General features: G+C 37.6%; 4 protein-coding genes and 3 pseudogenes across 4 annotated transcripts; 3 read left to right on the forward strand and 4 right to left on the reverse strand.

The window, feature by feature from the left end:
* Nucleotides 1-2,503: 2,503 nt before the first annotated feature.
* Nucleotides 2,504-4,156, reverse strand: LOC126874763 (uncharacterized). Its single transcript, XM_050637122.1, has 3 exons — nt 3,703-4,156; nt 2,683-3,489; nt 2,504-2,599 (listed from the first exon to the last, which is right to left on the reverse strand). The coding sequence occupies exons 1-3, from the start codon at nt 4,147-4,149 to the stop codon at nt 2,504-2,506; spliced, it is 1,350 nt and encodes a 449-aa protein (XP_050493079.1). The 5' UTR covers nt 4,150-4,156.
* Nucleotides 4,157-10,828: 6,672 nt separating this feature from the next.
* Nucleotides 10,829-11,574, forward strand: LOC126874336 (uncharacterized). Its single transcript, XM_050636270.1, has one exon. It carries the CDS (start codon nt 10,829-10,831, stop codon nt 11,297-11,299), a length of 471 nt encoding a protein of 156 aa, XP_050492227.1. The 3' UTR covers nt 11,300-11,574.
* Nucleotides 11,398-12,786, forward strand: LOC126874769 (uncharacterized). The gene is made up of 6 exons (XM_050637158.1): nt 11,398-11,427; nt 11,489-11,675; nt 11,748-11,920; nt 12,005-12,295; nt 12,379-12,481; nt 12,555-12,786. The coding sequence occupies exons 1-5, from the start codon at nt 11,398-11,400 to the stop codon at nt 12,472-12,474; spliced, it is 777 nt and encodes a 258-aa protein (XP_050493115.1). The 3' UTR covers nt 12,475-12,481; nt 12,555-12,786.
* A 6,583-nt stretch (nt 12,787-19,369) lies between these two features.
* On the forward strand, nt 19,370-22,081 carry LOC126874818 (NADH-ubiquinone oxidoreductase chain 4-like; annotated as a pseudogene).
* A 6,710-nt stretch (nt 22,082-28,791) lies between these two features.
* Nucleotides 28,792-30,670, reverse strand: LOC126874819 (unconventional myosin-XVIIIa-like; annotated as a pseudogene).
* Nucleotides 30,671-33,891: 3,221 nt separating this feature from the next.
* On the reverse strand, nt 33,892-37,547 carry LOC126874820 (WD repeat-containing protein on Y chromosome-like). The gene is given in 12 exon segments (XM_050637257.1): nt 33,892-33,984; nt 34,146-34,426; nt 34,507-34,575; nt 34,679-34,772; nt 34,775-34,893; nt 35,023-35,241; nt 35,705-35,730; nt 35,812-36,012; nt 36,151-36,356; nt 36,442-36,642; nt 36,923-37,098; nt 37,420-37,547. Coding segments are annotated over 12 exon segments (1,794 nt in total). The 3' UTR covers nt 33,892-33,910.
* LOC126874886 (5S ribosomal RNA) lies at nt 35,581-35,698 on the reverse strand (annotated as a pseudogene).
* Nucleotides 37,548-68,332: the final 30,785 nt, after the last annotated feature.

The following is a 68,332-nucleotide window of genomic DNA, read 5'->3' on the forward strand; positions in this document are numbered from 1 at the left end:
CCGATTACTTACAATTTATTAATATTAAACTGAATATACGGATATAAATTGGACAGAGAACGATATTTAACGGAAACTAAATGCAATACTCGTATCTATATCAAATAACTTTACAGTTATTTGATCACTCTCGTCACAACGAATCTAACACACACACTCTCTCTCTCTCTAACAACTCTATCAATTCTCACGACTCTACTCTTCGACGACTCGAAACGTCTAACGACTCTACTCTTCAACGACTCAATTAGCTCTAACGACTCTACTCTTCAACGACTCAATTCGCTCTGACTCTCGCAACACACTCGCTTTTCGACTCGCATACTCTGACCTCTCGGTCATCGCTCCTTGAACCCGAAACCGTCCTTCTGCTCTAGCGTTCTTTATTGTTTTTCTCATATCTCTGTAAGAACTAGGTGACTTTAGTCACATAGGCGCTCTTAAATGTAAACGAACCACAGAAGGACGACGTACACGGTTTTTTCTATTTTCAACCGATCTCTAATTCAAATTTATTCTACGATATTACATTACAAATGATATTTACGATATTACGATATTTCTTTGCTATATTAATATAGTATTATTTGTTATAGATCCAGACCACCGACCTCGGCCAGGGCAATCAAAATTCGCCTTCGTCATGGTCAATAACCAATATAATATTAACTACGATAGAAACTGTCATTGTTAATTTAACACTAGCTATCACCGCTATAATATGAATGGCCTGTATACATATTAAATAAACTATAATAAATAACTTATTATTTTTAAATACACCTTGTATTATTTATCTACACTTTCCTTTCTCTTACGACCTACGTCCACCTTGATCTACGCATTGTCACGTAAAATTCGTGATAAAAAAGGAGGAGCGAAGCAATAGCTTAACTTGACTGTCCTTGAAATAAAGTAAAACCCGAGCGAGAACGTAAAATATTTATTGCGGGTAGCCGCAACCGCCGCTTCGAGCTTTTTGCAATCCACTAGCGATAAAAAGTTCGCGTACAAGGTAAATAGCGGGCAAAAGAACGGTATAAAGCATAGAGTATAGAGTATAGTAGCATCGCAGAAAAAGAAAAATCAACAGCTTGCTCGGTCATTGCGCAGCAACAGATCGAGCAACGATACAAATGATCATGGAAGTGCGTTTCTGCTTCCGGGTCTGTTCGAATTATGACGATTTGTCTTTCTGATTTTTCCGACTCGACCGTTGCACCGTTCACTCGACCATCGACCATAAATTGTTTCGAATTTTCTAGAGAACGGACACTTGAAACTACGTGCTTGCGGTACATTCGATAGCCAGGACAGAGGGATCATTCGTGAGCCTGTTTTCGTCCTGCGAGACGAGAAAATTATTAGAAATTTCCTGATGCAATTGTACGCGGTTTTATGCAACTTTGATTATACACGTGAACGATATTTAGCACAGAGGAGACGGGTTAACATTTGCGCACTAATAGGTTCCCACGTAGCTAAAATAAAGCAAAAGTTGCGCGTAATTAACGGATGACAATTGAGAAATTTCTTGGATGATCTACGTTTATTACGAAATGGTTGGATGCAAGAATCGATATCTGGTAGCATCTAAGTTGTCCGAGAGAGTTTCACGATAAAGGAACAGATCTCTGCCGATACTCTCTATCCGACTATCGTAGCAGATTTGCGTACTTTTGCAAGGTTCTCCAAATTAATACAAATTTCTAACTACCGTAACATCGAGATATTATACATCGTAAGGCAAAGTTAAGGAGAGTGGCGATGACCTCGGAAACGCGAAAAATATCTCAGAAGATAGAATTTTGGTGGCGGGAAGGACAAATGTTCGTGATGGACGTGTCTGCTCGGCGCCACTTCCGGCATCGTGACAACCACCGTAAGCCCTAGGAAGCCCTTACAGCCTCCTTTACATCGCATATGCCCTTCTCGCTGTTGATGAAAATCCAATTTGTGAAATTAGACGTTTGCTCGCTTTGAGACAAAGTAAACCGCGTTTCTCACAGGTGTTCGGCAGATGGCGATGATGAGATATAGTGCAACAAAGTGAAATTTTACGCGCGTAAATCTAACAGGATTATAATGTAACAGAAGCACAACAAAGAGGAAACTTGTGATGAAAAAGGAAGAATATATTACCAACGAAACTCTTTTGCTCCATTTTCTTTCGTAGAATTATATTTCACTTGCGAGTATTATAGCAGGTCTGCCTTTGATACAAAAATCATAAAAGGTTTACGTATCTGCACGTATATTTACGCTGTATGAACGACACTCGAGTATTACACGCATGCATTATCGACAAATATTTTCAAACATTTCAGTTAAATCTGGTGTGCACATTCTTCTATCAAAGAATTTATAGACTGCTTTCTTCGGAATTTATCGTTGCATTGCAAGTTCATTTTCGCGTATGTACGCTAAAATTGATAAAAATTCGAGTACTCCATGCATTATAATGTTTATTAACTCATTAAGTAAAACAACACTTACATTGCGCCTAATGTGGAATTGTACGCCTTGGTCTGGCTTCATCGTCCGATGTGTCGTCGTCAGGTTTACTGTGCAAAACAGAAGTGGACCTTACTGTTTGGAGCTATATTTTGGATAAAATATCGAATGAATAATAGCTTGTGTTTTTATAACAGAAGAATACTTTGATACTGTTTGTAATGTTACCTGCGATGTCATCATCTGAGTCTCCTCCTTTTGTTTCGCTAATAAGATTTTTTTTGCTTTTTCGACAGATCTTCGTGCCAGTTTTTGAACAATGGCTTTTTCTGAAATTTTTTCTTTCTCAAAGGCCTCGATTCTCCTTCTTACGGGCACATTTTTCTTCATTTCATTTTGAATGTCCTGTTTCGTCATGTTTCTATTAGACATTTCCCTTTCACGGGATGGCTCATCTTCTGCGAATAATTCTTCGAACTCGGTGAATCCAATCGCTTGATTCAGCTGCTGAACCTCCTCCTGCAGAGTTATTGGCGACCGTGATGTAAATTTAGGTTCATTATTTTTTCCTATACTACTAGCCAAGTTTTTATTCATTACTACCGTTTCGTTTGATTTTATTGATGATAAAGGTTCTACAATTGCGGTAGCGTCCATCATCTTCTGCGTATAAGTAGAATTGATGTCCATCGTGGAATTCATAAGAGGAGTAAATTTCTCAAGTGCATCCTCGCACATTGAAGGATCTTCCATATCATTTCTTGCTGATGGAATTACTGTATCATCAATAATATTAGAATATTTACCCTTCGTGTTTTCACTCCGTGAAAAAGTTCTCTTTATATTACTATCTCTTGTTGTCATTGAAGACTTTAATGGTTCAATCCTTTCTGGCTGTATTGCATCTTCTTTTGAAATTGTTTCGCTTAAAACATTCTTTTTTGTTTTACTATGTTTTGTAGGACCTTTTGTGTTTTTTTCATCTGAACTACTTCTAACACTTTCCTTTTTTTTAGGTCGGCCTCCACGTTTCCTCTAAAAATTTAGAATATATTTAACAACGTTATAGTAGTATTTATATACACAATGTACATACAATTGTATAAGCAATTAGATTTTGACGCATTAATTAACCGATATCAAACATTATTGGGTACTACATATAAGGGTTAGTATTGATTAGTAACATAAGATATGGGGTAAGATTAAAAGTATTAAATTTCATCATAATATGACACAAACATTTACATTACTGTCATCATCAAGAGTTAGCCTTCGTAATTTTGTAACAAGTGACATTGACTGCTGTTTTTTAATATTAATTGCAGCTTTTATTGCAGCCTTTCTTTTTGTTCGGTCAATTGTTGTTTCCAGCACATCCCCAGTTTTTACATCTTTATTTTCTGTTTTATCATGTACTGCTGAATCTGTTACTGTATTATCAGTATTGATAATATCATTTTCTGGGATAGTCTCTTTACGGCGATAACCTTTTTTCTTCAAAACTTTCGGCCTCTTTGTAGTTGAAGGGCCAGGGACTGATTGTGGTATTTCAGCAATTAAACCATGTAAATAATCCAGAGTGTCTTCAAGCTGGTTGTTAATATATTTTTTAACATCCAAGGAATAATTATGTATATTCGATATATCTTTGGTAATCATTTCTTTAATCTCCTTCTTTGATCCAGTATCCATATTTAAAATCTACGAATAAATGATATATATTTAATATATACATTAAATTATACTTTTTAATAATACATACCATAATTTAATATTATGGTTGAAATTATGACGTATATAGCAATTAATACATACACATGTGTTTAGTTCTATTAACTTAGAAGCACATGTAAATTAAAAAAATATATATATGTCGGGTTTACATTAGAATTAGGGTTAGGGGCGTGAAACGAATCTTCGTTTGGGTTACACGTTGTCGTTATGCAATAGAGAAGACATTGACTAGTGCAAATACGATTATTATAGAACCGGACAAGTAACCGCGGTAGTTAGGTGCTCGAGATACTAATGACAATGATCCTAGGTTCAATAACGAATCCGCGGTCAACGGGATGACAACAGAACGTACTCACAAAGTCTAAGTCTGAGAATAATCACTGATCGCGAAGGCGTTACTCTTGGATCGATGAGATCGCGAGCGAGAATGCCTTTCCCGTCCCGATGATGCCACACAGGAAAACTATAACGGGGTGTGTCTAAGGATACGAGATCATCGGATTCGTCGAGAAAAGCCTTCGTTCAGAAAGTGTTGCTGCTAATTGGTTAATCTCCATATCGGTGGTTAGAAAAGGATGCTAGCCGCCCTCGAGGGAAAGTTGCTAGTGGGAGACGCCGCTCGTTGAAAAATATGTCTCCCCTATCTTCCCGTAGTTGGGACAAAGACTGTTTGTCTGTTTGAAGGACTTTAGTTAGCTAAACCTTAAGATTTATAACGGGCCCTTGGGCTAGCCGAACATGTACTGCGGAGACGCATCGACATCTGGCAATCATCCTACTCGAAGAATAGGGTCTGCACGTGGCGAGCCACGGGACAGAAACCGTTGGAATGTTTACTGTCGCGTGTCGCCACAAATATTTCTTTTAAGGAGAGCTATAGAATTACTTCATACCTTTGTTAGGCAAAGCGTTCATCCCGTGACCGCGGCTACGTTCGGCGACTGACTGTCGCCTCGAACCCAAGCTCACTATCACAATTCTCGAATAATTACAATCGGGTTGAATAACTACAATTGTTCAATTACAGCTATAGTAGACTCTAGGTTACAATGTTGCGGGATTATCCAAAATTCCAAAGGCTCCGGTGTTCTTTCGTCTCCGACACGGCCATCCTGACTATCACACGTCCTCGTGTGTAACTAAAATATCGTATTTCTTACATTAGATTCGATACAACTGACATTATTTACGATTTAACTAAATGTCCAAGTAAGTCAAGGGTCCAGTGCAATAACAAAGTTTCGTTCGGAGGTTTGACAACAGAAAAATAAAAGAGAATAGGAATTTGTAATGTTATAATTTGTATTCAAAGTGTTAGGTGCGTTCTGTGAGTCGCCAGTCAGACCGTAATGACACAACAGATCATTTTCGATTTCGTACACTGGTGAACCTTGCCAGAAATCTTGGAATTCTTTACCCGTTAGGATACCTCTCTTGGTCCGCTATTATCCGGCAAGGACTGCCGAATAAAAATATAGTACTTAAGTGCTTTACCGGTACTAAGGAAATCCACTTTGCGAGTATGATCCAGATATGCGAATTTAGTGAAGACGTCGACCAAAACAATGACATACTTTCTCGAACCACTTTTACCGCTTAGTTTGCCCGTTATGTCCACGTGAACTGTATGTCAAGGTATGCTGGTCTTAGGTATAGGATGTAATTCAGCTCGTATTTTACCTGAACTGGCCTTCGAAACTTGACAAGCGTGACAGTTCTCTACGAATTGGCGAACATACTCCGCCATTCCTTCGAACCAGTAACACTCGCACAGTTTCTCAAGCGTTTTATCCCAACCTAAGTGCATAATTGACTGTTGCACATGGTTAATAACAGATCATCTAAAACCTCTGGGGACAATGGACAAGCAGAGACTTCTGCCTTTTCTCTGTATTTTACGATGAAGGGTACCGGACCGTAACTCATACGTATTCGCGACGTCTTCCGCGAGTTCTTCGTTCTGTAATTTATTGACGATCCCAGAAATTTGGGAGTCGCGACGTTATTCCACTAATAGCTAGTCTTCGGAGATTTCGGTCAGATTGATTTCCTTCTCTATGACTTCGTTGATCGTAAGGTGATCCAAGTCTACGGGATTTCGCGAGACAAAATTTACGTGGCCTATTCGTTTACCTTCCCGGTACAGAATGTCAAAAGTAAAAGTTTGTAAGTAAGCCCACCACCTGTAAACCCTGTCATTTAAATTTACCTTACTACTGGATGCCTTCAAAGGATTACAATCGGAGACGACAAGAAATTCTCGTCCGTGGAGATAATGACGGAAATGCTTGACGGCGTTCACAACTGCTAACGTTTCTAGTTCGTAAGAATGATACCTAGATTCCGCAGGGTTACTTCTTATACTGTAATATTCTATTACTCTATTTTTACCTTCAATCTTGTGCATTAAAATAACCTCATATCCATCCGAACTAGCGTCGATACGAAGTTCTATCGGGTAGTTCGGGTCAAATACCATTAATACCGGCGCGTCGGTCAGGGCGGAAATTACCTTTTGCCTTATTTTTCCATACCTATCTGTCCAAGTCATGTTTTTATTATCGGAAGTAAGCGCATACAAGGGTTTCATTACCCGTGAAAATTTAGGGACGAATTTTCGGAAATAAAGGGCTAAACCTATGAACTGCCTGAGCTGTGTGACGGTCGTTGACGCAGGTAAAGAACTCAAGGCGTGCATTATACCCGGGTTGGGACAAACTTCTAGGTCGTAAATTACATATTCCAAATAGAGTACCGATGCCTTTAGAAAAGAACATTTTGCAAAGTTAAAGGAGAATCCGGCTTTTACAAGGGTATCTAGTACGGTGTGCAATCCTGTTAGGGCTTGATCTATCGCGTCGGCAATAATTAGGACATCGTCCAAATAGACGACAACGTACGAATGGCACGTCGGCTGTTATACGTGTTTTCAAAGGAATCTCAAGAATGATCTCTTGTTTTGTTTGTTCGCAACATCGAAGTCAGCAGCCGCTGCTGAATACAATGAAGGAAAGTGTAGTACAGATCACTTCGATCAAATGATTTCTTATGTCACCATAATTAAAAAGGGTCAAATGCTACAGAAGACTTGGCATGCCACTACTCCTGAGGATTTCCGTAGTAAACGCTTTGATGGTTTACAAAATGGTAGCAAGGAAGAACATAAATATTAGAATATTTAGACAAGTATGAGTTGCAAAAATTATTAGGGTTGTCCGAAAATATAAGAATCCCCATTTTCGACGGAGTCAGCATAGTATCGCCGTCCCGAAAATGACTTCCGGAAGAAACATTAAACGCGCACGCACTTATGTTATGCAAATAAAGGACATCGAATGGATCGAACAAAGGCACAAAAGAATTCGAAGAAAACAACAACTTATTATCCAAATTGATCATCGAGGGTAATCAAGGCTGTATACTTCCTAGAATTAGGATGAATAGGGTTTGGAGAAACCCACCGGCCATGTCCAGAATAATAAAATATCTCGCTTTTGCAATCTCGCGACTTGATCCGCAATGAGGGGTAAACGATACCGATCCGCGACCGTGTATTTATTTAGTTCTCGAAAATCTACCTATCATCTATCTGAACCATTGTTCGTCTTCACGAGTAACGCAGGGCTCGCGAACGGTGAATTACTAGGCTTTATGATTTTTGGCTGTAATTAAATCGCTTGTTCTCTCACGTACTATTCCGCGCTCGCGAAGTTTATTAGGACTCCTTGTACGGCGATGTCAGGATCAATTAATTGTACTTCTAACTGGTCTGTATTTTTTTTTTGTACGAGTACGTAGGGAATCCGTAACGGATGAATCTCTGAATTTTCGAAAAGAAAGATTAATCTACCCTTATCACTACCACGTACCTCATTGTCAACTTCATTAACATCGATCTCGTTTTCAGCGGTTTTATTACAGGCATTAATTATTTTTGTTTTACACATAGCGAGGCTATTTTGTGTAATATTACGTCAAAATCTTGGCTTAAAATTTAACGAGTAATCGCGATATCGTATTGTTAAATAACTATCAGCGAGGACATGAAAAATTTATCTCTAAACACCGACACCTGCAACGGACAAGATTTGAGCGATACGTTTAGTACCAATATTTCTTATTCCTCGCATTACTACTATATCAATCGTTCTTTTGCCTGAAATTCTCAAGACTACGGATTCTTTAATTAGCGAACACTCGGCTCCGAAATCGGGGTAAAATAGAAACGACTCACCCGGATGGCTTGATCTACCAGTTAGCGCCTCCACTACGTAGAAGTCAATTCGACACTCGGTATTGAAATTATATTCAGGGCACTGCTTTGTAAAGGATCTTCCTCCATAATCAGATTGGAAGCTGCGCACCAGGCAGCGGAGTCGAAAACTTGATAGATTCCACACTCGATTTTTTGCACTAGCGACGGAATTAACTCGCGCACGATGGTCGTAAGCTCTTGCACTATTATAACCGGCACTGATCCCACTTCTGATGTCGGGTTTACATTAGAATTAGGGTTAGGGGCGTGAAACGAATCTTCGTTTGGGTTACACGTTGTCGTTATGCAATAGAGAAGACATTGACTAGTGCAAATACGATTATTATAGAACCGGACAAGTAACCGCGGTAGTTAGGTGCTCGAGATACTAATGACAATGATCCTAGGTTCAATAACGAATCCGCGGTCAACGGGATGACAACAGAACGTACTCACAAAGTCTAAGTCTGAGAATAATCACTGATCGCGAAGGCGTTACTCTTGGATCGATGAGATCGCGAGCGAGAATGCCTTTCCCGTCCCGATGATGCCACACAGGAAAACTATAACGGGGTGTGTCTAAGGATACGAGATCATCGGATTCGTCGAGAAAAGCCTTCGTTCAGAAAGTGTTGCTGCTAATTGGTTAATCTCCATATCGGTGGTTAGAAAAGGATGCTAGCCGCCCTCGAGGGAAAGTTGCTAGTGGGAGACGCCGCTCGTTGAAAAATATGTCTCCCCTATCTTCCCGTAGTTGGGACAAAGACTGTTTGTCTGTTTGAAGGACTTTAGTTAGCTAAACCTTAAGATTTATAACGGGCCCTCGGGCTAGCCGAACATGTACTGCGGAGACGCATCGACATCTGGCAATCATCCTACTCGAAGAATAGGGTCTGCACGTGGCGAGCCACGGGACAGAAACCGTTGGAATGTTTACTGTCGCGTGTCGCCACAAATATTTCTTTTAAGGAGAGCTATAGAATTACTTCATACCTTTGTTAGGCAAAGCGTTCATCCCGTGACCGCGGCTACGTTCGGCGACTGACTGTCGCCTCGAACCCAAGCTCACTATCACAATTCTCGAATAATTACAATCGGGTTGAATAACTACAATTGTTCAATTACAGCTATAGTAGACTCTAGGTCACAATGTTGCGGGATTATCCAAAATTCCAAAGGCTCCGGTGTTCTTTCGTCTCCGACGTATATATATATGAAACAATAATAAAATAATGAAGTAACATTGAGAATAGAATCTAGTTTAATTACACATATATACCCTTTTAACAATTCCGTTCTTATAAATTTTATTAAATTTACAGTGAAGCTTACAATTACACTAATGCCAATGGATATTAACGTATGCGTTTATTATTACACTGAATAAAAATGAAAGTAATGCAATGAAAAATACAATACGCTTTAATGGAAATAAAATAAGTAAATAGCGAAGTATTTATTAATATTATTATATAGCATTATATTATATTATTATAATATTTATTAATATTTACTTACCTTTTACGTTTGCACAAAAACTATAAAATTTTAAATATAAAGAGAGATTTATAACAGAGATAAAGCAAGTCACAGAAATTAGTGTCTTTCAATGGCAAAAATGCGTTAAAGGAAGTGAAACGATAATCTCCGTCTCGCGTCACAAGCGGAACTGTGTCAGTTTTGCTCCTTGAAAGTACACGTAGCGGTACATGAGCTAGAGAACATTTCAATCATGTTGTTGTTTTTTTGCTTCGGAGTATCAAGATCGTGAGGACATACATAATATATTAATAAATAAACTCCGGGCAAAACAATGTCGCCGTTACGTTACCGTCGAACCGTCGAACAAAGACGAATTTGAATTCTCCGACTCTCCCCCGACCTGTTTATACTATACCAGTTTAAACGGACGCAATCGTAAAGAGTTCACGAGAGTTATGGATCAGTATCTACGAGTATCTACCGTCTTTGCGAACATTATCTATAATTATTTATTTAATCATTTGAAAATATACTTGAAGGTTTCAACAACGAGCAATCTTGTCTAATAAATCTCACGATCAACCATCCTCTACACACAAATCCTCTAAAAACATAAGGTTTCATATATTGTATACATATATACATATTGTTTCATATATATATATATATATATATATATATATATATATATATATATATATATATATATATATATATATATATATATATTTTTAATTTACATGTGCTTTTAAGTTAATAGAACTAAACACATGTGTATGTATTAATTGCTATATACGTCATAATTTCAACCATAATATTAAATTATGGTATGTATTATTAAAAAGTATAGTTTAATGCATATATTAAATATATATCATTTATTCGTAGATTTTAAATATGGATACTGGATCAAAGAAGGAGATTAAAGAAATGATTACCAAAGATATATCGAATATACATAATTATTCCTTGGATGTTAAAAAATATATTAACAACCAGCTTGAAGACACTCTGGATTATTTACATGGTTTAATTGCTGAAATACCACAATCAGTCCCTGGCCCTTCAACTACAAAGAGGCCGAAGGTTTTGAAGAAAAAAGGTTATCGCCGTAAAGAGACTATCCCAGAAAATGATATTATCAATACTGATAATACAGTAACAGATTCAGCAGTACATGATAAGACAGAAAATAAAGATGTAAAAACTGGGGATGTGCTGGAAACAACAATTGACCGAACAAAAAGAAAGGCTGCAATAAAAGCTGCAATTAATATTAAAAAGCAGCAGTCAATGTCACTTGTTACAAAATTACGAAGGCTAACTCTTGATGATGACAGTAATGTAAATGTTTGTGTCATATTATGATGAAATTTAATACTTTTAATCTTACCCCATATCTTATGTTACTAATCAATACTAACCCTTATATGTAGTACCCAATAATGTTTGATATCGGTTAATTAATGCGTCAAAATCTAATTGCTTATACAATTGTATGTACATTGTGTATATAAATACTACTATAACGTTGTTAAATATATTCTAAATTTTTAGAGGAAACGTGGAGGCCGACCTAAAAAAAAGGAAAGTGTTAGAAGTAGTTCAGATGAAAAAAACACAAAAGGCCCTACAAAACATAGTAAAACAAAAAAGAATGTTTTAAGCGAAACAATTTCAAAAGAAGATGCAATACAGCCAGAAAGGATTGAACCATTAAAGTCTTCAATGACAACAAGAGATAGTAATATAAAGAGAACTTTTTCACGGAGTGAAAACACGAAGGGTAAATATTCTAATATTATTGATGATACAGTAATTCCATCAGCAAGAAATGATATGGAAGATCCTTCAATGTGCGAGGATGCACTTGAGAAATTTACTCCTCTTATGAATTTCACGATGGACATCAATTCTACTTATACGCAGAAGATGATGGACGCTACCGCAATTGTAGAACCTTTATCACCAATAAAATCAAACGAAACGGTAGTAATTAATAAGAACTTGGCTAGTAGTATAGGAAAAAATAATGAACCTAAATTTGCATCACGGTCGCCAATAACTCTGCAGGAGGAGGTTCAGCAGCTGAATCAAGCGATTGGACTCACCGAGTTCGAAGAATTATTCGCAGAAGATGAGCCATCCCGTGAAAGGGAAATGTCTAATAGAAACATGACGAAACAGGACATTCAAAATGAAATGAAGAAAAATGTGCCCGTAAGAAGGAGAATCGAGGCCTTTGAAAAAGAAAAAATTTCAGAAAAAGCCATTGTTCAAAAACTGGCACGAAGATCTGTCGAAAAAGCAAAAAAAATCTTATTAGCGAAACAAAAGAAGGAGACTCAGATGATGACATCGCAGGTAACATTACAAACAGTATCAAAGTATTCTTCTGTTATAAAAACACAAGCTATTATTCATTCGATATTTTATCCAAAATATAGCTCCAAACAGCAAGGTCCACTTCTGTTTTGCACAGTAAACCTGACGACGACACATCGGACGATGAAGCCAGACCAAGGCGTACAATTCCACATTAGGCGCAATGTAAGTGTTGTTTTACTTAATGAGTTAATAAACATTATAATGCATGGAGTACTCGAATTTTTATCAATTTTAGCGTACATACGCGAAAATGAACTTGCAATGCAACGATAAATTCCGAAGAAAGCAGTCTATAAATTCTTTGATAGAAGAATGTGCACACCAGATTTAACTGAAATGTTTGAAAATATAGATAGGAGTAGATTACAACGCACGTCCAGTGCAATATGGAAGACACCACCGCGTTATTCCATGATGGAAAACGAATAGAAGTTATAATTTGTTAAACTGAATGTTGTTGATTTCAAATTGTGCCTAACCCGTCTCCTCTGTGCTAAATATCGTTCACGTGTATAATCAAAGTTGCATAAAACCGCGTACAATTGCATCAGGGAATTTCTAATAATTTTCTCGTCTCGCAGGACGAAAACAGGCTCACGAATGATCCCTCTGTCCTGGCTATCGAATGTACCGCAAGCACGTAGTTTCAAGTGTCCGTTCTCTAGAAAATGCGAAGCAATTTATACTAGCAAGACACGCGTCACATATGCGCTAAATCATCTCGAGTTGCTACTTCACCCCACTGAAACAGTCTTCGAGCTCAAGGGACTAAGAGGATAAAACTTCTACCTTTTAGAAGGAATGGAGTTAACTTGAGGATATTTATAGTCGTAATTATATATTGTTATCCCACAATACTGAACTTGTTCTGGATTGATGCTCTCTCGCACAACTACTACTCTCACACACACACACACACACACACACACTCTCTCTCTCTCTCTCTCTCTCTCTCTCTCTCTCATCCATTACCCATCGCACGTTTTTCTCATTCACCCAGCATTTGCGCCCATTTACGAAATCGCTATTGAGAGCTTTAGCGCTGCAAGAAATATGGATACACTGTACACAAAGACGCGGAAAGGCGGAAACCATAATCTGCACCGATTGACAACAATCGTAGCCATCCGAAAAAGGAAAGTCTGGTCCGGCAATAAACAGAGCAGAGAAGAATTTCACGATATTCTCTGGAAAGCTGGCTTGGCCATGCAACGCATCAATTGCATAATTATATTTTAAATTTTCTCACGGCATCCAGTATTCATTTCTCCCAAAAATCGTAATAATACATCTATTACCCATGTCCATAACGTTTTTAATAATCGAGCGTTTCATTAACATCTTGCCTTACGATTTAAGTTGTAATAGCGCGTGCCATAAGCAACAACATGGTCGGTCACACGTCGAGCCATTTCACGGTTTGGCTGAGCGCTCGAAGTTGTGCAATGTACATCTAATTTTATTTTGCAAGATATCTCATAAATAATTACTACCAATTGACCATTGAACAAGAAATATTTATTACCTTGAAGTAAATAATAAATCAACACAACATCGACGTACCACGTCTCTCACACGATACTGTAGCTTAAGGGGTGACGCGATTACGTCCGAAGGGTCATTAAACGACGTGTGCTGGTTTAATCGATCAAGAACCTGATCGCTCGAGAACCTCGTATTCAGATATCGTTGTGTGTGTACTTCGGGCACATGAAAGAGCATGAGTGATATTTAAAAAGCATGCTATTTAAATTTTCTTGCTTTCGGTGAAAATCAATCACTAAACACATTTTCGGAATTGAGGTGTCTTGCTAGAGTCTCGGTCGAGTAGAACAAGACTAGAAACAATCGTTTGAGTTTTCAAACAGTACGCATTTCTTATTATTATCTTATTTCTTGTTAGTCAGAAGAGCGCAGAATCGTTCCGACAGTCTTACAGTTTGGACAATCAGAACTTCTTCGAGCGTATTCATTCGTTGCGTATCTGTGTATCGGACGGGTAATCATTGCATCGTTACGTTTCAAAATATGATCCAAAGATAGAGAACGAACCGATCGGTCTTTTGTCGGTTTTTCGTCGTTGCATCAAAGGCCTGTACATGACTGAAGGCTGACGCGATGTAATCCAGCCAAATTATTCTCAGAAAAGGCCAACTTCGATATTAAATTTTCTATAAGTATAGAAATCATGTTCAGGAACAAATACTACATGTTTGCCATTCGAGATTTCTTGTATGGACTTTGTAAACAATCTACAAAAATGTCGATATTCGCACAAAATCGCACTACTTTCAATTGTCAATAATTCGCGTACAGTTGAGAATGCGACGTTGAAACTTTGTGAAAATGTAGTTTTTGCCTTTCTGAAAAGGTATACAAAACTTCATCTTTATTAGCTTTATGCAAAGAGTTATTTTCGCTTACAAAAGTCAACAAGAATCATCTATCGATGGTTACAAAATCAGAAACGTTGTATATTTTTAGGTTTATTCTTGTTTTTATTTCTAGGGACAGATTAGACATATACCAGTTTGTGATTTAGCTTTAAAAACCTAGAATCTCTGTTGTATAGAAATAATCCAAGAAGAACACTGTATGCGGTAAGTTAAACAAATAAGAATAATATTTAAGTAAAATTACGCTCTCTGTTAGTTATATTATAGCCACTATAATTTAGTTGTGTTGTATATTTGTTATATATTCTTCATACTATTATAGTTCCTCTTCCTTCGAAAAATAATCCGCTAGTTCCTCTCTCGTGTCTAGCAATCTAGTTCTTGTTTGTCGTATAACTCTTCTGAAGAGAAACAGTGAACCTATTTTATTATTTGCTGCTCTCCAATTTCCAGACGTCACAATACCTGCTTTTTCAAAAGCAAACGTTCCCTCTCACATGTACAGTGCGGTTGAATTATGTCCTCGTCGCAAGAAATTGTGTAACAGAATAACTGTTAAGCACAATACGGGATGCTTCTTCTTTAACAATAGCAGAGGTTTCCTCAGCACATTGACGAGGCTACGCCGAATACATTTTCAACTACCCTGCGGGCTCTACGAAGTCTGTAGTTAAAAATTCTTTGTATTGTTCCCTTGGTATGGCAACTGGGATAAACTTTCGTAAGATTTTCGGACATAGCAGAGGCTTCACCCCCAAGAAGAAAAATGGCAGTTTCTTTTCTCTTCCACTTAAACCAGCAAACGAGTGATTCAAACAGTTTTCTTGTCTTAGCGTATGCAACTCGATACTTACAAGTACCCCACAGTTTGGGTAACAAAAATTCTTCCTTGATAACCCATGTGCACGAACATGACGTCATAATTAGCGTCAACTATAGGAGAAATCGCAAAGGACACTGTAGAATCACGTGCTTGCCACTAGGATCTCCGATACAATGTAGAAAGTTACACTCAGTGTCAAAATCTCTAGCTGCTCTTAGCCATTCTTCTTGTGCTTTCAGAATCTGCAACGAAACGTGTACTAAATTTTTATATTTTTAGTTTAATTTCTTGTTTTACGATAAAAAAACAGTAACAATATCTTTGTTTGGACGTAGGTGAATGAAACAACACCAAATGAGGATACGGAAAGCCAGAAGCTACAGCACAAAGTATGGAAATGAAATCTCCACCAGCATCGAGAGAAGAATGGCGACAGACGATTAGCGCTTCGATAAAGCTTTCGAGATGTTGACAAACTCCGTATTACTGCTCTCCGCGAGCGCGAGATACCTTCGACACTTAGAGTGCCTCGTTCCTGCCTTTATGATCATAAACATTAAAAATGTCACAGTTGATCTTGATAGAATGATGATTCAGCCTGCAAGATCACCGCAGCTCGTTCCACTGGATCTTTTTCATCAGGTAACATTATTCGTGTACTTTTTGTATTGTAAAGAACGTATATTCGTAACAGTCAGGAAAAAAAACTATACAGATACTTGAACACATATGGACTCAAAATTCATCGACATTAGTTCACGCTTCTGTGATTCGGCGAGTAACGTTCTGTTTACGACAAGATAAACGATAATTTCTGTAATTTCCGCATTAACACATTCGCGGCCGCTTTGGGAACTGTAGCGTCTAGGCCTTTCCAATGAAATGCCCCTCTGTGAGCCATTGTGCAGGGAAATTCATACATCTCCTATAACCACAAACGAATTTATCTACATCAATGGCATGTAAAGGAAGAGTTGGTACTAGTTGCCAATGGTTTCAAATACTTTAGGAGCAGATATTGTTATTATTTTCAAGTATTTTTCTTTTGAAACACGGCCAGGAATTTATTTTTACCTATTTTGCCAATATCACAATATGTTATTATAATATCTATGTAAGTAAATGAAATAGTTATAATTCCGGGAATAAAATTTGAAAATAAACATGATAAATAAATATATGTAAAGTATAATAATAATAACAACGTTGAAAATAAGGAATATTTTTTTGGGAACCATAGCTTAGATTAAGGATTTACCTAAAGGACAGATCCCACGATCATATGGAAACTATAGTTTTCATGTTAAAAAATGTGCTAAAAAACATTTCCTATTATTAAATATCTATTGGAATATTTATAATGATATGTCGATACTAAAGGCATAAAATGAGAAAAAATAGTTTCTTCAGTTCAACGCCCGTCAATGACAGCATTAATTAATCAGTATCTTTCATACTACTGTTAAAGTTAATTTTTTCGAAAACGAAGCTACAAGAAAAAATCGTTTTTGTATATTTTTGGTTTATCTTTTCATAAGGAATCTACCCGTGCCCGTTTGTACTACTTGTACTACCCTGTAACTGAAATATACATATATGTCGGAGAAGAGTCAGGAACAGGCTTGTGGGCGTTTGATAGATCTCCCTTGGAGTTGGCCATCGTTGTGTAATAACGAAGACGCGGCCTGATGCTACGAGTAGGGACACTACTGACTCGACAATCAACAGCGGTGATGGGGCACTTGCGATGTGAGCGACGGTGGCCTTAGGTCCGGTAACGAATCCGCGGTCAACGGGAGGAGAGATAGACTGACACTGACTCGAAAGTGTACTACTCGCGGATCAAGCGGTGTTGGTCCCTTCGTCGATGAGATCTCCCGAAGGAATGAATGTTCGTCCCAACGTCACCACCGAGACTACCTCTGGTAGTGTATCTAGGTACGCCAGCTCCTAGGTACGCAAAAGCTGCCTGCCACATCTGGTATTCATTGTCCGAAGGGACCGTTGAAATGTTTTACTGTCAAGTACCTCTATGGGTGTTTCTTTTAATGAGGGTCATACTGTAACTCCGCGTCTTTGTTGGACGGAACGCCCGTCCCGTTGACCGCGGCTACGTTCGGCGACTGGTGGTCGCTTTAAGCCCAAGTTTATTATCACAAATCGGAAACAAGTACAATTGGGCAGGATGACGGCAAATTGTTTAATTACGACTGTAAACTTTAATTGTAATTTTACGGATTTTCCCGAAGTTCCAGAGGGACGGCTCCGGCGTCCTTTCGTCTCCGATATATATGTAATATTATTTACATATTATACGTATACGAAATTAATATTAGCACATAAACACGTGATGCATATGGAGAGTTTTGATTTACATACACACACCGTGCATTTATTTACAGATTACACCTGGAGCATAAAACATCACGTTTATGATGGCAGTTAATTTTTTACAGTTATTTTGTACATTTTTGGTTTTGGACAGTCTCCGCTTGAGTGATTGTTTAAGAATATGTCACAGTAAAATAAGAGTTTCCCAACGTTTAAATCTTTTTAAACGATTGCGTTCTGTTTAGAAAACATTAGTAAATATTTAAATGATGCAAAAACTATTTATTGTTTTTTCTGTTGAATTTGTACAACATTGTACAATTGTTATGGTATAGAGCGGCACACGGATACTTTTTCAACTGCTTGTATGCGTTTATAATTTGTAAGTATTTTGTGTGTGTGTGTTTTTTTTTGCAGCTCTATGTAGGAAAGGAGAATACAAGAAAAATGGTTAAAATGTATCGTTGGCCACCGACGAGCAGTGGAGTATTATCTCAAACACGGTAAAAAACATTTTCCGAATAAAAATTATTTTTTCATTTTATTCGGTTTGGACGTATATTTGTAGTTTCGTCGATGCGGAATAATCAATAAAGCTTATTTTTTAATCGTATTTATAAGTTAATTATTGGGGGTATAATGCAAAATCTGATTTTTATTTGAAATCATACGACTTCTTTTTTCGCGTAGAATCGCCCCCTTTCCGCTTGTACCACCAGTTACCAACCACCTTGTATATATGTGCCCGTAATTCAATATACATATATATATATATATATTACTAAAGTACCGAAGAAATATTCGCGCCACACAAATCGTCACTGCATTGAATCTGCAATTGCCTGAATCGTACGAATCAAACGTCTCTACTCTCTATAGGTACACGTGCATTTACACATGAATGCTGTTTGGCTCTTGCTAATACTTCTTTAACGAGTACTTTATCGAGTGACTGTCGTTTACGAGTAGAGGACGCCAAAATCAATATCGAATTTCTACGTCGGTATGGTAGTCACGTTGAGCCACAGAGGACCATAAGGTAATTTGTCTATACGTATAGCTCGTCTGTGCTATGTGTCGCACAACCGGTACCAAATACCTGCAATACCGATGATTTTATCATTAACAAAATAAAATGCTCTGCCTTAGATTTCGAATTATACGTAGAAGTACGTTTGGTATCATATACAGCCGGTGGTCAAAGACGAATGGTGGATAATGAAAATATATATCAATGAAGTTTCGTTAAATATAGCTAGTTTACAAAAAGTTGTGAATATTAATTTCAATAGTTTACCAAATAATCTATATGTAGTATAAGAGCACACAATAAATAAAACTAAAGAATATAACATCAGTACCAATTCGATTAAACTTTATTCATATCGACTTCCACTTACTTTTGTCTCCGACTGTATGTCGCGTGAATCTGTCGATGTGTTACCTCCTCATGAATTTTAATGCAACTTTCTTCAATATCTTCATAGTGGTGTATAAACAATGGAAAAAATAATACAAATTTCTGCCACTGAATTCCAAATGGAAAGAGGTAGGCAGGATTAGGATGCTTCAAAGGTGGCGGTATAAACGGACGATCTAAAACAAAGATTGCATGTATAAAATATACAAAAAAAGTACATATATCGTACCAATGTAGTTTTATGTATAAAGCAAAAACCAAGACCGGACACCCGTTATACATGTAGGAAGAAGTTGTTCGGAATAGAACTATTCGACAAGTTCATTTTATCTTTAATGTAAGCATACTAATGTAAGCGTTGACAAACACGTTTGTACAGAGGTAGAGTTATATACGTAAAAAATATGTTTGGTAAATGTATGTCAGTCATGTACGCGCTGAAAAATTCATCAAAATCGGTTAACGTTGCTACGCGAGCTACAAACGGTTAAAAATGATGAAAATCGCAGTTTGCCACGATTTTTCGCCTATAACTGTAATAAATCTAAAGATTTTTACGCCTTTCGACGCATGCCGCTTGTTTCTGCATCAACCGATTTCCATAAAATTTTCAGTATCTATATAACTCACATAAATCTCTACAGTACGTATAGTTTAAATTTTCATTACAGGCTCTGATAAAAAAGTTGTACAAACTCTAGTACTTCTTCATCTAGTAAACTAATCCTTTTAATTTGTGAAAAAAGCTCAAGTTTTCTAGTCTTGTCGAGTCTCACACACGCCGGATAACGTTATTTTGAACTTTTGTTATTATTTTTTAACAAAGCATTTTTGAGCCTACGTTTGTATGATACCTTTTTCTCATTTTCATGCGTAGAATACACTGGCAAAATTATTTATTATTTATGATAAAAATTTTTTTAATTAGGATGTTTGGTGATTGAATGCGCGTGCAAGCTAGTTTTCAGCTGGTAGAATAATAATTGAAAAACGAACAAAAATGTTTTTGAAATGTTGAAAAACGTAAATTTATTATTGTTATATTAATATTTATAAATTTTAATTTACAAAATTAATGTTTTTCTTAAACTATATAACATGTAGAAGTTTTAATTTAACAAAAAATAGTTTAAATTAAAATAATAATTTTGTCGAATTATAGATGTTTTTTATAAAATTTTTTTGAAATTTAATATTATATTAAATAACTTAAAAAAAAATTATGTTTTTTTAAATTAAATAATATTAAATTTATTTTGGAACTTATTATTATAAATTTAATTTTATTGATATTAGTTATTTTATTAAATAATAATATTTATTTTTTAACTTTTCTAATTGGATTAGAATATTGAATTTCAATTATTTTATTTTATTTAATTTCAATTGATTCAAATAGATGAATTTATTTAATTTATTTAATTTATTCTGTATGTGAAGGAGTTATAGGTTTATCTTTGTTGGGTGGAATAAATTATGAATATGATCATCAAAAAATTAATATTTTAAATTTAATTTAGCAATGAATGAAATTTTAATTGTAATAATTTTAATTTTTTTAATAAAATTTATAGATTTCTATATTTTAGGAAATTTAATATTTTTAATGAGATTAAATTTTTTAATAAATATAAGTTGAATAAAATGAATAAATTTAATTGGAGGTTTAGGAAATAATTATTATTCAAATTATTTAATTTTAATAATATCTTGAGTATTTGGTATAATTTTTTTAAATTTAAAGGAATATAAAAAAAATTGTTTATTTTTGAATTTAATTTTAATATTTTTATATTAATTAATTTTATATGTACGGATTTATTAACATTTTATTTTATATATGAGTCTAGATTATTATTAATTTTTTATATAATTATAGAATGAGGTTATTCAGAAGATCGAGTTTTATCTGCTTTTCATTTAATATTTTATACCTTAGTTTTTTCTATACCTATATTATATTTAATTTTTAAATTAATAAATTATAGAGGTAGAAATAGTTTTTTTATATTAGAAGTATTAATAATTAGATTTGATAAATTTGGTTTTATTTATTTATTAATATCATTTTTAGTTAAAGTTCCAATATATATATTTCATGGATGATTAATTAAAGCTCATGTTGAAGCTCCATTTTTTAGATCAATAATTTTAGCTTCAGTTATATTAAAACTAGGAAGATATGGTATATTACGTTTTATAATAGTATTTAAAATAATGTTTAAGTTAATAAAATCATATTTATTAATAATTAATTTATTAGGTATATTAATTTTAAGATTAATTTGTTTATTTGAAGTGGATATAAAATTAATTATTGCTTTATCTTCAGTTGTTCATATAAGAATTATATCTTTAGGTTTTTTGATTGGTAAAAAGTAGGAATTTTAGGAAGATTATTAATAATAATTTCTCATGGATTAGTATCACCTGGTTTATTTTATTTAGTTAATATAATTTATGTACAAACTAGAAGTCGAATTATCTTTATCAATAAAGGTATAATAAATTTAATACCTTCAATAACAATAATATGATTTTTAATATGCATTTATAATTCTTTAAATATAGTAAGTGAAATTTTTTTATTAATAAAATTAATTAGTTGATGTAAATATTTATTTATATTTTTATTAATTTATGGTTTAATTCGATTTATTTATTCATTTAGATTTATTCAATATGGAAAGATTTTTTCTTTTAAAATAAGTTTAATAAATAGGAGGCTAATAAATTATTTAACTTTAATTTTACATTTATTACCTGTAAATATTTTTATTTTTAAACTATTTTTTTATTTAAACAGATTAAGTAAAAAATATTGAATTGTGATTTCAGTGATATATTAAAATATTTTAAATTATTATGAAAATAATAGTTTCTGGAGTTATTTTGATAATTATAAGTTTTATTTTTATATTTTTTAGATTTTATATTTTATTTGTTAATAAATTATATATTTATGAATGAATAATTTATAATTTGAATTCTATAAAAGTAAATTTAATTTTTGTTAAGGAAATTCGAGGATTTGGTAATACAAATAATTGACTATATTTCACACACAACAGCTATACATCCATATTACACTCTGAAGAACGTCTTGCACGCACGCTTGTCGCCAACCGACTATCCAGAATCTTTTAACGGCAGTCTTTTGTCTCAACTAAGACCTGGACGCCCTCTGACCCTTACACACACACTCTCATGTACAGTGTAAATGTATCACTTCCCTAACACGCCTCCTTACATTTATACTGTACACTTAATTTTATTTACATACTTGTCGAATTAACAAAATATTTACCATTTATCGCTTTATTTACATTTCTCTTGTTTTACATTCATCCATGACCTAAACCTTTCAAATTTCTCTCTACACAGTGCCTTCGTAAAAATATCCGCAGTGTTTTCTTCTGTACTTACTTTTATTATGTTTATCTTATTTTCCTTTTCGTACTCGTGAACGTAGTGGTAATGAACTTCGATGTGTTTAGAATTTTTTGTAAAAGTTCCGTATTTTGCTATACTCATTACTCTAGAGTTATCCTCATAGATTTTTACAGGGTTATCGTCTACATTTACATCGAAGATTTTCATTAGTTCTCTGATAGTCATTACTTCGCTCACCGCTTCCGATAGAGCTACATACTCTGCATGCGTCGAGGCTTTTGTCACACACCTTTGTTTTTTAGACTTCCATCCAATTACATTTCCATACAATCTAATTACATACCCAGAAGTCGATTTCCTATCTATATGATCTCCTGCCCAATCAGCGTCCACATAACAATCTATCGTTTCGCACTTTTCATTTCTTTTATAATGTAGCCCTAAATCTCTAGTCCGGTACAAATATTTCAATATTCGCAAGGCATATTTAAAATGTGTCTCGTTACAACAATCTTGAAATCTACTCAGATAATTCACACTATAACTTATATCGGGTCTGGTATTTACACTAATATACAGCAATGCGCCAATTAAATTCTTGTATCCAATGTCCTCTCTATTTATCTCAGCTTTTCCAATTTTTAAGTTGGTCTCCATAGGTGTACAGTACAATTTGCTATTATGTAATTTATATTTGTTTGCTAATGATTCTATGTATTTCTTTTGGCTTAATCTCATTTCATTTTTTAAATAATCATACTCTATATTTATTCCAAGATATTCTTTTACTTCACCTAAATCTTTCATTTCAAATTTATCAGTTAATAATTTTTTTACACTTTGTATCTTCCCTTTGTTTTTACTACAAATCAACAAATCGTCTACGTATATTAACAAATAAACAACATTTTCTTCCTCTCCATAAGTATATAGGCACAGCTCTATATTGTTCTTCTTAAAACCTAACCTCGTCACATACTTATCAAAACACTCATACCAGTCCTTCGGACTTTCTTTTAACCCATAAAGCGCTTTCGATAATTTACAAACTCTATTCGTTCCGTCCGCATATCCCTTTGGTTGATTTACATATACCTCCGAGGTTACTTCACCATTTAAAAAGGCAGTTTCTACATCCATTTGCTCAATTATTAATCCATTTTGACAACAATATGATAGCAATATCTTAAAGGTCTGATTACTCGCCACTGGAGAATATATGTCATCGGCTACGTTTCTTTGTTGAAATCCCCTTACCACTAACCTAGCCTTATACCTGTCCTCTGATTTTTTCGTGTAAACCCATTTTACATCTAATACTTCTTTGCCTTTTACCCTTTCTACCAATTTCCAAGTTTTATTCTTATAGAGACATTCTATTTCCTTATCCATAGCCTGTTTCGATATCTACTTTACAATAATTTGCATGAATCTCGCAAATATTTTCCTTTTCTGGATACCTTACTGGAGTTTTCTTAATACGTGTAGATCTCCTAGTAGTGTTTGAGCTTTCAGTACTACTATCATTTTCATCTTCCCTACCTTCTAACTCTTCCTTATCCATACCATCCAATGAATAGTTATCTTCGCTATCATTTCTATCTGCCTCTAATGAATTTTCCTCAAAACCGACACATTTAGTGTCTGTCTCTATGACCTCTACATGTCTAGCTATTGTTATGTTCCCACCTAATAAGACTCTGTATCCTACTTCACTATATCCTAATAGAATTCCCATATCTGCCTTCTCGTCCCATTTGGAAACTTTTTTGTTCTGGCCTTCTTACAAAAACTTTACTTCCATATAGATGTAGATTTTTAACACTTGGTTTTCTCCCGAAGAATATTTCAAAAGGTGTCTTTCTCTCTATAGTATTCGCTAATATTCGATTTTTCAAGTATACCGCTGTACAAACTATTTCCGGCCAGTACCTTTTATGTACTTTCGCTTCCGCTAACAAGCAACGCGCCATGTCCATCACTGTTCTATTATACCTTTCCGCTGTCCCGTTTAGTTCATGTACGTATGTTGGGCAATTATTTATTCTTATACCTTTATCCCTATCAAATTTATAAATTCGATTATTTAAATATTCTTTACCATTATCGCATCTTAATATTTTTAACCCGGGGCCCGTTAAATTTTCGGCTTCATTTACGAACTGTACGAAAGAATCAAAGACCTCTTTTGATTTTATATAATAGATCCTAGTTATTTTACTATAATCATCGATAAATGAAATAAAATATTTTTCTCCATTGAATCCGGCAGTCTTAAAGGGACCACATACGTCCGTATGAATAATTTCCCTAGCCTTAGTTCGATTATTTTTGAAAGGTAAGTTATGCATTTTGCTTTCTATACACACCCTACATTTCAAAAGTTCCTTTTCAAATTCATTCGGTATGCCAGTCACTAGCTGCTCTTTACCCAAAATATTTAGGTATTTAAAATTTACGTGTCCTAGCATCCTATGCCATCTTTCCTTTTTACTCATACCACTACGTTCGGCGCTGTTTACTAAGTGCTTCTTCCCTTTCAATATACTTTTTATTCTGTATGTCCCATTTTCTTTGAACGCTACAGCTGTAAGTTTATTATCCTCATCTATTACTTTCGCAATATTTCCTTTGGAAATAACCGTATTCTTATTGTCTGTTAGTTTACCTAAACTAATCAAATTTGCGGACATTTCTTTCGCGTAAAATACTTTCCTCATATTTATTTTATTTTGTTTTCCGAATGCTTCAAAATAACTTATAACATTCCCAACTTTTGTCGCTTTTATCGGTCCATTATCGCCTAAATATATATTTACCAGTTCTTTTAGGTCGATAGATTTATCCAAATAATTTATATCATTAATTATGTGATCGGTACAACCGCTATCTAATAGCCACACTATTTCGTTCTTACTTATTTCATTCGTCTCACTGCTGTTTGCTGCGTGCGCCGTTGCTATCCATATGCCTGCTCTTGAGTTTCCATGCTCGCCCGTGCCGGTTGTTGATTGACGATGAAAGTTTCCACGTCCCCTGCTCGTATTGCCTTTGTTCTCTCTTCCTCTGTTTGGACCACGTGTTGGCCCATGCCAATAGCCGTTACTGCTTCCCGCTGTCACGCCATTTTGACACTCTCTCGCAAAGTGTCCTAATTTTCCACATCTGAAGCATCCTTCCTTTTTTGCAGAAAAGGCGTTGGTTTGCCTTTCTCCTCGATTGGATTTATTTTCCTTCTCTGCTATTTCTATTATATTTTTCACATACCGTTTGATTCTCTTCTTTCAATGCGTCTATTATGTCCGCTATGTAGCTGTATTCTTCGGGTAACGTATTCAGCATGTAATTCAGCTTTTCCCTCTCACATACTTGTGCGCCCGCACTTCTTAATTCATTTATTAATTTTTCGAAATCGTTAAAGAATGATGCTGAATCACTGTAGTTCTCCAGTCTTATGTTTTCCAATCTCCTTCTGCATACGATCTGCAGTGCCGTCGACTCTTTCAAGTACATTTCATCGAACCTTTTTATTATATCATACGCCGTTTTTCCTTCCCTAACATACTCCAATTGTCTGTTCGATATTACACTATAAATTATATTTATCGCCTTCAAATCCTTTTTGTCCCAGTCTTCATCGTCTCTTTCGTTCTTCATTCTAGTTGTAACAACCTCGCATTCCTTATACTTGAGAAACATCGTGATTCTTTGCTTCCACATTCCATAATCCTCACCATCGAATATAGGTATCATGATTTCCGATCTCTCCATTTTAATTGATTCTTCTTTTTTTTCTTTTCTTACTCAAGCGTTCCTACGTGCTCGAAGTATATTTTTTCCTCTGAAAGTTTTTTGTTTTCTTTACTGAAAACTCACTCGCAAGATCGTAACCACGCACTAAATATCTTGCAAAACTAGTAACCACGCTCTGCTACCATGTTAAGGAAATTCGAGGATTTGGAAATACAAATAATTGACTATATTTCACACACAACAACTATACATCTATATTACACTTTGAAGAACGTCTTGCACGCACGCTTGTTGCCAACCGACTATCCAGAATCTTCTAACGGCAGTCTTTTGTCTCAACTAAGACCTGGACGCCCTCTGACCCTTACACACACACTCTCATGTACAGTGTAAATGTATCACTTCCCTAACAGAATCTCTCACCTTACGTGCGGAATGTGAAATAATCCCGAATCGACGTGACACTAGACTTGAAAAGTTAATAGAAAAACAATCAGAGCAAATAAATAATTTGCTATCGCTATTAACACTCATCATGGAGAAATTAATACTCCCCGACGAAAAATAAAACCAAGACGCATAGCTCTTTGGAACGCCAACGGTCTAGCGCAACACAAATTTGAACTAGAACTCTTCCTAAAACACCAGCAAATCGATGTAATGCTCGTATCGGAAACCCACTTCACCGACAAAAACTATCTGAAAATAAATGGTTACAAATTCTACCATACCCCCACGGTGGCACCGGAATCATAATCAAAACAAGTATTAAGCACTACGAACTTGCATCATTCCAGAAAGACTACCTCCAAGCAACAAACGTAGCAATAGAAGACTACCATGGTACAATCACCACTTCAGCAGTATACTGCCCTCCCAGACACTCCATCGCCAAAGAAGATTTTGATAACTTTCTTGACACTCTGGGCAATAGATTCATAGCTGGAGGAGACTATAACGCCAAACTTATCCAATGGGGCAGAGGTCACAGTAAGAGGCAAAAATCTCTTAAACAGCATAATCACCAACAATCTCAACTACTTCACCACATATGAACCCATACACTGGCCCACTGACACTAACAAAATACCTGACTTACTTGACTTCTTCATAACTAAAAATATCTCGCCAAAATACGTCCAAATCAACTCCTCGGCTGATCTCTCTTCTGACCATTCGCCCGTGATAGCAACAGTCAGTTCAACAAGTATCGAGAATACACCTAATGGCTTTATTCATAACCAACTCACCAACTGGAAGCTCTTTAGAGAAGTCTTCAATGACTCAACTTCAGCCTTAATTTCACTAAAAACTAATGAAGATATCGAAGCAGTCCCGAAATACTTAAACACGAGCATAATAAACGCTATCCGCTCCTCCACACCTACTAAGACTTCCATCAGCAAACGTGAAATCCCCATTACATATTTAAAAAAATAGCAGAAAAACGTAGACTAAGAAGAGTATGGTAGACCCATAGAACACCGGATGACAAACGCAAACTAAACAACGCAACTAGAAAGCCAATCACAATCATCAAAAATTACAAAAAAGACTGTTTTCATAAATATCTCGCCAATTTGTCCCCCACAGCTGACTTCAACTACTCACTATGGAGGGCTTCCAGGAAACTCACGCGCTCCCCGCAAATAATCCCATCAATCCGCCGTCCGCAAGGTGGATGGGCGTGTAGCCCTATAGGTAAAGCCAACCTGTTTGCTAAATACTTGTCTAAAGTATTTAAACCCCATTCCTCCAAAGCTGCCGCAGACATTACTGAACACCTGCACTCTCCCTTCTAAATGTCTCCTCCTATTGAACCCATCACTTCTGCAGAGATTATAGAATCAATCAGTCGCCCAAACCCCAAGAAAGCAGCGGGGCATGACCTAATAGGCAATACAGCAATCAATGAACTTCTCATAAAAGGGATTGCACTCGTCACATCGATTTTTAACGCAATTCTTCGCCTTGAATACTTTCCTAAGGCCTGGAAAATTTCACTGATTACTCTCATCCCTAAACTCGGAAAACCAATATATGAAACTAGCTCCTATCGCCCAATTAGTCTTTTACCTATCCTGTCAAAACTATTCGAGAAAATGCTAACGAATAGACTCCTTCCACTCCTAGGGGATTTGAAAATACTCCCAGATCATCAATTCGGTTTTCGGAAACAACAAGTAGAGCAAATCCATCGCATAACACACATTATCAACCAAACCCTTGAAAAGAAAAAATATTGCTCAGCGATATTCCTAAACATTCAACAGGCATTCGACAAAGTATGACACGAAGTACTACTATACAAACTTTAAAAAATCCTGCCACACACCTACTACTCCATCTTAAAGTCCTACCTAACCAATAGGCAACTCATGGTGCAATACTTAGACGTCACTTCCACAACGTTCTTGTCTCGGGCTTGGATCTCTTCGATCCGTCTCTTTGCGTCTGTACGCAGCTGATCTCGTTCCTCTTGGAATACCGCGGCCTGTTCGTCCTCGATGCTACTGCTCCTCTTTCGCTCTTCCTCTATCTTCCTCTCCGCTGTTTGTTTACCCATTTCACTCTTGTCAGGGGCTTTGATCGTCGTGGCAGCATCGTGACATTTTCGTAGGCTCGGTTCGTACATGGAAGACGTTAACAACTTACCATCTACCGAGACTATGATCTCTTCTTTTTCAAAGGTCTTCACGTTCACCGTGTCCTCGACAATCCCATCGTCGTCCTCGTCATCCACATCCTCTGTATATCGAATCTTCGTATCGATATTATTGGGGGGATTCCGCACGTGCGACTTCCCTTGTCTTTTCGTTCGCCTTGCATTCACTCTCTTCGAGTCTATCCGAAAACTTGAAACAACCCTCACACCCGCAACGCTATCCTTCTCAGTAAATTCGCAAATATCATCAACAACATCCTGTTGCTGTTGTTTAGCCAGATTCTTCCTCCTCGTGATGTTCGCTAAGTCCTCTTGCTGGCCGCAAGAATCCGACGAGGACACCATCTCGTGGTCCACTTTACCAATCACCACGTATCTTGCCACTATTCTCCGTTCCTCCGACACTTGCTGCACAGCTGCCCGATACTTCTTCAAAACTTCTGCCAACTCTTCTTTATTTTCTTCCAATTGCGGCAGTAGCTCAGTTCGGTCGCGACTAGCTACATTAACACGATCTTCTGCTTCGGAACGTTGCCGCAGTGCTTCCTGCAACGAAGCCTGCGTCTCATTCGGTTCTTGCTCCAGTGCCTGTTTCGCTTTAACTGCAACTGCTTTAGCGCATTCTGCATCTTCTAACTGGTTCTTCAGCTGTCGTAAAGCTGCTTTACCCGTCGAGTCACCTTTCGATCTCTCCAGCATCGTTTGAGCGTCTCTTAGCAATGCTTTGGTTCTCTTCAAATCTCTTCTTATTCTATGCATGGTATCAGCTTCTGCCGCACGTTCAGCACGATTCTGTTCTTCGATAGCTACCAAACGACGTTCCAATTCATGCTTCTCTCGAAGCAATATCGTCCTCTCTTCGCGCTCGTTCTCCAACTGCGACTCTAGAGCTTTCACCTTTTTCAGAACGTTACCATGTACGTCTTCTAACTCCTCGTCCCTCTATTGCATCTCTTTGCGTATTTCTTTGCGTTGTTGCTCGATGCTCATCTCGAGCCTTAACTTCGCCTGCTCGAGCAACTGCACCTGGCCAGCTAAGTCGTCCAACTCTTCTTCCTGATCCTTTACCCTTTTCTCCAGCTCATGCTTCGCTTTCTTCAGCTGTGCTACTTCCTCCTCCGTTTTGCTACCAAATGTTAACTCCTCAAGCTCTTGGCCCAATGTCCGCAATATTTCTTCCTTCAATTCGATTTCCAATCTTGCGTCACTAAGGTTCTGTTCTATGGTAAACTTCTCCGCGATCGCGATTTCTTTTTCTCTAGCTAATCTTTTACGTCGCGCTTTCTCTTGCCGCAGATCGTTCCTTAGATTCTGAGTTTCTGAATCAAATTTGCGCTGTTTCTTTTCCAGAAGATTATTCCTAGCTGTTTGTTCTTCCAACAGTAGTCTCAAGTCGTGCATCTCGCCATTCAGACTTTGCACGCGTCGTTTCCATTGTCCAACAACCTGACGTTGTTCCTCGACCTCTTCGTAAGCATCAGCTAATTTCTTCTCCAATTGCTTCTTAAATCCAACCAGTTGCTCAAGATCATCCTCATGTTGCTGGGCACTTACTACATTTTCGAACTCATCCCTCGACGCCCTCTTTAGCTTTGCCCAGGACTTCGCACATCGTTCTTGTCGTACGAAGACCTGAGCGGAGCCTGCGAGTAATTTCTTAGCATAGGCCACCATGTGGGCGTCTGACCAACCCCACACTTCTGCCATTTCCTCGAAGTCTTCCACCTACTGATTTACACTCAGCAGATCATCCCCGCTGAATTTCTCTAATGAGTCTTCTACGTCTTTAAGACTCAACATCGAACCGACGCATACCTTCTGGTGATATTCATCGCGGTCCTGATACACCGCTCGCGTGCCTCTCCTGTATTCTCGCGCGCCTTGTTTATCGTCCTCGCCTTCACTTTCGTCGGAGCTCTCTTCTTCCGCCGATACATCGTCACCATCCATGGCCGCTTGTAGCCGTGCGCGTAACTCTACTTTTCTTCCTGTCGTTTTTAAACCTAAACTAACGAGGCGCTCCTTCAGCTCCTTCGTACTCATTTTCTTAAAATTCTCACCTTCGTTACAATCACGCTCAGCTCTCTGTACATTTTCTAAATCTCGTTGACCGGTTAGCTCTTCACCGCCCGTCGATCCCTTACGATACGATTGTCCAGCCCTACACGCCCGATTCAGCCTTGCCATCAGTACTGACCTCGCACCAGATATAGGGAGGTTCATTCGCGCGAGCTTACTCCTCAGCTCCTCCAGCGTCGAACCCTCTTCACCCGACAATCGTTCGTCCCCAACGTTTGCCATTTTTCACACTACACAAACTTAAGCAGTCAACGATATCGTCTTTTATCGCACCGCGTACCGGTAAATTCACAACTAGCTCGAATAGCTCTGTTAAACCGTTTCGTTTTCTGTCTTGTCCAATCCCGGACGAGCCCCCAAAAAATGTAATATCGTGATATAGTATATTTACAAAAAATGGACAATAGAGATGTTAATCGGACAGAAAAAGACGATTGTTGTTCAACCTGAACTATTCACACCAAATGTACAGAAAACAGCGCAACTAAATAACTAGATAGCGACTCGACTTTTACCAAAACGCAATCAACACTCTCTCGGCAACGCCACTCGCAAAACTCAGTCCTCGCTCAACTCGCACTCCGCTTTTTTAATCACACTCTGTTTTTCGAATGACTCATCGTTCCTTTGTCTTTTTCTTAGCCCCACCACGCACGTGCTCCGCAACCGCTCGTAGTCAAAGTCACGTAGGCCTTTTTTTGCGTAACCTATTCGACCGAAAGACCGACGACACATCGTTGGGCCTGTCGGTGCTTCGACTTTCTCGCGACATTGCTTATAGTTCGCCCGATATCTCTTAGGCTTTTGTTCCACGATACTACATTAATGAAAAAAGATTCTCACATGTAACCTTCACGCTCCGAAAACAAACCTGCCCCCAGGTTATCATCAACAATACAACAATTTCTAGCAAGATACCTGGGCATGACCCTGGACAGGAGACTAATCTGGAAAAACCACATCACAGACAAAACGAAGCAACTAAAGGACAAACTAAAAAAATTCTATTGGCTCACGGGCCGAAGCTCCAAACTAAACACACAGCATAAAATTACCCTCTATAAGACCGTAATAAAACCTGTCTGGACCTACGGAATCCAACTATGGGGAACAGCAAGTAACTCCAACATTGAAATACTTCAACGCTTCGAATCGAAAACGCTAAGATCCATTATAAATGCACCCTGGTATGTCACCAACGAACTAATACATCGCGACCTCAAGGTACCCACAGTCAAAGAGGAAATAACAAAATATAGCGACAGATATAGCAAAAGAGTCAATAAACGTCGAAACTCCCCAATTACTAGATTACTTGATACGTCGGACCAGATCCGCAGGCTGAAGAAACACTACTCGTTAGACCTAAACACTAGATTTAATTAGATATTTATATTAAGTAATATTTACTTATTTATAATACTTACTTATAAATTATACTTATCTATAGTAAGTATTAACTTATTATAAATAATTAGCCATGTCACTGCGTCACGCCAGAAAAAAATTACTGAAAATTCTCAATACGAGAATTGATTGTAAATTTTAATAAATAAAAAAAAATATTAAATGAAGAAAGACGTCGAGAACAAGAAGCTGAAAGACGAAAAGAAAGAGCTCAAAGACAAGCTGTGGCTGAAGCAATGGAAAGCATCAGATGCTTACATCACAGGTAACATTACAAACAATACCAAAGTATTCTTCTGTTACAAAAGCACAAGTTATTATTCATTCAATATTTTAGACATGATCCAGCATGGTCGAACCACTTACGATTTGGATAGTGAACCTGACGGCGATGAATCACATGATGAATCGAGACCAAAGCATACAATTCCACATTGGACACAATGTAAGTATTATTTTACTTAATGGGTTAATAAATATTAGAACGCATAGAGCACCCGAATTTTTATCAATTTTAGCGCACATATGTGAAAATCAACTTGCAATGCAACGATACATTCCGGAGAAAGCAGTCTATAAATTCTTTGATAGCAGAAAGTGCACACCAGATTTAACTGAAATGTTTCAAAATATAGATAGGAGTAGTTTACAACGCACGTCCAGTGCAATATGGGAAACACCACCGCGTTATTCCATGATGGAACACAAATAAAAGGTATAATTTATTAAACTGAACGTTGCTGATTTCATATTGTGCCTTAGAGCTGTCATACCTTGCATGTAATATGGAAATGATGTTACATTGTAACTATCATTAAAATATGTATGTGTTCTGAATGTATCAATGAACGTCAGACTACACTTTTTATATTTTAGAATGATCATAAGCATATATTATTTTTATTATTGTTGAGATATGTATAATTTTCTGTGCTGGACTGGGTTAAATGCGTAGTAAAGATGCTTGTATGTGAGTGTCGGTGTGTGCGCGGCGTCTCGAAAATAGATGACTGTAAACTAGTCAGTCGGTTAACAGTCGGGTATGAAAGAAAGTACTGAGACGTGTGCAAGTATGTATCGATGAATATATAAGAAATCGTCCATGAAATAAATATATTACTGTTTTAAAACTAATCCTCAGTATAAATTTAGTGTTCTTATAACATTATTTCAACTTCAAAGATCCACAATTCTCAACAATTGTACTAATAAAATTTTACCATCTTTTCTTATTTATATGTGTCTTTTTAAGAATTAATAAATAAAGTAATTAATAAATAATTGTTCTGGTACGACTGAACTTTTTAATGAGAAGTAAATTTTATTAGATTTGACTTATTATCACTATTATGTAATAATTCGCGAGATACCAAACTTTAATGTATCCGGCATTGTGTCCTAAATTTTTTTGAACGGATTTACTCTCCAATCATATTTTCTGGCTTTATCTTTTCTTCCATTTTAAATATTTTGTCGCAATGAAGTATCACGTCACATACAAAAAGTAATCTTACAATAAATAAGTAATGTTGTAGAAATTAAATGCATTCCTTTTTTACCCGTTACAAGAAAATGAGTTTTAGGATCAGTTGCTAATGCTAATGCACAATCACGTATAGAATGCATAACTGTAAAAGCTTGTAGAAATCCATTAGCAGGGTGATGAGACCACAATTGTACATATCCTGAATTAAAAGAAACTAACAATGCTCCAACATCAGGCCTAACCGGCCGAACATTTAAAAATAACGTAGCTCGAACAGCAACAATTCATGCAATATTCAATGCGGATTCTTGCTGTTTAGAAGCCGTAGGATATTGCCTATAAACATTTATCATTATGATTCAGATTTGTTTTAGAAAAGTACAGTTGCAATACCATGGAATACCTCTGTTTCGAAATAAATTCTTTCTTGTTCAGATTTTGTAACTTGTTCAGATTTTTTTATTTTATACGTTATTTCATCTTCGTGGTATCTTATCCTAAATTTATATAACACTGATTAGTCAACATTGTTTATTAGAGCACGTTATTTCGAGAAGTGTAATTTTTATATTATTTCAACATTTCTCATATTATTCTAGATCTTACCTTGACATTGGATCGTTAACTTTATATTTTCGATACGGTTGACCCGTTTCTAATCTCCAAAGTATTATCTCTCCATTAAAAGTTGCCGTAGCATCTGTATCGTTCCCCAATTCTTTTTATATACATATGCGCCAGAAGTTGCAAATTCTACGACTTGACGATTCCAACTACTACATAAGATTCGATTTTCCAGCCAAACTAAACTGGTTGTTTCATTCTACATAATCAAACGAATTTATAGGAAATATATTTGCGAATATTATCAACAGAATTTGACAATTATTAAAAATGTTGTTTTTAATCTTGATATGTAATAGAAGATAACGAAATAGGTAAGTGCGTACCACTGAGTTTCAAGAGCAATGTTCCGCAAACAAGTACCAGTATTAAAATTCCAAACTTTCAATGTACCATCACGAGCGCCTGTTACTAGTAATTGTTCAGATTCATCGAAACAAGCAGCAGCAATTTCAATGTCATGAAATTCACCATATAATAATCTACTGTGTGCGAGCGTTACTAAGAATAAACGATTTCCAAGCCATGGATCCCAAATTATTATAGAGAATATTTCTTTTTTATATTTACATGGAGGAAATCCGCACGAACGCCAGGCCGCTTCTGGAGAAAGCGGCGTGGTAGTGTCGGACTCCAACCAACTAAAACCTCCACGAAGACCGTCCCGGCTGCGATCGAGAGAGGCCCGAGAACCGGTGCGAGCGACACACCGCCCCCCCCCCCCCCCCGCCCCTCGTGCTCGATACTGCAGCTGATGGAGCGGTATATGGCCATGTCACACCGCGCCTCGTCCCCGGAGCCGCCGTGCCAGACAACCCGGTTCCCCTTCCGGACTGCTTGGCGGCCCCGAGGCCCAAGCGCCCAAGCCCGAACCTCACCGGCTTCGCCAACGTCACACGGAGTTCCCAGACGACACTCATCCAAGTACTATCCATGCTCGGCGCTGCTTAACTTTCGTGATCTGACGGGAACGAGTGCACTCAGCGCGGCATGGGCGTTGGCATTATACAAGAATCTAATCCTGCCGTAACTACCTAAGTTTTTAAAAGATTTCGTAGAATATTTTCATTTCTGTAGATGTAGAGAATAAAAATTATACAAAGCGTATAAATTACCACATTGTAGAGATGGTTATATAAAACGCGGCTGATAGATTTTATATGTGTAAAACCATCAGATATTTCTTTGTTGGCTTTAGGATCGCAAAGAATCACTGCGATCATTGAGCTAGCAATGATCATTTTACGATTCAATGTATTGTACACCACTGTCATTGATGTATGTTCACCAAATTCGCTGTTCACCCAATTGTATGTCTGTATAAAATAACTTGACTTAAATTCTAATTATACATAGATTTTATATTGCTATTTTTAATTAATGCTTTTTTATTTCTTTAGGTGAAATATTACTTGAGAAAAGTATCTTCTAATGAGATATCTTATTATTAAAACCTGAATACAAGATTGAGTTAATACATCCCACACTTCGATACATCTATCTTTCGAAAGAGAGTACACGCGTTTACCAGCATCTTGTACAACTAAGGCACAAATAGGTGCACGATAACCTTGGAATGTACTATTTGCTCTTCTAGTCACGAAAGAATTCCAAACCCGCACTATGCAATCTGGTCTACTGGTTATTAATAACTGACCCTCTAAGTAGATATATTTTTAAAAGGTACGATATACTTACAACATACATATACGTTAATAAGCGAGGAAAAGTTTATGCTAAAATACCGTCGCAAAAGGTGAAGCAAGATATTCCCATGTTAACTTTGAATTTGTATTGAATCCTTGCTTCTGTAAGATCACTAAATAATAAAGAACAATTACAACATCTACTGCTGAACATGAAAGCTCTTAAACTTCCATAATAGGCTACTTGTTTCACCCAATCCGTATATACATTCTTAAATTCTACAATTATCAATCCTTTCAGTTCATCTTATAATGTATGTTACAACGTATTAAGACATGTCTATGTAGGAAGCAGAAGTTTACATAGAATACTGCAGAACCAGTGATATATCTATCTGTCCTAGGACATCTTTTACATGTATATCACGTATGAGAACTTGAAGACGTTTGACCGAGAATTTCTTTCGAAATGCCAAAAATATTTGATGATATCGATTATCGAGTAGACTGTGATTTTTTGTGAATTTTGTTCCCTGCGCATACTTAACATACGCGATGACACAAGTTTCTGAAGATAAATTATTTATCTTGAGAACAGATTCATAGTGAATAAATAAACTACCACATTGAGGTTCTTGTTTAAATGGTTCATTCTCTATTGGACTAAAAGACATGACTTTGACAGATCCACTCATACTTCCCAGTACAATATACGAGTCCTCTTTGATATTTTTACTGAAATTACTACTACTACTACTGAAATTGCTACTAATTAGCTTACTAATTTACATTCTCTCTTACGTCACGTCGTGATCTTTTGATATCTTCAAATAGAATTCGTGTAAAACGGACACCACCCTCGGTTTTTCTATACTACCCGCCAACCTCCTACCATTCGCCTTGGCCCCAGTCGCTATTACCGTCCGAGGGGGTGCCTGGGGTTCCACCTCCCCCCCCCCCCCCCCGCCGTTCTTCCAGTAGCCAGATGACTGTCGGGTGTGGAAAACCACCTGCAATCCCGACGGGGCCTGGAGACTCCGAAACCCCCTGCGCCGTACTTTTATTTCCTATATTAACCTTATCCATGTTACAATAATTATCAGTACGGTGGACATCGCCATAGTCGCCGTCAGCCTAGCCAAAAACCGTCCGAATGTAACCAATCGTAAACCAAAAGAACTCGCCAAGTCGTCAACAAAAGCCATTGATTAAACTGGGTCGTATTTACGAATAAATAAATAAATAAATAAATAAATACGTGACTACATACATGCATATCTAGGCGCAAGAACATCATAGTATCCTCGATAAATATAATAAAATATAATAATATAATCTTAAAGATTTACAATATTCAAGCTAGCTAACGCCTGCGCTTCGATAAAGGACCTGATGATGCATACGCGGATCGCCACCCGCGTAAATAGATAATATAGTACTAAATCGATATACAACAACTGGCTAAATAAATAAATAAATAACAATGATTAAATAAACTAAATAATAAATAAATAAATAACGTAACTAAAAATAAATAATAAGTAAATAAATAAACAAATCAATAAATAAATAAATAATATCAAATAAATCATAAATAAATAAATAAATAAATAAATAAATGAATGAATAAATAAATAAATATTAAATAAATAATACATAACGAGCCAGTAGCACCTAGTTAATAAATAAATGATATAAGTAGGAATGCATATACCTACATACTCCACCTACACCACATCGCACGACTCAAATAAAAACCTCCACGTGCGCAGCACCCTTCGTACTCATTTACTCTCATTCATTTATTCATTCTCCACGGAAGTTCGGCTCGAGTGGCGAAATGAACAAAATAAATAACATAAATACCGACGATATATAAAAATTAGAACTCTGGCCGACCCGACTTTGTTTCTTCCTACTAGGAACTTAAGTCGAGCCGGCCGTACATAGTCAAGTGTGCTGCCCGTAAGGTGGCGACGCCACACATCGACGCGGCAAACCACCTCGCCTGCGCCTCGTTCGGCTCCACGCGCACGTCCTGTCACTATCGTTGCGATAATGGCGTCCATCTATCCGCGTGCGCGTCTCGATATTAAAGAAAATCACGTATTTCTCGTATCTCGCGTTGTCACGCAACGCGAGTGCCACATCGCATCCAACGAAGCTTAATAACGATTCTTACACGCCGGTGCGCTCAAATTACTAACTCTACAACGAATACCTTCCCAAAAGCATCCGTGTCTATACGCGTATACGTGATAGATACCTGGAGTAGATTACTCAGAAACATTCAGTCCAATAGTAAAACGCAGAACTCTAAGAATTCTGCTTGCTCTGTGTACAGAGAATGTGTGGGTTTATGAGCATATCGATGTGGAGTGTGCATATCTCAACAGTCCTCTGGATGAAGATATATACATGGAGCAGCCAGAATTTTTTAAAGTTCCAGAGAAAGACAGGACTCAATATGTGTACAAACTCAAAAGGAACCTATATGGACTGAAGCAAGCCGGTAGAATGTGGTTTAAATACATAAATAGTATTTTGAAAGGAATGAGTCTGAACCCATGTATGAGTGATCCGTGTGTGTATGTGAATGCGTCCAAAGATCTGATTGTAGCTGTGTATGTGGATGACATTCTTATGTTTAGAACGAAGGATAGGATTGAAGTGTTCAAAACTAGAATTAATGAGAAATTAGACGTTAGGATGCTGGGCACAAATACTCAATTTCTATCCATCCACCTGAGTAAGCCAAACAGTACCACTGTCGTATTTGATCAATCCGTACAGATAGGTCAAATGCTGGATGTAGTTTCGACCAATCGCGGGGAGACGCAATCGCGAGGAGAGATGTCAGCGGGAGTCGTAAATTCCCATTACGATTATAGTAGTCGACACCACGAATTGATCGATCCCCTGATTTCCTTTGAGATAATAGAGCTGATTCAGTTTGTATAACACTGTGATTCACAGAATTATATGTTATATATTTCCAACACTTAGATTACACTGTTGAGCAGGTAACAACTTATCGCACGAAGATAAGATAGATATGCACGCTAGAGCAGGGCTCTTATAATTGAATTTAGTGTGTTAGTGGACGTAGCACTATAGTAAACTTAGTAGAGGAGATGGATATTCGACAATACCGAGAACCGACTTAGATAGGTTACGTGAATTACGTACGTAACTTTAGGCGTTAGATTTAAACTGAGTAGTTGACTCGACCCTCCTGATGTCGCAGAAGAAGTTTGACTTGACTCTCCTGAGGTCGTCGGAGCAGTAAGTTACAGTGACGATACTGTGTCGTAGGAAAGCTAGTGATGGGTGTGTCTAGCGCACGGGACCATCGGATTTGTTCATGAAATTTTTGGTCAGGAAAGTGAGGGCAGTATGCATTGCTTCTGATTGGATAAACGGAGGTTGGTGGACTAGGAAGGCTCTTAGCTGCCCTCGATAGAAAGTTGTTATTAGGAAGCATCCCTTCCCTTAGGAAGCATTAGGAAGTTTCCCTTGTCAAGCCGCGGTAGACAATCGTCTTTAGAAAGTGATTTAGAAAAAGACATTTGTTGGTTCTGAAGGACCTTAGCTAGCAAATTACTCGGATTTATGACGGGTCCTTGAGGCTATTGAGGGTACGCCGTAAGGATGAGCGGACATCTGGTGTCCGTCTGGCCCGCGGTGTATGACCTGGTCCAGGTAGAGAGTCGCCCGACGTAACACTGGATCTGTTTGACATTGCTCATGAGGTTGGAGTGTCAACACCGCTAGCTAAGGAATGTGAAGCCGGTTTTGACATTGAGTGTGATGAGCCCTTCGATAATAAGTTGTACGAACAAGCTGTGGGGCATATAATGTATGTCGCAAGTGTGAGTCGTCCTGATGTCGCGTGTGTAATAGGGAAATTAAGCCAAAGATGCGCAAATCCGACTGTATCCGATTGGAAAGCAGTGAGGCGGATTTTTAAGTATCTGCTAAAAACCAAAGACTTGAAGCTAGTATACCAAAGGACAGGACAACCTTTGAAGGTGTTTTGTGACTCGGACTTTGCGGGCTGTACGGTAGATAGGAAATCTAGGGGCGGGTATGTCTTCATACTTGCTGGTGGTGCAATATATTGGCTGTCCAAGAAACAACCAATTATAGCTCAATCGACGTGCGAAGCGGAGTTTGTGGCGATGCAAGAAGCAGCAAGGGAAACTGCGTGGATTTCCTTACTGCTGAGGGAGTTAGGTCAACTGTCATTCTTGCAAGATTTTTTGTAATAACATCGGGGCTATTTCATGGCCCAAAGATGAAGTAGTTGCTGAAAGTTCTAAGCATGTGCAAGTACGTTATTTTTGTGTTAAGAACTGCGTGTCGAAGGGAATATTAGATTATACATGTCGGAGATGAAAGGAAAACCAGAGCCTTCCCTTTGCAATTTTGCGAGAGTTTTCTGGTGCTTTAGCCTGGATTTTGTCATAGCTGTAATTAAGCAATTGTTGTCATTTGTAATTGTTCGATATTTGTGATAGCGAAAGTGGGTTCGAGGTGACAACTGGTCGCCGAACGTAGCCGCGGTCACGGGATAAACGTTTTGCCTGACGAAGGTGTGGATCGGTTGTATTGTTCTCCCTAGAAATCACATAGAATTGTACTTTGGAGATGTCGATATAATGGGACACACGTTGTATTAGGAATCAAACTCCAGATAGAAACTGCCTAGCAATGGCGTTTGGATCTTTCTCGATGCTTCCAAAGAGTATACAACAAACTCTTGGCAGAAACTGCCTAGCAACGGCGATTGGAACCTTCTCAATGCCTCCAGCGAGCATATAACAAACAAATGCAATCGTACAGCGAAAAAGATTTTCATCGGATATTCATTCGTGTGATCGCCTTGGAAAGTGATACATCGATCAATTTACCGAGTGTCTCAGCAATCGTATTTTTTTTGCGTTTGAAATTATTCTACGCATAGTAAAGAGTTATCCCGTTGACCGTGGATTCGTTTGAACCCAGGAACATTGTTAATAGCGTTAATTAAATTCATTATTCGTTAAATTTATTATTCGTAAAACATATTATTCGTTACTCTTATTATTCGTTACTCTCATTATTCGTTAAACTTATTATTCTTTAATCTAATCATTAGTTAAACTTATCGTTTGTTAATCTTATCATTCATTAAACTCAATATTCATAATATTTTGTAAAATCTTGTATATTCACGTAAATATAATCTCTGTTTCGTAAAACGATGGCTAATTCAAACGAAGAATCGTTACGCGCCTTAAATTCTAATGCTAACCCGACATACATATATACCTAGTCCTCAGAATGTTGCTGGCATTCTCACCAAAGGCATAAATAGAGTTAAGACTCAGTATTTTACCAAAGCTATGGGGTTTGTAGAAACTACGATCAAAGGGGAGTGTCGAGAAAAGTTAAGTTCGCATGATCGCTAGTTACTACAAGCTAAGTTGGTACGACATCTAACGACGCTCTTTTGTCTTAGAAGTCAACCACGTGTTAATTGACTAATTATATCTTGTGTGTTAAGACGTGTTGTACGAGGCGGAGAAGTATAGAGAGAAAAATCTAATCTGTGTGAATCGATTAATTATCAACCCCAAACCTACATCAATTAACAAAATTAGCAAAAATCAGACACCAAGCAAAAGCAATAATAACAAAAAAGATAATAAGACGTGTTGTACGAGGCGGAGAAATATAGAGAGAAAAATCTAATCTGTGTGAATCGATTAATTATCAACCCCAAATCTACATCAATTAACAAAATTAGCAAAAATCAGACACCAAGAACAATAAATAATATAAACAGATATGATACGAAACAGCCATTGCCACTGTTTCTAATAGAACTTGAACCCAAAGCTAATAACAAAGAAATCTTTGACATTAAAAAGATCATAAACACAATAGTAACAATTGAACCACTTCGTTATAAAAGGACATACCGCAATGCATACGGTGCCAACAATACAGACACACAAAAAACTACTGCAACAGAAACCCGGCGTGTGTCAAATGTGCAGAAAACCACCTAACAACAAACTGCCCATACATAGGAAAAATAAACGAAGTAAAATGCTATAACTGTAATGGAAACCACCCAGCAATAGAGAAAGGAATGTTAATACCAGATCACTAATTTGGGTTCAGAATCAGGCACTCCACGACAGAGGAAATTCACAGACTCATCAACGAAATTTTACTAGCAATAGAGAAGAAACAATACTGTTTAGCTCTCTTCATGAACATCGAGAAAGCATTTGATAAAGTGAACCATGAATACCACTTACAAACAATCATAACACTTCCCGCAACAAATCCACCACTCACTCAAGTCATATTTACGCAACAGAATCTTTGTAGTAAAAATAAAGGACGTATGTTGGGAAATAAGAGCATCAAGGCAGGGGTACCGCAAGGAAGCGTCTTAGGACCAATATTATATACACTACACACGTGCGACATACCACCAACACCCATACAACTACCAACAGCAAAATACTCACATTCGCGGACGACACGGCTGTACTAGTTAGGCACACTAATCCAGAAATAACAGTCACATTGCTACAAGAGCACATCACAAAAAATAGAAAAATGACTACAAGATAAACAAATAAAAGCAAACCTCAGTAAATACAACCATATTAAATTTACACTAAGAAAACGGAAACCACCAAATATTCAATTGAATGACGCGCACATAACGCAAACAAAGCAAACTAAATACCTAGGACTTCACTTAGACACACAACTTACATGGAAACAACACATTAAATCAATTATAGATAAAATACGGATATAAAGAAGGGAGATGTACTGGCTAACTAGTCGAAACTCTAAATTCACCATAGGAAATAAATTAAAAATCTACAAAACAATAATAAAATCAATTTGGACGTACGGAGTACCACTATCGGGGACAGCAGCAATGGTCCACATAAATAAATTAGAGTTTATTGCTGAGATATCGTAGATACTGCGAACAATAGTCAACACCCCATGGTATGTCAGAAACGAGGATATACGTAAAGAGGTTAAAATACCAACGGTCAAAGAAGAAATCGGCAGGTACGCAGAAAAATACGCAGAAAGAAGACTAAAAAGAAAACACCCCACTGACCACACTAAAGAAGTTAAGCTCGAAGATGGTATCCCGTTGGGGATAGCCATCCACGTGTTATTTAGCAATTAGGTTAGAAAAATTGACCAAATGCCCAGCTGGACAAATTGTAAAATACAAATTAAATAATAAAAAATATATATAATCGCATTCCCTTCGCACTCAAAAACGCACCGGCAACGTTCCAACGCACGATGGATACCGCGCTACCGGAATTAGTAGGACATAACTGTTTCGTATACTTAGATATCATAATATTCTGAAGCACCATCCAAGAACATAACCGAAATCTAGCTATTGTATCAGAAAGATTACAAAATTTAGGATTAAAGATACGACCGGACAAATGCGAATTTTAGAATATCTAGGTCACGTAGTAACAAAGGAAGGAGATTCAGGCCGTGAAAGCTTTTAAAATACCAAAAACCGCGACTTAAATAAAACCATTCTTAGGACTCGTTGGATACTACAGAAAATTTATACACGACTTTTATAAATTCGCGAAACCACTGACAGATCTCACAAAGAAAGACACTCCATTCCACTGGACTGATAAATAACAGCATTTGACACATTGAAACAATAACTCTGTGATGCTCCGGTACTACAATATCCAGACTTTGAGAAAACATTTACATTAATAAATCACGCAAGTAAGGAAGGATTAGGAGCAATACTCTCCCATCCAAATGGGCATCCATGCTGTAACATATCTCGAACCTTGAACCCTACTGAGAAAAACTATTTTACAACCGAGAAAGAGTTACTAGCAACAGTATGTTCAATCAAAAGACTAAGGCAATACCTACTTGATAGAAAATTTAAGATTCAAAGTGATCATCAAGCTTTAAAATGCTTAAAAAATGTTAATCTCTCCAATGAAGATATTCAATCCGTATCATTCGATCTAGAAAACCCAGACTATTATGATGACCATATCGACTGGAAAACTAATACAACCCGAGCTCCAATAACTCAAAAACCTAACAGACCACGCTTTAAACAAATTACAAGCCGAACTAGGAGACTTTAACGAACAGCACTGGTTATATAAGTAAACTAAACACTTTACTAAATGCCAAACTGAATTCTTACAAATAGGAATAAACGACAATAGTTTCAGCACGTTAGAAAAAGTAAACATTCGACCTATGTTAAGATTCTTGACAACGAGATTCCCTCAAATTAAACTAATATTTGGACAAGATCCGCCAGTAGACTACGATAATAAACAGAAACAAATAATACTAAGCGAAAACCATAACGAAATCGTAGGACACTTAGGTACACACCGCACCGTGAAACGAATACAAGAGCACCATCACTGGACAAATTTAGAACAACGCGTCACAGAATTTATAGAAAACTGCTAAACTTGCCAACGAGAGAAATTGAACCGTATCAGAGCAAAAGAGCAACCCTTAATAACTGACACACTCGTTAACCCTAATGACAAAATCGCAATGCATATATTCAGACCTCTCACAAAAACCAAACGAGGTTTCAAAACTAATTGACCAAATACTACGTTCTCATCCTTTTAAAAGACCAAACAGCCAACTCGATCATCAACGAACTATCGAATCACTATGTGTACATATTTTCCGCACCTAAAAATATCTTCACGGATATGGGACGAAATTTCGTGTGTACACTGATGGATACATTTGAAAAGACTTTGAAGGTTTGACACATAAAAGCTACTTTCTTCCACCCGCAATTTAACGGATCCCTCGAACGAACACATGCTGTGATAAAAGACCTTATTCGAACTTGCACGATCGACCGACAAAACGACTGGGACGAAAACCTAAAACTAATATGTATGGGATATAATACTTCTGTACACGAAATAACCGGATACACCCCTTTCGAACTGACATTTGGACGACAAGCTAACATGCCATCCTTAATATCAAACACCCCCACTCTAACTAAAGAACAATTATTTAACCTCTGGAAAAATCGATATAACGCCTATATAGTCAAAGCAAAACAAATCACTGGATCAAACAAAAAGCAATATCGGAGAGATTAGATATGAAAAGTCATTAAAACACAAACGATATTCCAAGTAAAGTATGGGTACATAACGATGACAAAACCAACAAACTAGACTACGAATAGCTAGGACCGGCAGACATCCTCTCGTCCAATCCACCTACTTAGCTTATTGAATATTGCAATAATTAAACGCAAAGAATCCACGGTAACAGATTAAACCTTATTTTTCATGAAGGCGACCATAATATGGATAATTCTAACTCTCGAATACATTCAAAGCGATCTAGTGGTAAGACCACTAAGTTATGCCAACGTTTTCTTAGAACATATCGACGATTGCTATCTGTATAATGAACAAGTAGATATCACTCTTATAGTGGACCATAATGACCCAATCGATCAAACCAATAAATTACAACATTGAGCTAATAAACCGTTAATGCAAACCACCTTGCGCTTACATATCAGAGATAAACAATCTAAAAATCAAGTATAGAAATCTCGAAAACCTAACGCATCAACTTAAAATTGTTATTACATCATAGAAGCAAACGCGGACTGCTCAACGTCATAGGCTCAGTATCTAAAACTCTATTCGGAACTCTCCTCGAAAAAGATCTAGAACTCATCAACGAAAATATTGATACATTATTTGACTCCAACAATAGAATAAAAACGATCCTTAGTAATCAAATCGCATTTATCAAACGCGACTATGCTAAGACGGATCAACTCGAAAACGTTAGCAATGTCATACGCAAGATTGAAAACCATAACGAGAAAAACGAAATATTGATCTCTTTACTAATTCAGACTGAATCTACCACATCGGAGCTCCATATTAACATCGACGAAATTTTTAACACTATCGTATCAGGAAAACAAGGAATCATAAACCCGCAAATTATGGAACCTAAACAATTCTTAACAATACTCAACGAAATAACGAAACAAAACTTCATGAGTAATCATATCGATCTTTCAGTTCAAGACTTTCTACTAATTCTAGATCTAAGTAAACTAAAATTATGGACAAATGATAACAAACTTATATATACGATAACTGTACCGCTTTCAGAAGACAACGAATGGAAAATAACAAAAATTTATCCGATATCTTTCAAGCAAAACTCTGTATTTATCGTACCTGTAGTAGAAACTGATACTAATCAACTTAGAACGATACACCTTTGTCGATAGCCACTACTTAAACAAATATAAACGAATGGCAATGATGGACATTTGTAAGGGAACTCAACCAAGTCACAATAGAATCAGTTCACCTGAATGTAGAATCGAATTAACTAATAATCAACAGACAGTCAAAACCTGCCAAACTGCTCTATTCAAGCTGGAAGAATTGACGTTCGTACCCTTACAGACTGAAAATCATTATATTATCATTAGGAAAAATATGCAGATCGACGTATCGTGTAAAACACATAAAATCTTAGAAATCAGACAACCGAGTTTAATTAGCAGCAAAACTGGAGTTCGACTCGAGACGTCGTTGCTTGCGGACGTGTTTGCCGCGAGCTCCCGCTCGGGAGCATAAGGCTAGTTGTAATAGTAGTTGGTTAGGATGTGTCATATCGTGGGTGGAATTAGTTTAAAGGAAACATGAGAAATATCAATTTTTAACGAGCTAGATAGTGATGGATAATTCCCATCTGAGATGAATTAGGGTGTCGTGGGTACGTACAGTGATTTTAGTTTATTGCTGACTTGAATAAGATGAGAGGGTTTAACGGATGCGAGAAGTCACAGGCTAAATTGGAAGACGTAGCGGGGCTAAAATCGATATAACAATTAATGTTATTCAGTGAGTAAGCGTTTAATGGATTTTAATTAAAGTTAAAGTGAGCTAAATTAATATTAAGTTAATCTATTGGCTAAACATTGGCTATTGCGGTCGACTGAGATAAGTTGCACTGTTGAGTGTAAGTAATTTTATTTACTTGTCATGTTATTTGCTTACCGCTCCTTCGGTTATTATTAGTACGGAGCTAAGCGTATAAAGTTGTGTATGTTTGATTTGATGATATCCTCATATTATCAACAGTGACCTCCGAATACTGTCTGAGTTATCACTATATTCAGGGATAATTCGAATGTGTTGACTATGTTTAACGCATGTAAATATTGTTTAAGATTGGAAAAGTGGGGTTATTTTAATCAAGTGAGTTAATAAAATGGAATAAGTCGGAATGGGAGTAATTTTCTAAACGAAAATTTTCAACAAAATGGCGGCTTGCGAAGTTTGGTTCTCGATACGCCATGTTATTGTACGGTTCGGTATGTCTCCAGGCGCAATGTTCGATGTCCACTCGCAGCTTTGGAAAGAGGTTGCCACCATATGGACCTCTTGTTTGTTGACAGAGATAGAGTCTGCTCGTAGTGGGTTCCACCGCGGTGGAGCCGTTTCATTGCAGATTTTTGGTATTTCGGAAATTTTCTCATGGTTTAAAATTATTGTAGTTAGTTTTATACAGTTGTAGCTATCTACTCGCCAAATCGCGTGTCGGGAAAAAATCTGGAAGTATGGAAAAATTACTGTAGAATTTTGATACAGTCGGCTGCCCCGAAGTACCTTTATAATATTACATTTGCAACAGCGGTGTTCTGTGAATTTTTGGTGGATGGGAAATATTGTCGAGGATAAGACGTATTTTAGTAACAGATTATAGAAGCAGCTTCCTGTTGGCTATACGCGGCGGTAGGGAAGGTTTGAAAGTATGGTCTTAGATGCTATGAGCGATTTTTGACCTTATTGCCGAGTAACTCATCTCTTCTAGTGGACCGCCGCCCTTTTATTTAACGAAATGAGAGGAGTCGGTTCACGGTCGAGCTATGTTGCTGCGGTATGATAGCGTGAAGATTTCCCCTGTACGTATAGAGTTTGAACATTGGACGATCATCGATGCACTGATTTCGGAACTTGGAGACACTGCGAACGGAAATAAAATTATGGTGAAACATTGAATTCGAATTTATGAGCTATGACTACTGTAGTATTTAGCCTTGCGATGGCCCCCAAGGGTGTTGACGCAATGTGATTTCTGCCCAGTGCTCTGAATGTCAACGTAAAGAAATTCAAAAAAACGGCGGGTGATTTTCACCGTGAAAAATGGGAATTATCCCCTTTTAAAGGAACTTGTTCCTCGATTGATTTGGCACAACCTGGCAATACCAAGGCTGACGATTTGGATTGATTGGAATAAAATACTAAATACTAAATATCATGGTAATGGACAGTACAAACACACAAAGTGCCTCGGACGCGGCGTCTCTCGGTCCCGGAGACGCCGTGGCGGATTTTTCCGCTCTGGAGGGGACCACTGTTGACGACCTGGCTTCATCCCCGGACATGATTGATATAATGGTACCATTCGTGGGTAACCCGGTTGCCTGCCCTGTCTGCCTGAGAAAGGAAATTCACCTTTTCTTTTTGTCACTATCAGATTTAGGGCGGCACCTGGAACAACATCATGTGACAGCCCGCATCCAATGGAGATGCAAAGACTGTGGGAAAGGCTTTCCGAAGCTTCATGGGGCCAGATGCCACCTGCCTCACTGTAGAGGCACAAGTCAAGCATCTGGTGGCTCATATAGATGCGGAACCTGCCCCATGAGCTTTGGGACGCTTAGAGGGCTGTCTACCCACGAGCGGCATGCGCACCCTGCCGTAAGAAACGACAAAAGAAGGGGAACGAACCCGCCTGAGAAAAATGGACGTTAGAGGAGTTGGCTCTATTAAGGGAACTTTGTGAGACTTACAAGGATCACAAATACCCTAACAAAATGATCAGTGAGGTCCTCACCAGTAAGACAATTGATCAGATCAGATATCAGCGAAAGAAGTTGAGGCTGATCGGTGAGGAAGCAAATTCTCAAGAGCCCACTCAGGTGACAGAGGGAGGGTGCGATCCCGTTGATCCAGGCAATACGTGTTTCGAAGAGCCTGGAGTCAGCGGGATAGAATATGAGCAATGTAGGCTCCAATTGGAGTCAGCAGTAATGACGCAAGTCGAGGTGCCACCTGTTTTAAGGTCGGTCCACACTCGATTGATGAATATCTGGGTCTCTCTCAAGGGAAATAGGGAAGCCCTTGGGAGCGCTATTAATGAATTTTTAAAAGTCACGCTCTATGGAGCTATTAAAGAAATAAATAATAAAAATAAAAAGAGGGCAGGTTCAGAAAATTATAATCATAATGTTACACGAAACAAAAGGATTGGTCACCAGAACAAAAGAAAGAATAGAAATGCTAGGAAACGATACTCCTATGCACGTTGCCAGGAGTTGTTTATAGAAAATCCTAGGAGGTTGGCTGATGCTGTAGTTAATAACGATCAGGCCTTCCTCCAACCGGCTAGGGATCCACCTGATGCCGTTAAAGTGAAGAGGCTCTATGAGGATCTATGGGGCCAGACAGGACCTGTCGAAGCCCCCGTCCCAGGAAGTAGAGCCTCTGTCCTTATGTGATGTCTTCCCGCCAATTGCTGTTGAGGATGTGGCGGAGAAATTAAGCAAGATAAGAATGAAGGCTGCAGCAGGACCAGACTTTTTTCAGAAGGAACACCTTCTGATCTCTGGCCTGCCTACCATCCTAGCAAAATTGTATAACATCTTATTATATTGTTCTTATTTTCCTTCTATATGGAAGGAGAATAGAACAACTTTAATTCCGAAAGCAAAGAAATCATGCAGCCTGGTCGAGAATTGGAGGCCTATAACAATAGACCCCATTATCGGCCGTATTTTCTCCTCCATTATTGACGGGAGGATAAGAAGGGGCATTGAGTTGAATCCAAGGCAGAAAGGATTTACCGCTGAGAGCGGATGCAAGATAAATATAGAACTGTTCAACGCTGCCTTGGACTATAGCAAGAAAAAGATAGGCGGGATATTCACTATTGTGGATATCTCGAAAGCCTTCGACACAGTGCCTCACTCGGCAATTGTTCCCTGCCTGAGGAGGAAGGGCGTGCCGACCCCCATTACGGACTTGATTAACCGTATGTATACTGAGGGCAAGACCACAATTAAATCTAAAAATAATATGGGGGTCGAGATTACGATCCTCAGGGGAGTTAAGCAGGGCAACCCTTTGTCGCCGCTGCTATTCAACCTGTGCTTGGAGCCACTGCTGGAGTTGATCGAGAAGCAAACCAGTGGCATTAACATATGCGAGACAAGAAAGATTCCCGTCCTGGCTTTCGCTGACGACGTAATGCTGCTCGGCGCTGATGTCGGAGAAGCGCAACGCCATGTGGATATGCTCAACGAGTATCTGAACGGCTTCGGTATGACCATCTCACGGGATAAAAGCCAGACTTTCCAAATAGTCGCAGAGAGGCGTACCTGGTTCATTGAAGAACCAAAAATCAAACTTGGGGAGAACACCATCCCAACAGTCGATCCCGACGAGGCCTCCAGGTACTTAGGCGCCAAAATGGGGCCTTGGAAGCTTCCCGAGCTTCTGAGTGTAGTGAGGAGAGTTAGAAAGCTCTCTCTCAAGCCATGCCAGAAGCTCGAATTGATCACGAAGTATATCTTTCTCCGATACATTTACAACCTTCTCGTAAGCCCGCCGAGCGACTGCGTTCTAAGATTGCTGGATAGCGAAGTCAGGCAGGAAATAAAGGCAATCTTCCACCTTATGCCTTCAACGGCCACTGGATTTTTCTATGCCCCCAAATTCTGGGGCGGATTAGGGTTGCCAAGATTCGAGCACATTGTTAAACTTGGCACCCTGAAGAGCGCAATTAAAATGAAAGACTCGACTGACCCAGCGGTCTCCAGCCTGCTTGATGATAAATGCGAAGAAAAACTTAAGAAAATGGCCAACTCACTGAGGATCAATTCGCCAGCCTCCATAGGGGATGTAGAAAAAGCCCGCAAAAGATTAAAAGCAGGACACACCAAGCAATTGGCTGAATTGAGAAGTCAGGGACAGGGTGTTTCTGACTTCTCGAGAAACAAAACTGGAAATGTGTGGCTTGAGGACTATAAACTGCTCAGGCCATCAAGGTTTATAGATGCCCTCAAACTCAGGACCAACATCTTTGGGACAAGAACAGTATTGGCACGGGCCGACAAAAATGTGGATGTTAATTGTAGAAAATGTCGTGCCCAGCCCGAGACCCTTGGACATATACTCGGGCTGTGCCAGTAAACCAAGGGCCTGAGGATGAAGCGGCACGATGAAGCAAAAATGACCCTTGCCGAGAGTCTACGGAAGAGTAATGAAGTATTTGTTGAACCTACGCTCAGAGTGGGAGGTGATCTGTTCAAGCCGGACCTCGTAGTCAAAAACGAGGAAAGGGTTCTCGTAGTCGACGTTACCGTCCGCTACGAGAATAAAGATTACCTCCTCAAGGCAAGGCAAGAAAAGGTTGACAAGTACCTCCCCTGTCTTGAGTACCTAAAGACAACGTATGGCCTGAAAGAAGGTTCGATCGTGCAGATAGTACTTGGTAGCAGAGGTACTATCACCACCAAAATGAAAGAGAGTCTACTGGAGCTGGGGCTAAACCAAAACGAAATGAAAACAATAATAATGAACGTGCTCCGTAACTCCATTGAAATGGGAAACATATTCCCGGACGGCTGATAATTTTAACTTATATTTATTTATTTATTTAATTTATTATTTTATATTTATTTATTTATTATTATTCATTTTAATGAATGAGCAAATTGTATATATTGAGAATTATTGACTTTTGTCAATTTTTAAATAACAAATCCCTACGAGTGGGTACCTCGGAAATATGGAGTCTCTTTTGAGGTTCCACAGCCTCTAGCCAAATGCCTGGTCATCTAATTAGTGACGCGCATGAATGGATTAACGAGATTCCCTCTGTCCCTATCTACTCTCCGCAGGGAGGATTCGCTTATGCAAGTCTATGGGGGCTGGCAAACGCACGTTCCCGCAGCCAGGGAGGACCGTCGGGACAAGCGACCTGCTTACGTGAATCTTCTATGTACACCGTAAGACTAAGTCCTCCCCGCGGAGCCTTGGGTAGTAGCGCACCCGCAATCCTGAAACGAAGGGTGAGACCGTCGGGAGAACCGCCGAGGTACATTTCCTCAACTCCCGCTTACGTGAGTCTCATCTGGGTCTGTCGAGGACGGTTAGCAGGATAGCCGTGCAGCAGAGACGTGGCGGCACACCCACAAAGAACAGTCCCACCATTGACTAAGAATGGTACCACGGGCGGTCGAGTGTTAGCCCAGAGGGTGTAGCGAGACCTCGACTCGGCCAATTATGGGTATGGACTCCTGGTGGCAGTGGTTATGGCCGAATGCTGGCAACAGGGCCGATTTAAGGGGGACTTGGCTCCCCCGAATGGCCCTCGGCGGGTGAGCAGCGTCCCACCTGCTCCGGATACCGTCCCGAGGAGACGGAAGGGCTTGGAAAGGGCCCCGTTCGACCTGAGAAGAGTGAAAGCCCCTGCAGGCCTAACTAGTCGAGGTAACATAGGTACTTGGTGCATATGCGCTAGTTGGGCATATCCCAACTCCGATGGCTTCTGGGGATGCCCGAGTGCTGTATAGATTCTATATCTGAGGAAAGTACCCGACACCAAAGAACCACACTACATATAGTATTTAGCCGTCTCTCTAAGGACAAGGCTAGGGTTGTAGCTTGAATTCAGTCCTTAGAGTTATCACGATAGAATAAGGGAATGCATGGTCTAGGACCGCACGTATCGATGGACTCACTTGAAAAAGACTCACTTGAACTGTTTCGCGACGACTTTGGCTACGATTTAAGGGCACGATAATGGTACAACTCTCTTATGACGAAAGCGGCACTGTCCCTGTCCGATTATAAATTGTCCGAGATTTGTGATAATGAGCTTGGGCTGGTTACTAAAGTTCAATTCTTCGCCTTATTTGTAAAACGTTCAAACTGCGACAAAAGGAGATCACCGGTGATCTCTCAATTTTGCGATTTTTTGTGTCCACTACGTGACACTAACATCGTGGCGTCAGCGAGGGCGTGTTTAAACTCACAGAAACTGTTTTCGGTCTGCTTCGAACACTCGATGGGCGCGTTGCCCTTTTTGCATCTTTTAGTAAATTGTTGAGTGGTTGGAGGATTTTAGGGCCGCTGATGTGAAATTTTGGTAGAAGTTAATCATACCGGGGTACCTTCGCAGTTGCTTAGTCGCGAGCTTTGGAACGTTCACAATCGCTTTAACACGCTCGACCAGCGGCTTAATTCCATCGGCGTTTACGGTGTATCCTAAAAATGTGATTTCGCTCGAACCAAATTCATATTTCGTGGGGTTAATTACGACACCGTAATCGTTTAAACGTTCGAAGGTTCGCAAGTGATCGTGATGTTGTTGCTTGTCTACCGAGGCTATCAAGAGATCGTCGATGTACGCATATACGAAGTCTAAAGCAGACCAGAATCCGTACATGAATCGTTGCCACATTTGCGCTATGCTGCCGCAAAGGAGTGCGGAGGTTGTTTGAAAGTAAAAAAATGGGAGACAGGACACCCTCCCACTTCTACAGAGAATTGAAGAAGCTAGCCGCCCCATCTATTTCTGACGACCTCGTTCTGACGCTTTGGAAGAACCGCCTCCCAGTGAATGTGCAATGGATCCCGGCTGCCATAATGGAAACAAGTTCGAATGATCTCACCACGGTGGCAGACAGGCTCCACGAAATAAGCCCAGAACAGCCCGGACAGACAACAGCGGACAGCGAGGAATCGAACTGCCCCCGGTCACGAAGTTCGCGGACGAGTAGCGTAAATTCGCGCGCTGCTCCTCGACAAACCACGATCGCGATCCCCGAATATCCGAGACATGACGCAGCAAAATGGTAGGATGTACTGTAAACGTAAACGTTCCAGAGGCTACAACTGTTAAGCAACTGCGAAGGTATATTCGTGATTCTCGTCAAATGTCTCGAGAATCGGCACCTGCAGCAAGTCGAGGATGCAGTGGTGAGTCTATCAGCCACGGAACGATACGAAAAATTAAAAAGTGAAATTATCCGGGAACTGGCTGATTCAGACAGCACGAGAATGCGAAAGTTGCTGGAGTCTGAAGAAATGGGCGAAAGGAAGCCGTCCCAATTTTATCAATACCTAGGAAAACTCACTAGGCACGTAGCATCCACAGTCGGAGCGTCAACAGGTAAATTTGATCACATACACATACACATGCACATATCGTGATGCAGTATTCGCAAGGCTACCGATATTGTCTAACGTGTATCGACCGGTTCTCGTGTTGGCCCCAAGAAATACCCATACCCGACATGGAAGCATCAACCATTGCTTCAGCTCTCCTTTCCATTGTACCATCGAAAATAACAACCGATCAAGGACGCCAATTCGAGTCACAATTGTTCAAGGAACTATACCTGTTCTCGGTACCAAACATTTACGCACGACGGCCTATCATCCCGCGTCCAACGGAACGGTAGAACGTCTACATCGACAGTTGAAAGCAGCAATTAAGTAATATGTCAATATTATTGTTATACAGAAATGTTTTCATTTCGAGGGCCCGTTGTTGTAGACCATTGGAGTTCTTAGTTGCTATTTTCGGCGTGTCCATTTCTATTTTTTACTTTTTTTTTATATTTGCGTGGAGGAAATCCGCACGGACGCCAGGCCGCTTCTGGGGAAAGCGGCGTGGTAGTGTCGGACTCCAACCGACTAAAACCTCCGTGATGATCGTCCCGGCTGCGATCGAGAGAGGCCCGGGAACCGGTGTGAGCGTCGCAACGGGGCCTCCCCCGCGCGCCTAATACCACCGCTGATGGAGCGGGTATGTGGTCATTGTCACACCGCGCCTCGCCGCTGGAGCCGCCCGTGCCAGGCAGCCCGGTTCCCCTACCGGACTGCTTGGCGGCCCCGTGGCGCTGAGCCGCCAACGCGCTTCGCTAACGCCACACGGCATTTAAAATATGTTATAAAACTCACTTCACTTCACTTTCCATTCACTTTTTATAACACTTCATGCTTTGTTTTTTTTTTTTGTAAAATGTTTCGACGTACTCATTTTTTTATTATTTTTATGCAAAAGTATGTTATTCTACCAGAACTTTATAATTTAATTCTCTCAAGTTAACTTACTGTTTGAAATTGACTTCCTTCTGCGAAAACATTTTTGATTAAATTTACCCGGATATTTCCTGTATCCAATACTCAGATTATGCGGAGCATTTCAAAGCTTGAATTTCGAAAGAGGTCCCGGTACACCTCTATTAGGCGTCAAGTAGGCCAAAGTGAAGAAATTGACCTATATATATAGATCTAACAGAGTAACGGTTCAAATTGTTACAGAATGATTCAAAGTATTACAAGAGACTACGTCGAAACATTTTAACAGACTGATTCGAGCGCTTATTTTGGAGGGTTTTTATACTGTGGTTTCTAAGCGGTGGTCTTCTTGAGCGTGTGACACTATCGTGGGGTTTTAGTCGGTAAGTTTGACACTATCCCGACAGTGTTCATGAGGTTCTCCCCATGAAAAAAAAGTTCAAGGCTTGAATATTTTTAGAAAAATAATAATTTCACTGATCTTAGTATCAATTTCAATAATTTCAGTAAAAATAAACGTAATTTTCAGTATTACTAACAATTCTATTCGCTGATAAAATTAACATGTTCTTCTGAAAATTGCACTTTGTTTTATCCTCTTCTTACCACATTTTGAAATACAAATTTTTAAATCTAAACTTCAATCTAACAATGAAGGTCATCATCCAGGTTGATACATGTTCCCGTTTCACATATACATCAAAAGAAGTGTCCCTTTTCTTAAGTTGAGATCACAGTAAGCATTTTCAGTCTATTCTCTTGTATTAATGGTAGAAACAAGCAATCGAAGAGGTAGTATGCATCAAAATATAATACAATATGCTCAAATATACTACAATATACTGCAAGAGCGACATCGGAAATTGTCTTTTTTTTTATTTAATTCTTTACATTCACAATTTGTCCAGTTTGGACATTAAGTAGAATTTTTTACTGCTTTATAACTTTTATCAGCTTTGAGCTGGTAAGTGTGATACCTGGCGTTTTTTTCTTTTAGTGCTTTTGCCAATTTTCTGAAAGTTTCTGGTGTGTTCGTTTGTACTTTTACCTGATCCTGTTTTAATTGTTTTATACTGTAGTTTTCTTTTCCTGCCGTGTTGTTCAGTAGTTCAATGAGGGGGTCTGTTATTTGGGCTTCAATGTAAATTGGTGGTGGTTTGGCGATGTGGGTTATTGGTTTTCCGGCTGGGTTTGTTTCTTTCTTTTCTGGCAGTGCGCTGAAAGAGTTTCGGAGTGTAATTTCTTGAAGCCATTGTTGCTTTTCTGCTTCTATAGCTTTCCTAACGTTTGTGTTTGGTATTATTTTGCGTTTTTTATTGTAACTTGCCACCTTCCAGCTTTCATCCCGGTGGGTTAGTTCGTTATTGGTTTTATTCTGGTCATTATTTTGTATTGGTTTCATCTCAATTTCGTTTGTAGCTGAGCACTCCTGCTCTTCGTTTAGTGATTGGCTTGGTTTTGACATATTTGTAGCTTCGTTTATGTAGTATGTTTCATCTTTGCTAATTATTTTTATCGGCGGGATGTGTTGTTGCATTTTAGATTTAGTAATAATAATCTTCTTAGTAGAAGACACGGATTTCCACCATTTGGCTGTGGGCGTTGTCGTTCGTAACTTTCTTTTCCCCACTTGCCGCACTTTCTCTGAAGCATTGTTTTACACGTCCCTTTAGCTCGGAACATAGAAGACCGAGAACTATAGCATCAGAAGCAGCTGGTTCCTTTTTGTTCCTTATTTGGACTTTTAGCTTTCCTCCCTTACATTAATCAGCTCTTTGTATTCTATCTGTTTCCTCTTCTTTTTCCACCTACTTAGGGGTTCATTCCTTGGAATCCGCGGATACAGTACCTAACTGATCTTCATCGAGCAACCTTGCCAATACGCATCGTCATTTGCCACTCGCTCATTTGAAGAGATTAGATCTCGATAGTATTCCTATTACAGCATGTATATATTTCATGATATGGAGTAATATCATATGATGGTAATAAAAACATACATGGAGTTCGGCAGACGTTCATATAGATCAAATGTTTGATATCCAAATTTACTACAGTGGTGCAGTGCAACATAGATTAAGTAATTTCACAAAACGACCTGAGTTGAAAATTTGGCAGGAGTCCCATTTCAAGGATAGGTTATCCGGAACAATAAACTCCATACATTTTAAGGCAGTCTATATGAGATGGCTGTCCCAATAGACTCAAATGTCAACAAGAACATCTTACAGAATTTTCAAATCCAAGTCGAAAATGCATTCATAAGCAGTTGCAATTTTCTTACAGCGATGATTAATTTCAGTCTTCTGTGCAAGCACTAAATATGTTTTCACTCGAGACCTTTTTGACTTCAGGTATTTTCAGGTTTTTCTTTGCATATTATCTATCTACAGTCTTGAGTGCAGTGACGTTGGTTTGAAAATTTTGGGTGGGCTCGACACCCGTGTTTTGATGAGAAACGTAATTGTTGACAATACATCTGTTCGGTTGGAATGTACTACCGCACTGATACGTTGTATTAATTGTATTGTCACTTACACCGTGACTATAGCCAGTTTTCAATGGTACGAGGAGCATTTTAACTCGTACAAGGATGACTGCAACGACATAAAAGAGGAAATGACGGAGTGCGTTGCTTGCAGTCAAAGCAGTGAAACTTTGTGCTCCTGTTTAGCAACTGGAGGTCAAGTTACGCGAATTGCATTTTTCTGTACAAGAAATTGCAAATACGTCTGTAGTAAGTGCCGAATATTCATCGAAAAGTAGTTCATAAGATTTTCAATTTTCAAATATTTTTGAGATGTTCATTAATTCTCTTCAAGAAGTTTATGCATCTTACAACCTTTTCCATCGATTGCGATCTCACTGCGTATAGTTTTGTTTATATTACATAAGCAAATGTTTCATTTGTTCGTTTATCCAAATTGAAACTTGATATTATTTTATATTATTGTTGCTATATTACATTGCACAATCCTTATATTAAGAGAAACAAGTTAAAATTCTGGATATAATTTCCTTACAGGTAAAGCATGATTCTACATTCGAAGTATACAAATGTATTCGTTTGTGAAATAAGGAGGATCTCGTCTTCGTGATTAGAAAATTGATGTGCTGCATCGCATATCTGACACAAATAATTGGGTCCATTTCCTTGAGTAAAGTTGTTACAAAACTGTGCTATTCACGCGATCATGTGATTTGAGTGTACAAACGAAAGATTGGAATCTTTATAGTTTTCTTCTTTTTATATATGTACCTGTATACAATTCTGCACGTTTTAAGCGAATCACGTTGTTCATTTTTTTCCCGTTACTGTGTCAAACTTCACACCGCAAATTTTTTTCTTTTATTTTTTATTAATAATTATTTACGAATCTGCCAAATTATTCAAATTTCCCATCACATAAATATATCACAAGTTCAAAACGTTGCTGTGTCATTGTCCAATCTGCATAGAGTTTTCGACGATATGATGACCAATATCTATATCTTCAGATTTGTTATAGATATCTCCAACATATGTCGATATACGATAAATTACAATATAGTAGATAATTGTTGGCTAGGAACTTCCTGAATATTCTACAATTCCGTTCAATTAGACGGATTGCATTTCTTTAACGTTTTCTACATTGTATACTGTACAAGTATCTTTATGAACTTTATACGTTTTTCCTTACGTTGAGATGTGAATGATATCTAAGGTCGTAGCGTTGCATGTTGCAAATGCTTATATCGCTGCAAGATACATTGTACGGTTTATCGCAAGACCTACTATTTTAGCGAATCCTCTTTGCCAATGAGATTGCTCTCTGCTCTTTCTTGTTTTATATTTTGTAGCACTTCTAAGCAACTGCGTTGCTGTCTTTTCATTTCTACTAATAAATTTTGTAACTTCTATGACGGTGTAATTAACTGTTTATTGTAATAGCAGAATTGTGTCAATTTCATTATTATTTAAAAATTTTTCCTTGAAGGGACACTTACTTACTTGCAAAATTTAGTGAGAAATAAAAGAATAAAATTTTGGGTAGACTTGTACTCTATTAGTTTACTTTCAAAATACCTCAACAGTAATTAATAAAAAATGTAATAGGATTCCTTCTATAACTTTAGATTTTCTGCTATAATTTCCATAATTAATTACAGCGATTTTCCATATGCTTTGCGCGACACGCATAACTTATAGAATATAAACTTGTAAAACTTATATAAATATTACGTATGTTCTGTATCAATTGTAATGTCAGTTACCAAGAAAAGTATATATATAAAAAAAAGAAAAAGAATGGAAAATCCAAACGAACAATGGAAAAAGGTAGGATATCTCTTGTAAAAACAACACAACTCCTATACGTAATCTGTTGTTTCAGTGATCGTGCTTTTATATATGAGAATCATTTACGATTAATTGCAACTGGTTCGAATGAAATAATTACATAACTATATAGAATGATTTATACAGAGAGTCGCATTTAAAATCGTCCTGATGCAAAAAATATTACTAATTGTTTACTCATAAAATATTGTAAATAAAACTAAAGGCAAATTAAGACTTAGAAACTTAAATACATGGCATGTACCATGTTAATTAGCAATGAAGTTAGAAAGATTTACCGAATGGGCATATTGTAAGGTACAAATTAAATAAATAAATAAAGAAAATATATCTGTAGCGTCACATGAGTTAAAGAACGATTCGAATCGAGGGTGACTCATGTTGTTGTTTTGCCTCGGAGTATTATCACCGTTACGATGTACGAAATGTAATAATAAACAAACTCCGGACAGAACAATATCGCTGCTACGCGCAACCGTCAACCAGAGTCAAAATCGAACTTTACGGTACTCCCTCGACCAGTATAAATAGACGATCATGCTCTTCAGAAAGTGAATATCGAGCGAATATAAGCATTACCTAGTATACGACTTATAAACTATATAGAGAGTCAAGACCAGAATTTTGATAATAAATATCTAACTAAATAAAATCGAATAAATTACCAGTTACGAGACATTGAAATTATTTATTTATTCCTAGAAAACTTTAATCCTTCTCGCGCTAGTACTCTTCTGCCCATAGCAGCTAAGCTGAAACGTGGAGTTTATTTACCAATCGCATTAATACGTTAGTTAACGCTACTCCTACGGTCATATTAACGAATTAGAATATCAAGGATATGACAGTTTGAAAATTCAAAATAGTGTTGCGCTTTAGGAAGGTGCGACAAGTTTTGAATCTATTCCATTCAATCGTTCGCCTTGTTTAGAAAATAACGAACGAGAGTCGAACTAATTGAAATAATTTAAATACTATTTCTGGTGGCAGCAACTACCGCTTTGACTCAAGCGTCAATTTAAGGAAGCTAGGACCCGAAATCGAGAATATTAAGTAACGGTTACAAATACCGAAGATCAAGACCGGATCGTAACAGTAAATAATGACTAGGAAAGATAACGAATAATTGGAATTTGTTAATAATAATAATGATAATAATATAACGGACTTACTATAGCACCATAGTACAGAATTTACAAAGTTTTGTCTTATTCAAGAATAAGTTTCCTTGAATATCATAAAATGCATTTACCTTAAATTTCTGGCAACGAAAATTCTTGAATTTGGTACAAAATGATAGCTAATAAAATGAATGAAATAAAAGCCTCGAAAATCAACTAATATTAACAGAAATTGGAATAAGGGAAGGGTTGCATGTACAAGAATACGTAAGAGTGCACTTAGAAAAATCAGAATAATTGAAAATATAATTAGAACGTGGGAAGAAGATATCGCCCGAAAATTGCATATTATTTATTTAGTAATAAATTTTATTTATTTCTATTACGTATGTCAATAATCAATTAGTGTAAATCCTACTTTCTTTGAAAAGGACTTACGTAGCTCCAAAAATAATTTATTGTTAAAAATTTTAATTTATAAATCAATTAATTCGCTACTTTCATGCATATGTAATAGATTACGGTATTGACCACGAAATTACTAAGCACAATTATTCCGAGCATAAGCACAAACAATGAAAATCATTTCGAAGTCGTGACAAGTCTAGTCTAAACATTATCGTTTGTTATGTAAAAAATAATTGTACGCTGCTTAACCGAAACATTAAGCAAAAAAGACGAAAATATGTGTATTTTCAGGAAATGGCTTTTTTCCTGCTAGTGAATTCGAATATTTATCTAATGAGCAAAATTTATCTAATTGTGATAATGATGAACGAGACGAAAATTAAAAGAAAAAGATTGTTACAGGAAAACTCTGCTGAATGATTTTCCACTTTATGAGATCAACGGTTCATCGATCAATGTTTTTCAAAACTCATTGTACAGGAGCGTTATGTGTATTTTATGTTTTTTCTTTATTATAACCATTTTTAAACTTCATGATTCACGGTATACTTCAATTTTAGAGTTGACAGCTATATTTTACAAAAAGATTAAACAGAGAATTACTTCTTTTACAGATTTACAAAAAATTTTGTATGAAGATCCGGGTTATGCCAATATTCCTGTTTGGCACTGTATTAGCATGAACGAACAGTCTAACTTTGAGTCGACTTGACAAAAATCGAACGACTAGCACAAAGAACTAGCGACTGCTTATTTTCCATAGCTCGGAATACAGTTATGGACATTAGGACGAAATTGTTACCGCAGAAAATACAAAAGTTATGTAGTTCAATACGACAAGATTTCTACAGGTTTTCTACATGTTACGTATATAGAAACCAAAAATGTAATAAAAATAAAAGGCGACGTAAAATAAGAAGATTAAATATATTCGTACTCATGACTTACCCTTATATATAGAATAACTTTCTGTCCGGTTACTGCATTACCCTATCTATTATTGAACAAATTTTTGGGTTACAATCATTTACACAAAGCTAATACGAGTACGAATATCTTTTCATTTTATAAACGTTTATGTATAAAATATCTATCAACGTTAAATCAATCTCTTTTTATAGAAACTTAATAATTTAATTTTTTAGATCGAAAAATTAAAACTTTTAGTAAATTCTTGTACATCGCGCACTCTACTGCGTCCCGGATACGAATGACGAATGAACGTTATCGCTCTACGGCGATCGCTTATATAGTGACGACGACGGATTAGTATTGCTGAGTAATTGGCTACGCTTCGGGTCCAGAGGCGGTACCTGTACGCGCAAAAATCATTTCGTGGCATGCTCTCTTCCCCCACTCTGCTACGTCCTCCGTTCCCGCAACCCCGTAGTAACTAAAAGTAAGCTACTGATCTGTCCTGTTTTGCGATTAAGTTTTCAGGGCAGGAAAAAAGAAAAAAGACAATATCGTATAAAAGTATCGTATAAAAGTAAGAAATTTCGAAAAACCCTCCCAGCGTTACCTGTAGAAAACTGTTATCTAACGAATGAACTTTGATTTTTTTATTTCAGATGATTCAGCACCAAGAGACACGCCCGAATAATTACTGCCATTGCCGTATTTTTTAGTATTTCTCCGTGAAAATTTTATACACTATTCTTCGAATGTCATAGTTTAATGTACTATTGGTTTTAAAAAAGAAATTGTAATTATATCGTCAGAAAAAATTCACAAAAACATGCCTTTTTTTGTACGAATTGACCTTACCCCCCCCCCCCCCCCCCCCCCCCCCCGCTTAAGCGTATGAACCACTTCAGTCCTCTTTTTTCCAATTTAACGGGAAATTTCGCATTGATGCGTTGTTCTTTAGTAAAACGATCACCAGACATTTTTAAGTTGTGTGACGACCGAAGGCACATCGACATACTACAAGCAGCGGTTTACTATAAACTCGTGAAATTCGATCTGTTTATGTGTAAGACTGTACACTGTCTTCTTCGCCCGATCAAATTGCCACAATGTTGTTACTATAACAATAGAAAAAGCTATTCTACCACCTTTTTAAGTAAATATTTGCCGGTGCCATAGTATTGTTTCCACGCTTCTATGCCTTCTATGCTTCTTTTAACGTATGAACCTTACCAGTCCCTTTTTTTCGAATTTAATAAGAAATTTCGCATTGATGCGTTATTCTTTAGTAAAACGATCACCAGACATTTTTAAGTCGTGTGACGACCGAAGGCACATCGACATATTAAAGAAGTTGTTATATGACAAAAATAGGAAAGAGGTGTTCGCACTTTCGGACGGCTGGCCCAGATTCTGGATCCGGGCGTTGTAAGGATTGTTCAATTCGTAAAGGTTTCGGAGTTCCGAGTGATTGGAATCGGTATTTCGATCACAAAGGAGGAGCTCCAAAATGCTCCGGCATTGGCCGGGGGGGGGGGGGGTGCAGCACCCATCCAAGTTGGAGTGTCATAAAAAAGATTTTGAATTGAAACTTATTGTGTACAAGATTTCAAGGGAACCTTTGTTTTCTTAAATGAAACAATACATATTTTTATACATCTTTTGATGCACTGTGAAGTGCTGGCAGGCAGAAAAGGATAGGAAATCCCAATGGGTCATGTGGCCCATCGATATGTCCTATTGCTGTAGAGGATGGCGCTCAAGTAAAGCGTACGTGATCATCTTTAGTCATCGACTGCTGCGAAAAACCACCCCTTCCCTTTGCCCGAACCCTCAATCTCACAAAAACAAAAAATAAGTTACCGATCTGTCCAGTTTTATCACCAAGTTTTCAGGACGGAAGAAAAAATAAAGCGAATACAATCAATTACTGTAATGTAAAAGATGTGCAGATACTACACCAAATTATTTGTTATTTGGTTATTATAAACTCGCGAAATTCGATTTATTTATGGATAAGTTTGTAAACCGCATTCTTCGCCCAATCAAATTGTCGCAATGTTGCTGCAATGGCAGCAGAAAAAATTATTCCACCACCTTTTTGAACAGAGTATCTCGATGGTATGGCTAAGGTTGGCTAAATGTAGCAATGTTTTGGTAGGACGTTTTTCATGCACTCATCCACCTCTTTCATAAGTATAACAAGGCCAACGATAAGTATCAACAATATCGACGGCGATTATAAACAATACACGATCGTAGCGAAGAACGCTGTTGCGTTACGAATACGAGCAGTAAACTCTCTCGATAGAGATATAAAGATAGAGTGCATGAGCGAGCTGAAAAATGCGATATTGGAATAGAAAGAGAACGCTGCATAGGGGCGCCTTGTGTTCTTGTCTAATAAATATCCAATGGTAAATTTACCCACGGTAAATATAAAATAAACCATGTTGTGCCAAGGAAAAATTCCGTTTATCAATAAACATAATTAATACTAACTTGTAGCAATAAATTTTAGATTTTTGGGATCGATGGTCGCATATCTGCATGGAGAAAAAAATACGAGCTTGAATCCAAAGAATTTATATGAAATCCCGAAAATATAAAGTCGCAAAATAAAATATGGTGGTGAATCGGTGACAGTGTGGGCCAGCGAGTGGTATTGGAAATCTTATTTTCACGGATATGTTTTTAGATAAGACGAAATATTAGACAATTTTGAAGAACAATTTTAAAGATGATATAATTAATTAAATTTGCCAAGAATTGATTGCTTCCAACAAGACAACAATCCGAAACATTCGGGAAAAATCCTATTATCGTATAATAGCAAAACACGTTAGTATATCCTCCACAAAGTTCTGACCTCAATTCCTTATTGAGCATTTATGGGACGAGCTGTAAAGGAGATTAAGAACTACGAAAATTACATCGAAAAAAGAACTGAAGCACAAAACTCGTGAAATATTGCAGTCTATCGATGTAAATATTACATCAAAGATAGTCTCTTTAATGGAGAACCTTCATTGAGAAGCAATAAAAGCGACGGGTAAATCGACACCCTGCTAAATATTTAACTAGGGATACTTTTCTGAGCCATGATTCACTTCAATTCTAATAATATCATTCTATCTCAGATGTGTGTTTCTCCGGTTATTCCATATTATTCCATATTTGATACAATTTCTGTCCTTTTAATGTCAGTTCAATATTTAAAATTGTTCAGAAATGTAAAAGTAGCCTTAGCTTCAGCGTAAATGCACGATTGAATGTCCATAAAAATCCTCTCTTGTTGTAATCAATGTTGTAAGAATGTCATTCAAACAAGTGAAACGGTATTTCGCTATTATTTCGCTGTGTCTAGTGTTTCGCGCACCTGAATCTTATTCGAGAAATACTTTATGAAATGGTGAAAACGGCATCAAAATAATAGATCCAGCTGTTCTCGAGATTAGCCTCAACATGCAGACACTTACCAAGAACTTTACTTTATACTGTGTGCAGATACAGATGCATATAGAAGTTACGAGCATACTAACATTGCAACCTGACCGGCCTCTCGCGTGGCTCGAAGCTCGACTCTTAACAATATCCTTCGCCATTTAGTATGTTATTTGTGAAGAAACCAACGGTAGCATCTAAAATACCTAATATATCTAAAAATATCTAAATCTATCTAAAATATCTAAAATACCGCACCAGACATTAGTACTAAAACGTATTTGGTTACTCGTATGCATTTCTTCGAAACTGTGGGTTTTCTGTAATCCGCGTGTTATGCCTATTGAATATCTTATTATTTATAAATGTACATTCACCTGTCCATACAATTTCTCGAGGCAAATTTGACGAAATCTCGTGCGCCGAACTTCATTTCCTGGATATAAGATACGCATGTCTATTAGGAAAACGGTACGCGCGAAAATTTTGACATTTTGAAATTCTTTGGACAAAACTTTTTCCAGTATCATATTCTTCCGTTTCTTCCCTTGTTGAAACTTGCGAATTAAGCTAAGTGGTAGTTGATACGCATAATTATACTTCTCTTAGGTTCTAAAGAGGCTTCGTATTCCCATAAATTACGTTCAGACTTTTAAAAATACGTTTGCGTTAGTTGAATAGGATCGGGATACGCGTTACCGTATATTCTAACACCGTCCACAATATTTTTGTTACAAAACAGGAAACAAGTGGAATACCGTTTCACCGATTTAGATGATTTTTTAATATGTCGTAAAAATCAAAATTCTCAGCTATTTTTTCCTAAACATATAAATGGTATTTATATAATAGAATTATATGTTGTAAGTGAGTTGTAAAAAATAAACTTAACAAATAAACAAAACGAAGGGATCAAACAATCAAAAGAATCAAACTTAAAAATGGACTGGAAATGTTAGAACAAAATACAAGAAAGGTACATCATAGAAACATTCAAGAATTTCAAAAATTTGATTTCTCTCTCTCTCTCTCTCTCTCTCTCTCTCTCTCTCTCTCTCTCTCTCGACTCTACTGTTCGATATCTCGATCAACTCTGACTCTCGCACACACATATTTTTCGACTCGCATACTCTGACCTCTCGGTCACCCCCCCCCCCCCCTTTGAAACACGAAACCGACCTTCTGCTCTAACGTTGTCTATTGTTTTTCTCACATAACTGTAAGAACTAGGTGACTTTAGTCACATAGGCGCTCTTAAATGTAAACGAATCACAGAAAGACGAGGTACACGGTTTTTTCTAATTTCAACCGACCTCTAGTTCAAACTACTTTACGATATTACAAAAGTATATATATATATGTCGGGTTTACATTAGAATTAGGGTTAGGGGCGTGAAACGAATCTTCGTTTGGGTTACACGTTGTCGTTATGCAATACAGAAGACATTGACTAGTGCAAATACGATTATTATAGAACCGGACAAGTAACCGCGATAGTTAGGTACTCGAGAAACTAATGACAACGATCCTAGGTTCAATAACGAATCCGCGGTCGACGGGATGATAGATGAACGTACTCACAAAATCTAAGTCGGAATCTAAGTAAATCTAAGTTGGAATGTTTACTGTCGCGTGTCGCCACGAATATTTCTTTTAAGGAGAGCTATAGAATTACTCCATACCTTTGTTAGACAAAGCGTTCATCCCGTGACCGCGGCTACGTTCGGCGACTGACTGTCGCCTCGAGCCCAAGCTCATTACCACAACTCTCGAACAATTACAATCGGATTGAATAACTACAATTGTTCAATTACAGCTATAGTAGACTCTAGGTTACAATGTTGCGGGATTATCCAAAATTCCAAAGGCTCCGGTGTTCTTTCATCTCCGACATATATATACACAACGCATATATTTTACGCATATATTTTACGCATTACGCATATAGTTAAAGTAACAAAGTTAAAATTACTCGATAATTATTTGCTTCTCCATCATCCAACCCTAATACTAATAATTTTTAATATACATACGCATATGTATAATATGAATTTCTGTATTTCATATTCAAATTACATACCATGCCACACCATGCCGAGCATCTACTTCAGCAATTATTATTCTATGTATATCTGGGAACCAATAATACAAAAACAATTGCAAAAATGTAACCTAATATTCGTTAAATTATTTATGGTTCTACATCCCTTTTATTGCCAAATCAAATTTTTTAATACATTGAGCTACGTTAAATTATAACAAAATAACGTCCTCTTTATAATACCATCAACATTTCAAGATAAGAAGGCGTCTCGTCGTCACCTTCGTTATAACTTTCCTTTTTAACATCTTGGTGGTCACAAATAAACTAGTGTTTTTATGCGCGAATGATGTTGGTAGCGGGTTAACTCGTATTTGCATATTTGCATTTGCACTTTCCTATCCAATCTTTAAACATCGGAAAGAATTTTGCATCGTGTTCGACAGTACTCTGTCGTATTATATAACCTAGGATTCTATAGTAAACCGATATGCTTTAT

Source organism: Bombus huntii, chromosome 16, assembly GCF_024542735.1.
Source record: "Bombus huntii isolate Logan2020A chromosome 16, iyBomHunt1.1, whole genome shotgun sequence".
Taxonomy (NCBI): Eukaryota; Metazoa; Arthropoda; class Insecta; order Hymenoptera; family Apidae; genus Bombus; species Bombus huntii.

Bases quoted from the DNA above. Each gene is read 5' to 3' on its own strand.
- LOC126874763 (XM_050637122.1), bottom strand. From the start codon at position 4,149: ATGGATACTGGATCAAAGAAGGAGATTAAAGAAATGATTACCAAAGAT. The intron at 3,490-3,702 runs GTAAATGTTTGT...CTAAATTTTTAG, and splicing joins CTCTTGATGATGACAGTAAT to AGGAAACGTGGAGGCCGACC. The intron at 2,600-2,682 runs GTAACATTACAA...TCCAAAATATAG, and splicing joins CTCAGATGATGACATCGCAG to CTCCAAACAGTAAGGTCCAC.
- LOC126874336 (XM_050636270.1), top strand. From the start codon at position 10,829: ATGGATACTGGATCAAAGAAGGAGATTAAAGAAATGATTACCAAAGAT.
- LOC126874769 (XM_050637158.1), top strand. From the start codon at position 11,398: ATGCGTCAAAATCTAATTGCTTATACAATT. The intron at 11,676-11,747 runs GTAATATAAAGA...TTGATGATACAG, and splicing joins TTCAATGACAACAAGAGATA to TAATTCCATCAGCAAGAAAT. The intron at 12,296-12,378 runs GTAACATTACAA...TCCAAAATATAG, and splicing joins CTCAGATGATGACATCGCAG to CTCCAAACAGCAAGGTCCAC.